This window comes from Beta vulgaris, chromosome 5 (assembly GCF_026745355.1).
Source record: "Beta vulgaris subsp. vulgaris cultivar EL10 chromosome 5, EL10.2, whole genome shotgun sequence".
Lineage (NCBI taxonomy): Eukaryota > Viridiplantae > Streptophyta > Magnoliopsida > Caryophyllales > Amaranthaceae > Beta > Beta vulgaris.
Genome location: NC_079206.1, coordinates 11094844 through 11166932, shown reverse-complemented (window position 1 = coordinate 11166932; position 72089 = coordinate 11094844). Strand labels below are relative to the sequence as shown.

The 72089-nt window shown below is 35.2% G+C and overlaps 4 protein-coding genes across 6 annotated transcripts; 3 read left to right on the top strand and 1 right to left on the bottom strand.

Annotated features, from left to right (window-relative positions):
• Positions 1–11886: 11886 nt before the first annotated feature.
• On the top strand, positions 11887–14277 carry LOC104892784 (homeobox-leucine zipper protein HAT4). Of its 2 annotated transcripts, none has more exons than XM_010678784.4 (4): positions 11887–12544; positions 12635–12951; positions 13049–13140; positions 13555–14277. In XM_010678784.4, the coding sequence occupies exons 1-4, from the start codon at positions 12388–12390 to the stop codon at positions 13907–13909; spliced, it is 921 nt and encodes a 306-aa protein (XP_010677086.3). In that variant the 5' UTR covers positions 11887–12387; the 3' UTR covers positions 13910–14277. The 2 variants fall into 2 exon arrangements, with proteins under 2 accessions (XP_010677086.3, XP_010677088.3); XM_010678786.4 differs by having other exon boundaries at positions 11892–12544; positions 13061–13140.
• A 32429-nt stretch (positions 14278–46706) lies between these two features.
• Positions 46707–48286, bottom strand: LOC104892783 (hypothetical protein). Its single transcript, XM_010678783.4, has 4 exons — positions 47477–48286; positions 47316–47387; positions 47138–47198; positions 46707–47030 (listed from the first exon to the last, which is right to left on the bottom strand). The coding sequence occupies exons 1-3, from the start codon at positions 48053–48055 to the stop codon at positions 47193–47195; spliced, it is 657 nt and encodes a 218-aa protein (XP_010677085.2). The 5' UTR covers positions 48056–48286; the 3' UTR covers positions 46707–47030; positions 47138–47192.
• A 1704-nt stretch (positions 48287–49990) lies between these two features.
• On the top strand, positions 49991–58980 carry LOC104892782 (E3 ubiquitin-protein ligase HOS1). 2 transcript variants are annotated; one of them, XR_007274565.2, is made up of 11 exons: positions 49991–50398; positions 51555–51945; positions 52395–52529; positions 52662–52837; positions 53006–53413; positions 53516–53674; positions 54404–54898; positions 55237–55374; positions 56022–56743; positions 58281–58665; positions 58798–58980. XR_007274565.2 is itself a non-coding variant. In XM_010678782.3 (10 exons), the coding sequence occupies exons 1-10, from the start codon at positions 50285–50287 to the stop codon at positions 58444–58446; spliced, it is 2904 nt and encodes a 967-aa protein (XP_010677084.2). In that variant the 5' UTR covers positions 49991–50284; the 3' UTR covers positions 58447–58980. The 2 variants fall into 2 exon arrangements, 1 of the variants encoding a protein (XP_010677084.2); XM_010678782.3 differs by having other exon boundaries at positions 58281–58980.
• Positions 58981–60959: 1979 nt separating this feature from the next.
• Positions 60960–67521, top strand: LOC104892781 (2-oxoglutarate-Fe(II) type oxidoreductase hxnY). The gene is made up of 11 exons (XM_010678781.3): positions 60960–61183; positions 61636–61825; positions 61934–62008; positions 62103–62154; positions 62567–62688; positions 62783–62883; positions 62973–63031; positions 63123–63179; positions 63303–63348; positions 64575–64654; positions 67097–67521. Exons 1-11 carry the CDS (start codon positions 61097–61099, stop codon positions 67161–67163), a joined length of 936 nt encoding a protein of 311 aa, XP_010677083.2. The 5' UTR covers positions 60960–61096; the 3' UTR covers positions 67164–67521.
• Positions 67522–72089: the final 4568 nt, after the last annotated feature.

Here is a 72089-nt window from a genome sequence, read left to right as displayed (position 1 = left end):
AAAAAGTTTAACCTGCTAGGTTAGGTTAGGTTTGATGTAGATGTAGATTACTTGCTCAATGATAGGGTGGAGTTCTTGGAAAATCTTAGCCATTCATTTAAAAGTAAGAAGAGACTTTGAAAATCAATGGCTAAGAATTTTTTGTTAGGACTTTGATAGGTCATGTCTATCTGATGTGGGCCAGTATGTGTAATTAATATTTGAATCATGAGGTTGTGATATGATGCTGTTTTCTGGTGTTGGTTAATTTGCTGCTCTCTTTTTGTCTTCTCCAATTTTATTTTTTTATCTTCTCTTATGTAAGATTTTACCTAATTGCATTTACATGTTGAACAGTGAAACTTCTTCATTTCTGTCAATATTTCTTTCCTTTGTGGTGCATTTTTTTCCTTTCACTTTATTTTTTGGGCAGGGTTTCACCGGTAATTGGGGAAAGTTTCCTTTAATCTATTGTCTTAAAAGTAATTTTTATAAAAAATGTGGTCATTTTTTGTTTGACACTGAAAATTAAACATCTTTAGGAAATAAGATTAGTTAGTACTCAATCACAAAAATCAAGCTAATCAATGAGGTCATAGAATTATGTCTGGTCTTCCTAACTACTTTTCCAAGCTATGGCACTATTATTCATTAATGAGGATTGGACTTACCATTTTCTCAATGGAAATACAAAAAATAATTTGGGAAAAGAACTTCCAAAGACATCTAGAATAGGATGAGCAATAGTCAGGAGTTTGTCTTGTAAGAGACCGCCTAATTTTAAATTAAAATTAGGCAATGGTAAATTCAATATTGAAAAGAGAATTAGCCCAATAATAATTAGGTTAATTTCTTTCGGTGACTAATTTAATTCATTTAGTAACTAGGTCTAATTTTATATTAAAATTAGACCGTCTCTTTTAATAATTTTTGAATAGTCAATAATAGCCACCATAAATCATTGGATTTTTGATTGGCAAAAATGAAGGATATGATGATATAATATAGATCTATTCGTGGGGCCTCAATCATCAGTTTAAACTTTTGGTTGAGTTGGTCCTTTGACATATGAAATGGGAGAAAAATTGACAATTGGTGTACTCCCTCCATTGTTCTTCTAGTTTGCTTTTCTACAATTGTGAACGCAATATTATTAATATCCTTAATTATATATTAGTAAATGTTATTACAAAATTTATATATTGTTAATATATTCATTAAGACAAATCAAATAGGTCTCACATGACTATTAAGAAAATCTATTTATTCCTCATCTGAATTGATGATATAATAGTTTAGGATATCATCCAGGTTTTACAATGACCTAACGGGTCGGGTCTACCATGTTCAGTACAACCATTTCACCACTTCTGATGAAGTCCATCTGGTCGGGGAACAACTAAGTCATCAAATGGCTAACCTCTAGTCGCGCGAACAAACCAGTCTAATACGGGTTAAGGTTCATCATTCATAGGGTTGGAACAGGTTGATTAGTTTCATGTGTACATGGGTATGCTCGTGTTGGTCCCGATTCAAGACTTGGGTTCTTGTATTAAAAGTGTGTTGGCCTCGGTTCAAGACTCGGGTTCTTTTATTAAAAGAAAATCACACATTAAAATTCATTATTGTTGATCTCTTTTTTTTTTTTATATATAATTCGGGATTTTATTAAAAGAAGCAACATACCATCAGAAGGTATTATAGTCTTACAAGAAAGACATATTAGACAATCATCCAGAAAGCTCAATCAAACTAGATAGGCACCAAAGGGGATGAAACAAGGAACTACAACCATGCTATAAACTCGTCACTCCTTCAAAGACCTTGTTTAGCAAGCGTATCTGCGAGCACGTTTGACTACCCTTGTGTATAATTTCTATACCTCACTAGTGGAAAAATGAAGAAGGGTTGCGCTGAAAAAGGCCTGTAGGTCTGCGCTTTTTGACAGCAGCCCTTTCAGTAGCAGCCCTTCACTTTTTAAGTAGGGCTGCGCTAGAAAAGCGCAGCCTTTAAGCTAGAAGGGCTGTGCTAGTTAGGAAAAAGCGCAGCCCTTCTAGCTTAGAAGGGCTGCGCTTTTTCCTAACTAGCGCAGCCTACCAAAAAAAAAATCAAAAAAAAAATTTTTTTTTTGACATTTTTTTACTCATAATCTCACATTTTCTGAAATTAAACAAAAGAGAAGAGAAACGAAACGAAAATACTAAACCCAAAACAAAAAAAAGAATGAAACGAAAATGAAAAAAAGGAACAAAAACTAATATACAGAAGAGAAGAAATTATAGATCTGGAAATACAATAACATTAATCAAAACAAAGATGAAAATAAAAGAACATTAATCAAAACAAAGAGAAGTATACAAGAACATTAATCAAAACAAAGAGAAGTATACAAGAACATTAATCAAAATAAACAAAGAGAAGTATATAAGAACATTATAGAAATACTAATACCTCCAAACATTAACCTAATAATGTTTAAATACATAAAACAAAACCCTAATACATAATTTAAGGGAAAAAAAATTCGGAAAAACTTAAAATGCCTATTTGGAGGCTTAAACGAACTCGGATTGCTTAAAAAGCCTAAATGTCACAGCGTAGCGGTGTGTTTGACTCGTTGGCCCGTTCCGCTTCCGAAAAGGTATCACAATAGGCAATCGGACTCCGTCGGCATGTTTAGTGCAAATCATTTCATGGTTTTTGTCGCAAATGTTTATGGGAGTTTTTGAGAGAGAAGAGAGGATGAGAGAGAAAAGAGGATGAGAGAAAGGAATAATGAGGGACGTGAGAGAGGAGAAAGAACGAGGGATAATATATTTGACGAATCCCGCTTAATATTTGAAGCCCGCGAAAATGAATTTTTCAATTTTTTTTAAGAAGGGCACAAAAGCGCAGCCCTACTTAGTCAGAAGGGCTGCGCCTTTTATAAAAGCGCAACCCTTCACTTAGTTGAGTTGCGCTTTTAGAAAAAGCGCAGCCCTTCTGTTGTGTAGGGCTGCGCTTTTGTACAAAAGCGCAACCCTTCCTCCGCAGCCCTTCCTTTTTTTTCCCCTAGTGCCTTCTCCCAATCTCGAGCTACAATGGATGTAGTTGATGATGAAGTTAAGATTCCAAGGGCCACGCATGCATTCCACTTGAGCACCATTTAACTGCATTCGTTGATCTTGCTATTCTTGTGTTGCTAATTTTCTCTCATGTCTCCTTGTGAAAAACAAAACAACAAAGTTGACGTAAAAGTCTCACATCTAGGGGTGAGCACAATTGGACACCGGGTGAAACTTCGAAGACCCGGACTCGAAACTTGTGGGTCCTGAAATTTTGGAACTGGGAAGGGAACTGATCCAACCGGGTACTAAAATTTTTGGACTCAAATTTGGAACCGCTGGGTATCGTGTCCAGAAATGGTTAGCCGGTTGTCGGTTTAACAACATACAAAATGGGTTGATTGAGCTATAAAATTCAAAAAAAAAAAAAAAAAATTAGTGGGCCAAAAGGCCTGCTAACTTTTTACTTAATTATATGTGGGTCATCTAACTACCTCTGGCAAAAATCAATTCCACGTAAGAGGTACCTGGTCCCAGACCCAATTTCACCAGGTATCCAGACCCTGGAGCGGGTATATCAGGATACCCACTAGGTAATAGGTTTGAAAAAATATTAGCCATGCTTGAAACCGTAAGCAAGGAAGGAGTAACATAAATAGAAGTTTCATCTCTTATAGTATTGGGTTACAGTGTGTGTAAGAATTTTGATCATTCTTAAACATCACGGATGATACGTTTGAATGTTTAATACATTTATAGCTCCCACGTAAGTAAGGAGTACTAATGGCTTCATCTCACAATTTCATTTGTGCTTGAATTGAATGTTGTAACTACTAACAAATAATCCATCAATTGGTGCCATAATTATAATGTGAAACCTCGTGAGGTGCTTCTCCTGTAAAAGATTGAATTAAATTCGATGCTAAATGCTTTCACGTTTCACTCATCAATAGTAGTAGCAGTAACTCCTATTTCCCCATTAAAGAAGCGAAATTACTTATAGAATTCAAATTTTCTGTCCCAAAATATGTATGCTAGTTATGCATAAGGATGTTACATAATGGATAATTCATTAACTGAGTATATACAGTAATTGGGAAACTGATATTAATTTGAATTGCACTAAACATTTTTTTTTTTTTTTTTTGATAATTGGTATTTTATTGCTTGACCAAGAATATTACAATGGAAGTACAGCCAGATTATTGTTTACACAAATTGGCCAATAGGGCCCAATCCTATTATGCTAAAGCCAAGCAATGAATTCATCCATACGAGAGAGGCCTTGTTTAGCAAGCGAGTCCGCGACAACATTTGATTCTCGGCCTTTATAGATGATTTCTACACCTGCACCATTCATCACACAGCTTCTAATGAAATTAATGAGAAAACTCAAATTCCACGGGCCTTCATTAACCCCATTGCACCATTTTACGGCATTCGAGGAATCTGATTCTATCACAAATTTGGAATTCGTGAGGCAGTCAAGGGAAGCCGAGATTTTGAGAGCTCTATGAATGGCTAAGATTTCCGCATGATTTATTTCCACAAAAGGGATAGGACTGGAGAAGAGACACAAGAACCTTCCTTGGTGGTCTCTAAGAACCCCACCAATTGCAGCTTTGGACTCACTGATTTTCATGGACGCATCCACGTTCCATTTATAGGAATGCGTCAGGGGGGGCGACCATGGACGAGGGGGATGAGAGGCTCGCACATTGAGAAGGGCATTATTTGACGGGCTCCAGTTTAGGCAATTGGGGTTCCTCAGGACTTCATTTGGTGAGTATGGGAAGGGTTCACCCCACCCTTTAACCCACCAGCAAATGCGAAGCAAGACAAGGTCTTGGAGCTGGGAAACCGAGCATGAGATATTTTGAAAACATCTACTATTTCTTTCCTTCCACAAAGTCCATAATATTACCAAGAAACTTGCGGCCCAGATTTTTTTGAAAAAAATTCCATGGATAGGAGATTTCCACTGCTCAAATAACTCCCGAAGCGACGAGGGAGAAGCCCATTGAACCTTCCACAATCGGAGCCACCAATTCCATATCAAACCCGCAACAGGGCATTGTATAAAGAGATGATCACATGATTCTTGTACATTTTTGCACATCACACAAAGAGCATTTGAGGCATCAATGATTGCAAGACGAACCAGTTTATCTTTGGTGTTAAGTTTCCCCGAGAGAGCTAGCCAAGCAAAGATCTCTATCCTATGGGGGACAAGTCCACGCCATAATCCATGGGCAACATATAAAGGGAGGTGGGGATCAGACTTAGCTAGCTCCTCGCTAAATGACTTAACCGAGAACATGCCTTTCTTATGGGGAGCCCATATGAATGAATCTTGGTCATGAGGGGAGAGACTAACCTGAGACAAGTGATTCAGTAACAGTTGGTATTCGACCATGTCTTGAGGTCTAAGTGAGCGAGACCATGACATGATCCAGTTCCATTTCAAGCCATCCCAGAAACAACTCCCAGCTACTGTTGCGCTTTTGTTGTTGCTTAGTAGAAACAGTCTCGGGCATACTAATTTGAGAGGAGTCTTGCCCAGCCATGTATCATGCCAAAAAAACGAGTCCATTCCATTGCCTATTCTTTTCCGGATGCCTGATTTGAGGAGGTGCTTCGATAGTGGGTTGGAAATTATGGCCTTGCATAGATTGCGCCATGGCCCACCTGAGTTGGGAATTTGCAGCTCGTTTATTGAGAATAATGGGCCATATTTATATTTCTCAGCAATAATTCCACGCCAAAGAGGGAGGGGCTCACAAATAAATCTCCACAACCATTTTGCAAGGAGGCCCAAGTTTCTGTGATGGATGTTACCAAGCCCAAGTCCACCAAGGCTTTTGGGCGATTCAAGGATACACCATGCTGCCGGGATTAAGCGTTTGTTTTCGGTATTGCAATTCCAAAAAAACTGCCGGAGAATTTGCCGAATCCTGTCAATTATTCCAGAAGGAATTGGAAAAATTGACATGAAGTATAGGGGTAGGCTGTTTAAGGATGCCTTGATGAGAGTTGCGCGGCCCCCAAGAGAGAGCAAGGACCCCTTCCAAGAGGAGAGTTTTTTCTGCATTCGATCAATGATTGGCGCCCATAGTGCTAGCCTCGATGTGTTGCTTCCTATGGGAAGTCCCAAATAGGATAGTGGCAGTGATCCAATTCGTGTCTATTTTTAATTGTTTATTTTACTCACTTGATAACCAAAGAGGTATAATTGTTTTCCTCTTGTGGCTTGTGGGCCACTATTAAATTGATTGTTATAATTCACCATCGTTTACTTAAAATTATTATAAGAACTTAATAATACTTCTATTTTTTTTTTTTTATCTTTCTTATTTTTCTGTGCACATCTTTCAATATGCATTTTTGAACTTAAATATCTTTCATTTATATTAGTCAAAATTATAACGATTGAATATTAATAATGTACTAATTGAGACGAATCAAACAAAACCCCACATGACTATATTTTTTTCTTATAAATTGAAAAAAATTGAGAAGATTCTCTCAAACTATGAATAGTGTCAAGATTCTAAGTGAGAACGATAAAAAAACAAAGTGATTATTAACCAAGACGAAAAAGCGACACCTATATATGTTGATCATATACAGTCCTATAATAATGTATTTAATGCCTTAGAAGGGATGCGGAATTCTTGGCGTGGCTCTAAACTTCTCCTCCCCTGCATTATGATATATCTTGGCAGCGTCTTTTTCTTTTTTTCTCATTCACTGTTCTGTGTTTGTATGATGCATGTAATACTCCAAAAATCACGAGACCTTGTTCACTTGATTGTAACTATTTTATGGTGATGGACTCCTCCTTGTAGGGTGTGCATATGCACTATAAAAACTTCGCCCACCTAGTGGGGGAATACCTCACTTGGAGTTTAGAGGTCATCATCATTATTTTGATATCAATAAAAGAGTCTCGCAAATTATCAAAAAAAAAAAAATAATGTATTTAATGCCATATAAAAGTTCTTACAAATTTTTTTTTTTGAAATCAAAAAAATTTGCATTAATGAAAAAGAAATTACAACCTAATTAGGATACACTAATTGGATGTTTCATAATAGGCCATATCGGTGTAAGTTAGCTATATAATACTTCCTATATTGTACAATTCTCACAACACTTGCACTTTTTAGGTTGAAAAATTAGTTAATTTGACTACGGATTTTCACTTTAATATAATTAAGAAGAAAAATAGTCATGTAATCTTGTTAGATTTATCTTAATGAGTCTATTCTTTTTAATTAATTTTTAATTTATCTAAACTTAGGGCCTGTTCTTCGGCATAAAACAGCTGAGCTGAACTGAACTGATCTGAATTGAAAATAAGGTGGAGAGAACAGGCCCTTATTGTTTCTTATGAAGATTGAAAATAAGGTGAACAAGACAAACAAAAAATAAGTTTTTAAATATCAAGAGCTAGCTAACGAACAGTCGGGTACCTAAATAAGAAATATGTTTTATTTTTAACTACTCATATCCATATAAGATAATTGAACAATATATATTTTAAATGCAAAATCGTCTAATATCTTTATCTTTCCTCATTTAATTAATTCAGGTCTCTTGCGAAGCCGAACTAAGGGCCTGTTCTCCCCACCTTATTTTCAGCTTAGTTCAATTCAGTTCAGTTCAGTTCAATTCAGTTCAGTTCAATTCAGTTCAGATCAGTTCAGTTCAGTTTAGCTCTTGGCAATACTTTTACTCTCACATATCACTGTTCATTTCAGTTCAGTTCAATTTAGCTCAGTTCAATTGAGTTCAGTTCAGTTTAGCTCAATTCAGTTCAGTTCAATTCAGTTCAGTTCAGCTGTTTTATGCTGAAGAGAACATGCCCTAAATATTATAAATATAAATAACACTATATGTTCTCATTAAGCTTCATGTGTGTGAGTGTGTCTATTAGCTTTTTTTTAATAATGATTGTTCATAATATTTCCTAGCTATTACATCTTGGAAGATATTAACCATCAATATAAGTGCTACAAGAATTAAGTATAGTAGAGATTGTAAAAATTAAAAGTGTTACAAAAATTGTGGAATGGGGGAAATAATAGTTAATCCTAACAAGAGGAAAAAGTAAGTTAAAGTAAAAATTCTTTGCTTCAATAACAAGGGAAGTAGTACTAGTTATTACTGGTTGTTTTCTCTAAGGTGGTAAACTTATAATTAATGCAGCATGTTGCTAAAACATCACCTTTATTTCCTTTTCGGAAAATTGTTGTACTCCATGGTTTTGAACAACCAATAAATTAGGTTAAAAGTTTAGGTAAAAGTGCCATTAAAAGTCGAGGATTAAATTGGAACTCAAATAAAAAAAGCAAAAATTGCATTTTCAAACACCTGAAAGGAAACCAATCTTCTGTTTTTTCTCCCCCTACCTTTTTTTCTTCCTTTATTTCACTCACCTTCTCCCACAGTCAACGGTCAGCAGAGGACCCATACGCATGCAAATTGCAAAGCAAACCCAAGATTATGCTAACCCCTTAAAGTCTTTAATAAAGATAAAATTTACTAACCTTTTTCACCTCCTTTCCAGAAACTATCCATCAACAACTAGCCATATTAGGCTATGTTCAGTTCACCTGAAATTTTCTGATCTGAACTTATCTGATCTGATCTGATCTGATCTGAACTTATTTTTTCTGATCTGATCTGATCTGAACTTATTTTTCTGATCTGATCTGATCTGATCTGATCTGATCTGATCTGATCTGATCTGATCTGAACTTATTTTTTCAACAAGATCTTATTTTTATAAAATATATTATTACTATTATATTATTACTTTGTAAATCATTATTATGCAATACATTATAAGATCTTCTTTATAGTGTTACTATTATTATCATTTTATTTCTATTACAACTTTTATACAATTTTATTATTAATAATAATAATTATTATTATCATTATTAAAGAACAACAATAATAATTATAATCATAATTATTATTATTACTAAAAATAATTATATAACTCAAGTCATTATTTTATAAGAACACTTATACAATGTTTCACACTTTCCCTTAAAAAAAAGTTTCACACTTGAGAAGTCGGCAAACTGAACTCTTTTTTTTTCCATATAAAATAGAACAAGATATACAAACAACTATGACTTGAGCAAAAAATAAATAAATATCGTGCAACTTCAAATAGCTAGAGAGATTTGGAATTCGGTAAGAAGAGGTATACCGAATCTAAATTTATAATTTGTATGTCACACTTAGCTTATTTTGAAATGTAATCCGAAATTAGTAGTTTCGTTGTCATGAATTTGAGATATCATATTTTATATATTTCTTATTTTTGCGTCAATCTTATGTTCTTAACATGTGGCTTTTAATTTTCTATTATTTAATAACAACAAAATAACTTAATATAATAATAGCAATGACATTTATAATGGTAACAACAAGATTAATAATAATTACCAATATTAATAATTAATAAGTACAACAACAACAACAATAATAATTCTTTTGAACAAATGTACTAGTAAATAATAATACCCCTTTGTATTTTTTTATCTTTGTCACTTAGAATCTTGACACTATTCACAATTAGAGATAATCTTTTAGATTTTTCTTAATATATAAGAAAAAATATAGTCATGTGGGGTCTTGTTTGATTCGTCTCAATGAGTACTTTATTAATATTCAATTATTATAATTTTTATTAATATGTAGTGAAAGATATTTAATAATAATAAGTTTTTAAATATAAGCATGATATGATCTGAACTGATCTTGATCTGATCTGATCTGTCTGATCTGATCTGATCTGATCTGATCTGAACTTATTTTTTCTGATCTGATCTGATCTGAACTTATTTTTTCTGATCTGATCTGATCTGATCTGATCTGATTAGATCTGAAATAAGCAAAAATAAGGTGAACTGAACATAGCCTTACTCCCTCCGTTTCCTAAAGATCTTCCCTCTTTCCGTTTAAGGGTGTTTCCAAAAGATCTTCCCTCTTTTGCTTTATTCCTTATTTGGCAAAACAAATTTCTCTATTTACCCTCTCATGTCACTATCATATGGTCCACCACTACATTATTAATTCAATTTTACTCCCTTTCTCTCTCCTACTTTAACCCATTTCTATTTATTTATTTATCTTAACCCCTTTCTCTCTCCTACTTTACTCACACCATGCCCCACACAACTTGATTTTCCTTGGTATCTGTAGGAACAGTAAGTGGGAAGATCTTTAGGAAACGGAGGGAGTATTGGGCTATTCTTTCAAATTAAGAGAAACGAATTAAATTGAACTTAATTGAGAGAAAATAAATCGCAAAGAGTAACTAAACCAAACTAAAAACAAGTACAGATAAACATGATTTATATCCACTCGTTTCTTTTTGATTGCTACATTGTGTTATGCAAAAAGGTTTAGCCAATGTCACTTTCAAACTTTTTTGAGGCTAAAATGAAAAAGTAATACAGGCTATGTTTAGTTCACTTAAAATTTTCTGATATGAACTTATATATGATTTGAATTTATTTTTTCTAATCTGATCTGATCTGATTTACAAGATTTTATCTGAAATTATTAATGGTTAAAAGTTCAATTATGATGAAAAACGAGTAAGATATAACTTTTTGACGATAAACTGGCGATCTAATGCGTATGCGATCACATAGAAAACGTGCTAAAAAAATACTTCTAAGTTATATAATACTACCTCTGTTTCAAATTAATTGTTACACTTACACTTTTCACGCATGGCAATGCAAAACTTTGAGCACATATATCTTTAGTTTTGTATTTGGAAAAATTATAAAAAGTACATATTAATAAAATTCATACTAATACGAATCTAACAAGATCCCACATGACTATGTTTTTATTCACGTATAAATCACAAACGAGGGTCAAAGTGCAATTTGTGAATAGTGTAAAATGTCAAAGTGTAACAATTAATTTGAAACGGGGGTAGTAATTACAATAAATCCATTTAGGCTATGTTCAGTTCACCTTATTTTTGCTAATTTTAGATGTAATTAGATCAGATCAGAAAAAATAAGTTCAGATCAGATCAGTTCAGATTATGCTTATATTTAAAAATCATTATATCTTTCATTACATATTAGTAAAAATTATAATAATTGAATATTAATAAAATACTCATTAAGACGAATCAAACAAGACCCCACATGACTATATTTTTTCTTATATATTGAGAAATATCTAAAAGATAAGATCTTGTAATCAGATCAGATTAGATCAGAAAAAATAAGTTTAGATCAGATCAGATAAGTTCAGATCAGAAAATTTCAGGTGAACTAAACATAGCCTTACACATGTTTTAAGAAACCCGACTATGTGAAAAGGAGAGAAATAGATAAAAAAAGCGAGAGCCATGTGATTAGAGAGAGATAGAAAAAATATATTATCAAAGAAAGAAAAGGTTGGAATTAATATGAAACTTCCAAATCAGAAAACCATTGAATAAAAAAAGAATGAAAGAAATCACTTACTATCACAAGAAAGACCCTATTCTTTTAAACTTATTTTCTATCGGTTCAATTTAATTAATTTCAGTTCAGTATAAATACTCTCAATTTAATTCATTTTCGCTCAACCTAAAATAACGAGCCCTAAACTAAACAAAAGCAAAACCAAAAAAAGTAAAAAATTGAGATAAGTTTGGTTCACCAAATCACTCCAAATTTACATCTCCATTATAAAAATTCCCCTTATACAAGTACATAACCATTAAAATAAAAATAATAAAAAAATATTTTCTATGGCCTTAGAAGTAAAAGAGTAGAGAAGGCAAATGATATGATTGACGAAATTAGGGGGGACGACTAGTGCACACAGCACACCCCTCCCTCCACCTTTTTCTTTTTCTCTCTCCTACTTTCTCTCTCTCCACACTGACAACATGTCATGATTGAACTGTTACACCCCCCTCCCTCCTTACCTTACTGCATTGCGCCCCCACACCTCTCTTTTTCTTATTTCTCTTCTTTCTATATAATCCCCCTCTTCCCCTCCTTTCTTCATCTCCCAACCTCAAATCATTTCTCTATTCTCTCTCCTTCTTTTCCTTTCTCTCTCTACTTTGACTCTCCCAACAAACTTATCGTATTTCTGGGTTTATAATTTGAAGATCATCATCAACAAACATGATGGTTGCTGGGAAAGAAGATTTGGGGTTAAGCTTGTGTTTAGGATCTTCAAACAACAACAACAATAATAATAATACCACTGCTACTGCTAGTACTAGCGGGAATCATCCTAATAACAATAATATTGGGTTTTTGATGAATCATCATAATAATAACAACACTATTACTACTACTAGTAGTTAAATATTATTATGAATCGAAATCATCATCTTCTTCAAACGACGTCGTCTAACAACGTCTCCCCTCTTCAGCTAAATCTCATGATGATGCCTTCTTCTTCCACTAATCCTTCTCCTCTTCTCCAGAAGCTTCCTTGGAATCGCAGCACCGACTCTTTCCCTCCTTCAGGTATTCTTTTAGATCTGGACTAATTTTTTTTTTTTTTTTTTTGATAAAAAAATGTTTTTGCTGATTTTATATTTTCATTTTTATATGAAGATCGGAACTCGGACACGTGTCGGTCGTTTCTCCGAGGAATCGACGTGAATAGACCTGCAGGCGGCGACGAAGAAGACGTCGCCGTTTCATCACCAAACAGCACCGTTTCGACGTTGAGCGGTAAAAGAAGCTCCGCCGAGAGAGACTCCACTAACACCGCCGGTGCCGGCGATGAAATCGAGGTTGAAAGAGCTTCTTCTCGGGGTTTAAGCGATGATGAAGATGGCGGTGAAAATTCAAGAAAGAAACTTCGATTAACAAAAGACCAATCCGCCATTCTTGAAGAAAGCTTCAAAGAACACAACACCCTCAACCCCGTACGTATCTCTTATTATTTCCTTCTTACTTACATTTAATTTTCTCTCTCCTCTAAAGGGTATTTTCGTAATTTTAATTTAACTCACATGGTTTTAGCTTAATCTACAGAAGCAAAAACTGGCCTTGGCAAAACGTCTTGGGTTGAGACCACGTCAGGTTGAGGTCTGGTTCCAAAACCGTAGAGCAAGGTCAGCCCTTTTCCGTCTTTTCCATATATCTTATTTTCATATATCTTACTTTCAGTACTTTAAATTTTTTTGTTATAACGGACGCCCCGAAACGTTAGATAATCTCCCTCGGTTTTATGTTAATTTACAGACCTATACTTTTTTTGCATGTCGCTGCAAAATTTTGAAGACATATCTCACATGACTATATTTTTAGTCATTCGCGTATAAATTATAAATAATGATGGTCAAAGTGAAATACGTGAATCATGTAAAATATCAGAGTATAACAATTAAAATGAAACGGAGGGATATAAATATAGGTTCTTTATCTGTCCGGGACATCGGTTAGCATTTGTATTTATTTTTATTCCGGAATTACCCTTGCAAAGGAATGTTATTAAATATAGTTTTATGTTTGATTGAATAATATAGGACGAAGCTGAAGCAAACAGAGGTAGATTGCGAGTTTTTAAAGAGATGTTGTGAACAACTAACAGAAGAAAACAGAAGGCTACAAAAGGAAGTTCAAGAGCTTAGAGCGTTAAAGTTGTCCCCACAATTTTACATGCAAATGACCCCACCAACTACTCTTACCATGTGCCCCTCATGTGAGCGTGTGGCGGTCCCACCTTCTGCCACATCATCTTCATCTGCTAAAGCCCAAGCCCAACCATGTCCGGATCCAAGGCCCAACCCAGTAACTCACCATCGGCCCATTCCTGTTAACCCGTGGGTTGCTACTGCTGTTCCTATCCGGTCCTTTGACCCACTCCACACTCGGTCATGAAAGGGTGTTTTAGTCATTTGACAAGTTTTGGCTGTTAGATCTGAAAATATGTTGGAACAAAAAAATAGATGTTATTATGTGATATATACTGTCATGTAATATATATTTTTTTTTTTAGGATTAATGTTATGGAAATTGGTGGGTCTCTAATATGTTTTGGTTTTTATTGACCCATTAATCATAGTAGATCAACCCCAAAAAAAAAAAAGAAAAAAAAATTCTATTTAGTTTTTTTTTAGTGCTTGGAGTTTTAGTGCTAATTTGGCTCCCTAGATTCAGGAGAATATTATGAAGGGTAGGGAGGAAGGAAAATATCATTTTCTTGTAAATTTTTATCTAATTAAATTAATTATAGTAGTAGTTTCTTAGCTGAAATTTCTCCAAAATTTGTGGTGTTCTTGTTTTTTGACTCTTCTTCCCTGCATTTTCTCGTTGCATGACCCAATCATTTACTAACGTGTGATAGTGGGGGCCTATACATGCGTGATGCGTATAGTGTGAATATTACTTCTTTCAATTCAAATTGTTATTAAAAGGGGGGTATGATTAGTAACACTTAATGATATAGACAAAATGATTTGATTCTTGTTATATGTACTCATTACTCAATTGATATGATTAGAGGTATGATTGAATAAAACTTAGGGGGCGTTTGGTTTGGGGTTTTTAGGAAAGGGTAAGGGAAACAAATAGGTTGATTCCCTTACTTGTTGTTTGTTAGCATATTTTAATCATTCCCTTTACCCTTCCCTTTTCCCCAAACTCCTCTACTTCCATTACCCACACCCCCCCAAGGTTTCACTTACCCTTTCCCTCCTCTACTCCATGGTCACTTTGACCAATGATTGACCACCACCCCAACCACTAGAACAACCACCCCAACCACTAAACCACACACCATCCACCAACCCACTACCCCAGCCACCGACACCACCTCTCGTCGCCACCCTCACCACCAAAACCACGCCCACCACCGACACCAGCCCCACGCCAACCACTCGAACACCACCCCAAACCCAAAAACCCACCCCGTTCTCGAAACACCACCACCGCACCCGAAAACCCACCCCCATTCCCGAAAACCCCACCACCTCACCCGAAAACCCACCCCCATTCCGGAAAACACCACCACCGCACCCAAAAACCCACCCCATTCCCGAAAACCCACTGCTACTGCTACCAAACCCAAAAACCCATACCCTCGAAAACCCACCACTACCCTAAACCAAAATCAACAGCGAAAAAGGAAGGTGTGGGGCAACGACGCCGAAGGAAGGAGAAGGGGAAGGGGAAGCAACGCCAAAAGAAGAAGAAGGCGGTGAGGGAGGCGCCGCTGAAAGGAGAGGGCGGTGGTGGGGGAGGCGGCGCCGAAAGAAGGGACGGGGGTGGCAGCAAATAGATTTTTTTTGAAGTAAAAGTGTGGTGGTGGTGGTGGAGGTGGAGAGGTGTTGATATAAGAGTTTTCCTTAGATATCTTAAACAAACAGCATATTAAATCTAAGGGTTTGCCTTTCCATTTTCCTTGTTTCTGTTTCTTAAACCCTTACCCTTTCCCCTCTGTAAACCAAACGGCCCCTTAGAGTTTGTCGTATAAGAGACCGCCTATTTTTAAATTAAAATTAGGCAATGATAAGCCCAATACTAAAAAGAAAATTAGCCCAATAGTGACTAGATTAATTTATTTCGGTGACTAGTTTAATTCATTTAGTTACTAGGTTTACTTTTATATTAAAATTAGACCGTCTCTTTTAATAATTTTTGTAAAACTTAATAACAATTCAAAATTTGTTAAAGAAAATGGTCTAATTTTAATATAAAAGTAGACATAGTCACTAAATGAAGTAAACTACTCACCGAAAAAATTAACCTAATTATTATTGGGTAAATTCTCTTTTTAATATTGAGCTTATCATTAACCTAATTATGTTCTTAACTCGTGTAATTGTCAATGTTTAAATCATTTTAGATATTCTTAACTTAGTCAAATTCTTACCAAGAATATAGCGATTGTTTAGACTTGGAATGAAGTAAGGAGTAAGCTCGGTCATCTATATGTTGTTTGATGGTTGCTTTTGAAGTTTGTTTGGCAATAACATCAACAAATGACCAAATTGTGTTTAGGAAGCAAGTTTTAATGTTCCCTGGTCTGCTAAATCAACGCGTTGCTTCAGGAAGATTAGTTTGGGGAAAGTTACACAACCATCTCCATTGGATTTTTTTTTCACCCAAAACGAGGTACAAGTACCAAACGAAAAGAAAAAAACAAACTAACAAAAATAAACTATAACTAGGGAGGAACAAGCCGAGGAGTAGCAACTCCTCTCAAGTCCTCATTAAGACATTAACAATACTACTAAGGCTTACTGAAGCAGAAGAAAAAATAGTACAAGGGTCTGTTCTCTTCAGTGTAAAACAGTTGAATTGAGTTGAATTGAACTGAAATAAATAGTGATATGTGAGATTAAAAGTATTGTCCAAAACTGAACTGAACTGAAAATAAAATGGGGAGAACAGACCTAAGGGAGGAGTCGTGTGACTCTATGATTGGAGAGCTAATCCGCAACTTTGTTTCCTTCTCTATAAACATGAATGACTTGAATCTCTCGGTCATTTTGATCAATCAAGTGGATACATGCTTCAACATATGTGTACACTCATTTCGACCACTATCATGGGTCTGGAACATCTGGACGCAAGCTAGATTTTCTAGCTGAATTTGTAGTCTCGTAATTTGTAGTTCTCTAGCCAATTCCAACCCTTCCTCAAAGCCACGAATTCAGCTTTAAAGGAATTGCAATGGCCAAAACTCATAGACATGGCTGAAATAAGGCGCCCAGGATGATCCCTCATATGGGTCTTCCCCCCTACTAAGCCCCGTGAGCCCTTGGCTGCCCCATCTATGTTTAGTGCATACTAGTCCATAGGCGGATGGCACCATCTAACGCTACATTCCTCTTTCTTTCTCAATTCCACCCTTCGAGTATTGGTGAGCTCACTTTCAATGCTTCGACAAGTCTCATTATACCTGACATGGATTAAGCCTTCAATATCTACAGAATTTTCTTGATTCTTACCAAAGATCAGTAAAGAAAGTTTCAGAGATAAATTTTTTGTTGATGTTTCTGGAGAATTATCCAGCAGCCCTCTCTTTTATTTACTCACCTTTTTGTGTATTGTGTTACAAGAAAACGACTGCTCACCAACCTTTGTCTTTTATACAAGATTGTTGTTAAAACTTAGGAGACAACTGTACTAGAAAACAAAAGACACCTATCACCCAATCTGCCTAAGATCAATACAACATATCATTTAAAGAAAAACAAACAATAATTAGCAGCGTATTATTAAAGATGTTTGTTTGTGAGTGCATGACCATAATTCTCAATACCCTCCCCTCAACTTGGAGTAAAGGGAACAAGGCCCAACTTGAAGGATAAATGGTTGTGCTGTTGTTCACTCAAGGACTTGGTCATGATGTCAGCAAGCTGGAGGAAGACTTGATATGTAGCACATTTAGCGTGCCATCTCGGATGTGATCTCTCACATAGTGACAATCAACTTTCAGATGCTTCGTTCTTTCATGGAAAATGGGATTATGTGCAAGATGATTTGCAGATTTGTTGTCACAGAACAAATCAACTGGCTTGGGAACAGGAAAACTCAAATCCTCTAGGATGCCATCTAACCAAACAATCTCACTAGTTGTGTGAGACATGCATCTATACTCAGCCTCAGTTGAGGATTTGGAGACTGTTTTCTGCTTCTTCGTCTTCCATGAAATGAGGCAATTTTCCAAAAACACATAATAGTCAGTAAGGGATCTTGCATTAAAAGCACAACTTCCCTAGTCAGAATCACAAAAGGCTGTGAGCTTGAGGGAAGTGTGGCTGGGATTGAACAAACCCCAGGCCAAAGTGCTTGCAAGATACTTGACAACATGAATAACAACTTGAAAATGTGGTTGTCTAGGAGTATTCATGAATTGACTCAACCGTCGAACACTATAGGAGATGTCAAGTGTTATTAAGTTGAGGTATAACAATTTTCCAATACTATTCCTGTATACTTCAGCATCCTCCAGTACTTCACCTTGCTCAATAGATAACTTCACACCTTTAGAAAAATGAAATTTAGTTGGCTTGCACCCTTCTAAGCCAGTGGATATGAGAATATCCAAGATAAATTTCCTTTGGTTGAGCATGAGACCTTTAGTATTTATTGCAACTTCTATTCCAAGAAAATATCTTATTTCCCCCAAGTCTTTTACTGTGAAGGCAGTATGAAAGCTTTCTTTAAGCCTTCCTACCTCTTCCTCATCATCTCGTGTAATTAAGAGGTCATCAACATATACCAACAAAATGCTTTGCTTTCCATTATGAAGCTTGGAAAACATAGAGTAATCCCTCTTAGACTGAACATACCCTTGATCTATGAAGTGCTTGCTGAGTTACAAGTTCCACTGCCTAGATGCCTGTTTTAAACCATATAGGCTCTTCTTGAGCTTACATACTTCACCCTCTTTAGCTTGCTTTTAACCCTTGGGAGGTTTCATATACACCTTTTCATCTAGATATCCATGCAAAAAGGCATTATTGATATCTAATTGATGAAGTTTCCAGTCTAGAGAGGAAGCTAGTGTAATTAAGGTTCTCACAGTGGTGAATTCAGCAACTGGTGAAAACGTGTGCTTGAAATCCTTTTCATAGATCTGTCTATCCCCTCTAGTCATTAGTTTATCCTTTAGCTTGTTTATCTTTCCTTTAGGTGTGAATTTGATCATGTAAACCCATTTGCAATCAATTGCCTTCTTGTCCTTGGGAAGCGTGGTGAGCTTCCAAGTCTCATTGATGTCCAATGCCTTCAGCTCATCCTACATAGCCTGTATCCAACCTTCATCTTCAGAAGTCTCACCATAATGCATAGGTTCTCTCACTCTTAGCACATTGTTGAGAGAAGCTTGGTAGTCTGCTGAGTAATATTTAGAGTCAACTAGCTTAGTAGTGATGAAGCTTGCTGAGTGTGAGGCGTCCTTTTTCCTTAGAGATCCACTACAAAGTCTTTGAACCTTGCTGGCATCTTTCCTTCTCTCACAGGTCTCTCTGATGGTGGAGTCTCAAGAACCCGAGGGGAAACCCTGAAATCAGGTTGCAAGGGAGATGATGCTTCATTCTATTGAATTTGAACCTCCCACAACAAGAATCCGCCTTTCTAACGTCTGAACTTAGCGTCCGTCATATAAATCAGACGGTAAATGTTAAAATACCGTCCGTTTATTAATCAGACGCTCAATAGCGTCCGCTTTTTATCATTTAGCGTCCACCATTTAAACAGACGTCAATTACCGTCTGTCTTTGGGATTCAGCGTCTGATTATCGACGGACGGTAAATTACCGTCCGGAATGTCAGACGTTACTTGCTTTAGGCGGACGCTAATAAAGCGGCTATAACAAAATCAAAATCGACCCTTCCACCCACATTTCGACGACATCTATTCTCTCCAAACCAAACCCTAACCTCTCTATTCTCTATTCTTTCTCGCTCTTCTCTCTCACCGTCGACCACACTCAGAAATCAGAACTTGACTGCCATCTTCATAACCATCATCTTCTTCAACCTTGTTGTCGGCTATGGCGGCAACATCCGATAAAGATAAAGAAGATATACTGGAGAGAATGCTTACCAACTTAGCTTTTTCCTCGCGCTATCTTACTCGCCAAGCTTCTTCCTCGCGCTATCGCTGCTCTCTCTTCTCAATCTACTTCAATTCGATTATTCGAAACAAGGTCCTTTAACACTTTATTCGTTCGATTCTGTATTTCTTTCATTTTTGTTGAATTTTGATTTGATTTCGTATTTGTGTGTTGCGGCGGATTGAGTTATTTTGTTTCTGAATTTTTATTGGATTTTGTGTTGTGAATGTTAGGGTTTTTGCGATTACTGATGAAATTAATCGAATTTTCAATGAATTAAGGTGTTTTGAATTGTTATAGTTGATTACTTGATGATTAAGCATGGTTGTAGTGACAATAATTAAGCATGGTTGTAGTGACAATTGTTATAGTTGAATTGTTAAATTGTAGTTTTGGTAAAATTGGACAATTAAGTGATAGAGCGTTGCTTCTCCTTGAGAAGTGTGTGTTTATGATTGGAGTTCAATGTCGAATATCCAGTGATGCTAGTTCATAACAAATTGGATATCTAATTCTGAATGTTCTGTATTAGATCATGAATGTTGGATAATGAAATCAATATTTCACCACTATAAATAGCTAATAGATAATGTTCAATTGCAACCAGGAAATGTTATGAACAAGGAAGCGGCTATTAGTAGTATGTATTAGGAATTTCTCACCAATGTTAAATGTAGTTGTTACAGAATCTTCTTTGGTTGGACATGTGCTGACATGCTGTAGTTCAATATTAAGTACGAATTATTCCATAGTTTCTTGTTTGCAATAGGAACATCCTAGTTTAGAATGTTTTTGTATCAAAAATAGGTTAGTGTTCTATGTGTTAGAATTGATTTTTTCTGTTTGCAGTTTGCACAATTTATATTTTGTACTGATCATAAAATTTTCTAATGTCAGCGGCCTGATAGCTCCAAATTTTTTATTCATTCCAGATTTGAGAACTTATATATACTGCATTGATTGAGAGATTTGGTCGATCAGGTAACGTAGAGGAAGCATTGAAACTTCTCAGTTCAATGAAGAGCAGACAAGTCCAGCCCTCAATCTACATTTATAGATCATTGATTATAATCTAAGAAAGAAATGGGGAGTTGAAAATTGCAGCTTCCTTCTGGATGAGATGAATCATTATCTTCCAAATCTAGTTGGTCCGAAGATTTCAAAAGAAAAAACAGATGAAGAACCTACAACACTGAGCATGGATGCAAAGTAATTTTATTGTCAAAATACATGGTCCTGTGGTTGATAAGTAAGAATTTTGGACAAGCATCAAGTGCATGTAGAGTCGGTTGATCTTAAGAAAGGCAAGTTTTAATAACATTACATGCCTTCCATTTTTCTTTTCTAATTTCTGTTCCATTTCCTAGTTTTTGAATGCATCTCCTTTTCTCTAGTCCTTTTTATTGCATGGATCTTCTTTTGGTTGTTTGCGTGGGTTCACTGATACTGCAGTACTGAGTTTGTAGGTACTCAGAGAAGCCGGGCAATGGTTTATTTATTTTTTAAAAATTATTTCTTTAGATTCTATACCATTGTTCTTGGATGATTATTTTCACTCCTGTCTTATGATGTAAGGATGGTTTCTAATATTCTATACATGTTGTTTTCCTGTTATGAACCTTTCTTTTTGCGTGACATGTACTTTTTGTTCTACAGGTTCACATTAACGCGAATCCAACAATATCCGATATGACTATAATTGATATTATCTACTCACATGGGAAGGATACACCAATTGAGATATCTAGCGGAATGTTTATAACCTTGGTGTCTCAGATGAAAGAAATTAGTGTGCTGTTATCTGCTCACATGAGTAATGTCCGACAAAAGTTCAACGAAGCATGAGATATCTACTACTTTTGAATACATCATCTGAAGCAGGTTCTGTTCAAACAAGGTGATGTTCATTCATTCATTCATTTATCTGTTTATGATCTGTGTATGTGATGGAGAGTGACGTTCTTAACATTATTGCCTGGACATGTTTCTATAACAGGTCAAAAATTGTGGCGACTGAAGAGGGAGCTGGAATGAAGTAACAAGCATTAACGTGGCGACAGAAAAAGGATACTTTTATAGAAGCTCCTTCACTCATTTTTATTCATCCTTTCTCGAACTTAGTTTGTGACATAAGACAATTGAAGTCCACATGAAGTTCCAAATGGTAAGTGACATTCAAAAGTCTGAGAATATTACGAGGACATAGGCGGGTTCAATTTCATTTTCATGAAAAATCAGAGATTGGTTGGCCTGGTGGTACAGTACTTCGGCATTGGCAGTGGCTCGGACTAGTATTAGATTGAAATTGTTATATTAGATTTTAGTTACTATGTAAGTGTAATTATACTATTATAGTACTATTATACTATTATAGTACTAAATTTTGGTATTCGATTGTAATTATATATATTTAATTTAAATAAAATTCTCATTTGTTTACATCTCAATTTTTGTTATTCTGACATTGTTCATTTTGAAATAATAATTGAAAGTTAATAAAATGAATTAAATAAAAATAATAAAGTAAAACTTTGGGCAAATGAAAGCTGATAATGATGGGTTTGTTTGAGCATTTGGTTTCAACGTTTAGCGTCCGATTCTAAACATTAGCGTCCGCCTCGAAGGTTGGACGCTAATTAGCGTCCGAAACTAACAATCAGCGACCGTCAGTAACCGGTCGCTAATTAGCGACCGCCAGTAATCGGATGCTAATTAGCGACCGCCAGTTATCGGTCGCTAATTAGCGTCCATCCTTCTAGGCGGACGCTAATGATGAAATTTCGGACGCTAAATTTTTAGCGTCCGTTTAGCGGACGCTAATTGGACAATTAGCGACCAGGGGTTTTGCATCAGCCTTTTAGCGTCCGATGACGGACGCTAATCTCTTTAGCGTCCGATCCCGTGTTTTTAGCGTCCGATTTTGGCGGACGGAAAATAGTGACATTCTTGTTGTGTCCTGTTCTGCTTCTTCCAACACCTCATGTTCATCCGCATGATTAAAATCACTCAGAAGAACATCATCATGATCATCATTATTCTGAGTTAGATTATGTCTGAGTTCAGTTAAGAACTCACCGGTACCTTTCTTAATTAAGAAAGGAAAGATGTTTTCTTTGAAAATTACATCTTTACTGACAAAAATCGTTTTTGTTTCTAAATCTAGTAGCTTATACCCTTTTTGGCAGTAAGGATAACCAATCATTATGCACCTTATTGCCTTGAGAGCAAATTAATCATTTGGTTTTTTATGATGACTGGCATAGCAAAGACATCCTTATCACCCTCAGATGCTCATAGTTTGGTTCTTTCTTCATTAACCTTTGATAGGGTGTTTCCCAGTCCACAACTGCAGTAGGTAACATGTTAGTCAAATGTGTTGCAGCAAGGATGTATTCCCCCCATAAGTAAGATGGCAAACCTACATAAAGCTTAAGAGCTCTTGTTGTTTCAAGCAAGAACCTATGCTTTCTTTCCACTCTAGCATTCTGCTGGGGTACGCCAACTACACTTCTCTGGTGGGTAATTCCTTTGTTGGCAAGAATCTCACCCCATTCAGTTTGAAGGATCTTAGTGCCATTATCACCCCTTTTACCTTTGTGTCAAAGGAATTCTCCACATGAGCTAGGAAATTGTTTAAAATTCCCTTGACTTGTTACTTGTTGGACAGTAACTGAGTCCAAGTAACCCTGCTGTAATCATCTACAATAGTGAAAAAATAGGATGCTCCTGTAATATTCTTGGTCCTATATGGACCCCACAAACCAACATGAATAAGGTCAAAAATCTTTTCAACAATGGATTTGCTTTGGTAAAAGGCAAATTGTGATGTTTTGCAAGAGAGCAAGTATCGCAAAAGAAAGTGCTTAAGTTTTTACACTTGCAAAAATTCAAATGCTTCATCTTAGAGACAAATATATGTCCTAATCTAGCATAAAGAGTATCTACATTTTCAACTTTATTACATTTAGAACTCTCTTCCTTCTTCTCAACAGCAAGGCAACCCATCCTTCTTCCTTCATAACCCAGATTGTAGAGACCAGGCTCATTTTTTCCAATAAAGTTCACATTTCTTCTAGTGGTAAGGTCTTGTAGAGAACACCCATCCTTGTAAAAAACAAGCTTTAAATCATTTTCCTTCAAAAACTTGCTCACAGACAATAGATTTTGCTTAAAATCATCAATATACATAACATCCTTCAGAGTGATATTATTTCTTAGCTCAACATCACCAATCTGTTTCACAATCTCTTCTGGTAAAACCCACTATAATGTATTAACTTAGACCTCTCAGATTTTTTAGCAAGGGTTTGTTACTTATCATATGGTCACTTTCCCCATATTAACATTAGAAGAGATTGTTTTACTTGCAAAGTTGCTTTGTGAGGAGGTGCTGGCACCATTCTGCTCAGCAAAAGTTTTCATGATTTTGCACAACAGAAGATATGAGAGCACTATCATTTGTACGTACTTGCATTCCCAGTACTCTAGTAGATTGACCTTCCACATCCAAAGGATTGTTTCTAGTAAAACATATCTCATGTCTACCAGCATTTGCAGCATGCCTCAAGTTATTCTTCCCTTTTGATTTCTTGAACCACTCAGGATCTCCCACTATCCTAAACATTCTTCTTTCAGATGTCCCCTCATACCACAATGATCACACTTCTTAGCATTCTTCTCATTTATCTTCTTCTTGTAGTTCTTTTTAGAGAAAAATTCCAAAGGTCCTGGATATTTTTCTGGTCTACAATGTTCTAGTGGTCCTAAGTACCTTTCTTGCCTGTTTACAGTCATAACACTCATCTCTATCCAACGTTGATTTCTCCTACAACATGTTTCTACTTTTCAACTTGATAAATCAAGTTATATGCTTTATTCACAGTGAGTAGAGGATCCATACTTAAGAAGTTGGTCTTTACTTGGTCATAACCTCCATTTAGTCCCATGATAAACTTCATGAGCTTGGTAGTTGCTTCCCATTCTGCAAGCAATTTCTCAATATTGCAAGCACCTTTTTGTAAGGCTCCACATTTACACTATGGTAGCTCTTCCAGTTCAGCTATCTGGTCCAATAGGTCCTTGAGTTTGCAATAATACTCAACAATACTCAAGTTGTTCTGTTGGAACGCCCAGAGTTCCTTCTTCAACTGGTAAAGCTCGGGTGCATTAGACTGACCATACCTTTCCACTATTTCTTCACACAACCTCTTAGTAGACTGCATATATAGTGACCAAGGTGCTTGCTATTTCAGACTTCATAGTAGCAAGGATCCAATACCTGACCATTTATTCACACCTGGTCCATTTTTGCGATTGATCTGCACCATTGTTGGGTTTGCTATGTTTTCCTTCGAGAAAATCAAGTTTACTTTTTTTCTCCCAAGGCAATTTTGATGCTTCTACTCCAGTTTAAGAAGTTGTTTCCATCAAAGATGATGCTTTTAAGAGGAGTAGATGCATTTTCACTCATTACAACAAAGAGAGGATCCTTGTAAGGGTTCTCTTTGCTTGATTTCGTGCCTTTATCATTTGTTTTTTCAGCCATGGAGAAAGGTTGAATTTTTGGATATGAAAAGAAACTTTGAAACTTTCCGCTTGTTAGGATCTTTCACCCTGATGCTCTGATACCATGAAGAAAGTTTCAAAGATAAAATTTTTGTTGCTGTTTCTGGAGAATTATCCAGCAACCATCTCTTTCATTTACTCACCTTTTTGTGTATTATGTTACAAGAAAACGGCTGCTCACCAACCTTTGTCTTTTATACAAGATTGCTGTTAAAACCTAGGAGACAACTAGTACCCAATCTGCCTATGGTCAATACAACATATCATTTAAAGGAAAACAAACAATAATTAGCAGCCTATCATTAAAGATATTTGTTTGTGAGTGCGTGACCATAATTCTCAATAACCAGGCAATTCCTCCATCTCTATATCCACCAAAGGGAAACACAAAAAGCGTAGCCCGTATCGGGTAACCTTCCTCATCCTTGTGTTCCAAATTTGAATCGAGCCACTGCTTCAATAGATGACGATAGAAGTCACGATTTTCCGCAATCCCTCCCAACTTATTGCAGACCATCTTAGCCGTGGGACAATCTCTCAATATGTGAATTGTTGATTCTTCAGGAGCACCACATATAAAGCATCTGGGATCATCCGTCATATGTCTTTTAACTCTTTTAGTAATGCCCAACACGCACGGTGATGACAAGAAATCCAAAGGAAAGCTATATTCCTTTGTTGAGCAGCAGCAGACCAACTAAGCTTTCGACAATCTTCATCAACAATATCATTTTCATGCCGCATGATTCTTAGTGTTGATTTAAAAGAAAATCCGCCCTTGTTCCCTCACGCCAATATACAAAGTCACTGATTTCAGGATCATCTTTAAGTTCAAAAGATTGAATTTTTTTCAAGGTGCCTTGTGATAAATGTCAACGGGTATAGGATGTGTATCTAAATTCGCAAGAGTGACTTGACGCCCAAGTGTCCAACAATGATCCCAAAAAAATCTTCCATTGGATTTATTAAGAGTATAAAACGCATAAATTTGATTTTAATATAAGGTGCAATCCAACTCAACATCAACAATTAATGTACTAGGATATCCATAATCCAACATCCTAGTACATTAATTTCCGCTCTATATTTTTATTTGATCCACTTTCATTTTCAGGTTTTCTACCACACAAATTTGTCTATTGATATTTTTAAAGTAAAAAGGGGATTTTGAATAGTGCACCAATATGGAGCACCTAATAAAACGGTGAGAGTAGTAGTCAAGTAGATAACTGTCAATCTTAGTCAGACCAAATGCATGATAATTATATAAGCCTTCCCGCTAATTTCCTTCCCAGTGTACTTTTTAGTGGTAGAAGCATACTTATAGAAAAAGCATAGTTAATTTTGGTATCAATCAAACTCTTGTTTTAAAGATATTAGCTAATTCAATATTTTAAAGACAGAACTTTTGTTATTTCAAAAGCCACTAAGTTTGAGGGACCAATCAATATATGCAGATATTCAGTTAACTTATCCACCAACAAGATGGGGATATGGGTAAGAAGACCAATCCATTAATAGCAGGCATTAGAAGCTAAGGTTGATTAAACCCATTATACTTGGAGTAGGATTAAACAATTGCATGATAAAATGCGTCAATGTTAGTTCATATTGGCTCTCACTTAATCTTTGACGTGACATGAAATGTAGTGGGTTTTCTTTTGATAAAACATCTTTCTATTGACAATTAGGTAGTGTAACTGTCATGTCCAACTTTTTTGATTAATCTTATGAAAAATTATGTTCATACTGTGTATAGTTTCAACAATTTAGAAAGACATGCTCTAATAAGTTTGGATTAAAAATCAATTATAAAAAAAAGAGTTTGGATTGAAGATCAGTTGAATTAAACTCACCTTTAATATTCATTATTATTTTTTTATTATATTGAGAGAGATAATTGACCTAAAAACCAATCCTAGTTAGTCGGTAGGACACACCAGTAGTTCACGTTGGATACAAGGATAAACAATTAAGCAGACAATAGGCGTAAATGCCCACTGTCACCACAAGAGAATTCCCCAACAAATTATCTTGGGATTATGATTCAAATTCTGGGCAAAACTCTGAAATTCGGGCGTGGTACTGCACTGAGCTACCACCTCTCCCTCCTTGATATGTACTACTATATCAACTCATATTCTCTGATATGAATGATACAGTAAATAAATAAAATTAAAGTTGATAATGTTGGTGTTAATATTCTTCCAAAGCATATGATGTTTGATTTATTGAGTAGATGATCGAAGATGAAGAAAGTTAAGAATGCTTTCTAATGACTAATTGGACAAGTGCCACCGGCAATTCATAGCAGAACTAACTTTTCAACCATTTCAAAGCGTATGTCCACATTGTAACCTATCATGTCATCATTGGCCAAAAATGTCACCTATTATCACCTAAAACATATATCTCAAAACTATGAATATATAAGAAAAGTCTTTCTAAGTCTCATGATGGGTGTCCATACTTAAAATCCAATTCTATATCGGCATTTTGTCACACTGGTATAAAAAGACTGTATAAACGTTGAAACTTGAATGGTTGGAGTCTCTAACTACTCCAAGTCTCCAACAAGGATATGCTAGTAATTTCACGCATTGGACAATTAAGTTGATACTAAAATAAAATTAATTTAGTAGTAATTTAGAGTCAATTTGATATCAAGTTAGAATTTGTACCAAGTTTGTAAGATCATACAAAGTTAAAACTTGGTATTATTCACTACAAAAATTAGAGCATTATAGAAACAAATTATGGCAACATAAATTTGAATTGTTGATAAATAGCAACATATATTATTTTTTTGTTACCCGTTATAAAGTGACGTTTTTTACTCTAATTTTTCAACAAATAAAAACAACATATTTTTGATTTGTTGCTATTGGAAACTAGTTGTTTTACTATTTGTTGCTAGATAGCATCGTATTTTCAATTTGTTGTCATATAACAATAAACTACGACAACAAATATTTGATTTGTTGTCATTAGAAACAATTAAGTTTACTATTTGTTGTTAGATGGCATCATATTTGCAATTTGTTGTCATTTAGCAACAAATTACGACAACCAATTGTGGCTCGTTGACATTAGGAACAATTAATTTTACTAACTGTTACTAGATGTCATCATATTTCCAATTTGTTGTCATTTAGCAACAAATTACCAAAACCAATATTTCATTCGTTGATCACATTAGAAACAATTAATTTTATGATTTGTTGATAGATGACATCATATTTTCATTATGTTGCTATTTAGAAACAAATATGGAAATAGATATTTGATTCGTTATCGTTGAAAACAATATATTTTATTATTTGTTGCTGAAATAACATCAGTTTTTCCTAAAAATGTGTCCCACATCGAAGAAAGATTAGCCAAACTACCACTTTATATGTCAAGAAATTTCATACACTATTATCAATTTCTATTAGTATCAGTATGCAAATATCATTCAGAATTGTAAGTGGAATGACTCTTCTTCTATTTATTGATTTACATAAATGTATATATCAAATTATCAAACAATTAACAAAAAATATAAGGTTAACCCACGTTGTATAAAGAGTGTATTAGTCAAAGTGTAACTCTATAACAATCAAAAGTTTGTTTCTATTTTTAGCAACCAATATCAATAATTTGTTACTAATGTCTAACAACAAAACATTAATAATTTGTTGCGATAAGTCGCAACAATCATTTATAACTCGTTACTAGAGTTGGCAACAAATTCGCCAAATATAGAAACCAACATGGCAACAATATTTCAATGGATGCTATGTGGCAACGAAAATGTTTCAGATTTTGTAGCTAAAATCATATGGAAACAAGCCTTTTAGCAACAACTATTTTTTGTTTCCAATTTGTTGCTAACGCGAGTTAGCAACAAATTTCTCATGAATACCAACAATTTTTTACTGTTGCTAAATTGATTTATTTTTGTAGTGATTTATGTATTTTTTTTTTTATCTTTTCTACTTTTATTGTGCGAATTTGTCAATACGTACACTTCTTTAAACTTAAATAAAATCACTGGATATTAATAAAGTACTCATTGAGAACGAATCAAACAAGATCTCACATGACTATATTTTTTCTTATATTTGAGAAGATTTTAGAAGGTTCTCTCTAACTGTCGATAGTGTCAAGATTTTAAATGAGAAAAAAAAAATACAAAGGGAGTACCAACTTACCTCTTTGATTCGTGAAATTACGAACATGCCCTTACTTGGTGGAGACTTTGTAGAATCCAACAAATTATTGTCGTACAGAGGTATAATTTTGTGTCTGATTATCTATGTATATATTATTTGTCACAATTTTTTTCATACATAATATAGATAAAGATAAAAAAGTAAAATAAATAAAGAGAAGAAAGTATATGTGAAACTCTAGAGAAAGATCGAAATATTTAACCAATTTGAACATGCACAAATTAAGTGCATTATCTTTACCTTAAGAAAAATAAGTTTCAATTCCAACAAGTTGATATAAGTTTCAATCAAGTACAAGAAGTTCCAATGAGGTCCAATAATTTTCAGTTCGGTTCAATCAGATCCATTTAGTTCCGATTAATTGCGGTCAAGTTTAATAAGTTTCAATAAGATTCAAAATCTTAACGATTAATAAATTAGCATTAAATGTTTAATCATGGTACCATTATGGTTATATATGTGTTATTATTGTACTATAATTTTTTTATTACATTTTTTTTATTATTCAACAATGGTTCATAAAATATCTTCAAGGGTTCTATCTCCTTTGAAGGGTTACAATTATAAAAGTAATTTTAAGTAAATGACACACAATAAACAACTCATAAATATAACAACTAAGATGTGATAGTCTTTTTTGTGACCTAATTTGCACCCTCGTCCTCAAATCCTAATCTAACAGTTGTGGTTTTTTAAGTTTTCTTTTTAAAAACTTGTTGGAGACTCTTTCAAAAATTGAATGTGTAGGTAGCAATTTATGATAACTAGTGCCACTATTGTTATATTAATGTTATTATTATATTATTATATATGCATTATTTATGCTATTATATATTAATAAAATTATTAATAATTTATAGGTAATAATATGCAATTATAAGTAATATATTTTTTTAAATCTAATTGTTAGCCTTTAATTATCTGTCCCCAGTTTTAACCAAGCACGAGGTTTTTGCCCCCGAAGTTCTTTGGTGTATGTAGTTCAGTATACAATTTATGTTTTCAGTTCAGCTAAGGCCCATTATATATGTTTAGGTTAATTAAAAGTAATATATAAATCCTATAATTAAGTTCTACCTCTATTATTCTGTAATATGTACTCTCTCCTAAAGATAATAAAATGTTTCTCCTTTGATTCTGAATGTAGCTAACACATTGCTAGTGTATCACGTTAATTTTTACGTCGATTGTTCTTTAATTACTCGTTGCTTTATAACACTTATTAGTAAAATTTTATTAATAAGATATTAATAATATTTATTTCATAACCAATTTTGAATATTTTAAGTTATATGTAATTACTATATCATATTCCGCCAAAAAGTTTTCTTTTTATTCAAAATGATCAATATATTGAATTTGAGCAAGTGATTGTTGAAATCCTCGTGAGGACATCCCATGTTAGTCAATAATGTATAATAAGTTCCAATAAAGATCAAATAAGGTTTAATAAGTTTTACCAGATCCAATTAGGTGTTATAAGTTTTAATCAAGTTCAATCATGTTCAAGAAGTTTCAATTAGGTCCAATAAATCCATTCATATTTATTCAAGTCCAATAGTTTCAGATAAGTTATGTAAACATATTCAAGCTAGGTGAACCGACACACCATAAATTATGACAACCTAATGAGAAAGGAGAACATCTTTTAATCGAAAACGGAAATTTTAGTCATTTTCACATATTAATTGCTCATCTAATTTTAGTCATTTTACATAATTTTTTTTCTGAACTTACTAATATATACTTGAACTTATAATCTTTGTTGATTTGAACTTAACTTGTTTTGCTGAAATATATATTTTAATAAGTTGATAACAAAACCAATAATTGAAGATAGTGATTTCAGAAAACATCCTATCAAAATAAATTAGAATTGTAGTACTCATTGAACATGAAAATTGACCAATCAAAAACCAAACTCACTTAAATTCCCTCAGCACATTTGATGAGTTCTTCGTTTTGGAAGTGGGGACAAACAATTACAATTGCCAACAAGATTTGATAAATCCCAAAAGGCAAAAAAACTCTAATGATAATATACCCTCTTAAAGACATTGCTCAAAAATCACTCGTATAACAACTGGACCACAACTTATATGATATGTGCATGGCCCAAAAAGACAAACTGAGGTGATGATAGTGCCACAAAGTGGTCCAAACTTATTTAAAATCGATTACGCACATTAACATCCGCCATATGATATCATCTCCAGGCGGCCCAAAAGTTATTCCCATTTGAGCAATTATTAGTAAGCCCATTTGGTACCACATCATATTACTATCATAATTCAAATTCACAATATCCAAGCTTCAAGGATAACGGGGACCATAGATTGTGACCAACTACCTAAAAATCGAATATTAATCAAAAATTTCTGGAACAACTAAGGTATTTATATTTTTAAATAAATTTATATACATATATATATATATATATATATATACATATATATATTATATATATATATACATATATATATATATATATACATATATATATATATATAATATACATATATTATATATATATATATAATATATATATATATATATATATATATATATATATGTATATATGTATGTATATATATATATATATATATATATATATACATATAGAGGCGAGATCACATGAGAATGCTCCTTACATGAGAAATGAGAATGAATCTCAACCACACGATTGGTTTAGAATTACAACACTTATTCATTAGAGTTATATCCCTCTAAAAAATTTTGAATTCAAATTTTTTTTTGTTTTTTTGAATTTTGAAAATTCAAATATTTTGTTTTTGGAGTTACATCACTTTTTCATTAGAGTTACATTACTTATTCATAAGAGTTATAGCGTGTAAAATTCATTCTCATTTCTCATATAAGTATGCATTCTCATATGAACTCACTTCTAGAGGCGAGATCACATGAGAATGCTCCTTACATGAGAAATGAGAATGAATCTCAACCACACGATTGGTTTAGAATTACAACACTTATTCATTAGAGTTATATCCCTCTAAAAAATTTTGAATTCAAATTTTTTTTTGTTTTTTTGAATTTTGAAAATTCAAATATTTTATTTTTAGAATTACAACAATAATTATGTGTGTGTATATATATATATATATATATATATATATATACATATATATATATATATATACATATATATATATATACATACATACATATATATATATATATATACACATATACATACATACATATATATATGTATATACATACATATATATATGTATATACATACATACATATATATATGTATATACATACATACATATATATATGTATATACATACATACATATATATATATACATATATACATATACATACATATATATATGTATATACATACATACATATATATATGTATATACATACATATATATATATGTATATATATATACATATATATATATGTATATATATATACATGTATATATGTATATAATATGTATATATATATACATATATATATGTATATAATATGTATATATATATATATAAGTATATATATATACATATATATATATATATTTGATCCATATGAGTTACGAAGATAGTACAAATATATATAGTTCAGATATATGATATAAATGTGTAGTTTATGTCTTTTTCCTCCATATACGATGGTATCTAATTCGAAAAGTGACCATTTTTTTGTTGAAAAAGCAAAAGTAACCAATTTGTTGCTTTATTTTTGCTCTTTAGGGGGTGCATAACATCAATTTCCACGTGAACTACTCTTCAATCGCGAGTTTTCTATTATTTTGAAAGTGAGAAATTTTGGTAATCTTTAAAGCACATACAACTACTAAGTGTTATTTACTTGGGGAAACATAAAAAACGATGATGTGCGATTACTCCATATGTCATTTTGTTTTATAATATTTGTATCCTCTATAAATTTTTGGAATACATTTTTTTTCTAACATCTTTTATTTTTCCATCAACCAACATACTTAACAGAATCAACAAGCCACCATTAACTTTTCAGTCTCGATATGTGTGAAGAAGAATAAGGATGGAACATGATAAAGAGGTCGTACAATTTTCATAAAATAAGGTATCGTTTGGTTGCACTTGGGAAGTTGATCTTCCCTTGATTTTTCACTTCCCATGAAATTTCACTTCCTAGGAAGTAAGCAAAATTGTTTGGTAGGCTATGAGAAGATGGAATTCCCATGGGAAGTGGCACTTACCTAGGGGAACTAGGTAAGCAACTTCCCCTATTGTGTGGGAATTAGAACTTCCTAGGAAGTTTCACTCTCTATGCTCTAGTTAAACAAACATCTACTTATACTTACACTTCCTAGGAACTTGCAATTCCTAGGAACTTGCAATTCCTAGGCAATTGGATGTCAACCAAACAAGGCCTAAGTTGACAAAAGTTAACATGTCAAAAATGAATAAACATTCAAATGATATACGTATCGAGGTTTTAGCACGCAACATTATTTGCCCAACTTGGTCTATATGTATTCCCATTTCTTGCTTACACATTGAAATGAGCTCAATATTAGGAGTTCTTTGGTCAGTTTCCATATCTAACCAAAACATAAATGATAAACGTAAGAATGCTGACCATGAGCACATTCTACGTAGCGAGTTATGGAAGGGTAAACAATATGCAATGTTATATGGAAAATGAGTAAGCAAATTGTGGACCTTTCGGTTCACGGGTTAGTTGCTTGCCCTTATTCAAAAATTTCTATGGCTAATTTCTCCCCCACCCCCATCCCCTAAAGTAAAACAAAGAAAAACTCTCCACCGTAGGAAAATAGCTTGTCCTTCCCAATGGGCCAATTGTCATACCCCACTTTTGGAATTTTTTCTTTGGATGATGCAAAATTGGGTTTTAATTCCCAAAATATGCCCAAAAAAACTAAAATTCCCTGCGTACCGTCCACGTAGGACGGCACGCGAGAATTTTTTTTTTTTTAGTAAAACCGCTACTTGCAGTAGCGGTTTACAAGTGCCGAGAAATTTTTTTTTTTTCAACTTAGGTAAAACCGCTACTCCGAGTAGCGGTTTATTATGAAAACTGATATCTGCTTACCATATTTTGCGCAGGTAAACCGCTACTCAGAGTAGCGGTTCATATTTATAAACCGCTACTCAGAGTAGCGGTTTATTTTAAAATTAAACCGCTACTTTGAGTAGCGGTATCCTTGGGTTAAAACAAAAAAAAATAATTTTCTCGCGTGCCGTCCTACGTGGACGGTACGCAGGGAATTTTAATTTTTTTGGGCATATTTTCGGAATTAAAACCACTTTTGCATTATTCAAGGAAAAAATTCCCACTTTCGATGTGAAAGGTATATTAGTGAATTTTTTTTCCGTTCTTTTAATTGTTATATTTTTCTTAAATAATTATTTTTTTTGAGAGAAAATTTCATAAAACTTTCTTTTATAATCAATTTTTTTTTTCAAAAAACTACCTTTATAAAATTTTCTTTCAGAAACCTACCTTATATGACAGATTTTTTTTAATATACTACCATTTTATCATAAATGGAATTTAATCACTAATAATTGAGTCACCGTAAATTATTATTCTTTCCTCCCATATCGCATCTCTCTTCTTTTCTCGCTACTCCATCGGCAACAATGCCTAGGGCGTTTGTCATTTATGGATTAGAATTAAGGGCATGTTTGCCAAAACTAGTGAAACTAGTAGCTGTTAGCTGTTGCAGTAGCTGTAACTGCTGGGGAAGCTGCTAGCTGTCTACTAGTAGCTGTTAGAGATTAGCATTTAAAGTAATTGTTTAGTTAGGAGTGTTTGGCAAAAGTAGTTGTTGAGATTGTAAAATACAATAAATAAAATTAATTATATAGTGTATATTCGCTAACCGCTACCTATAAATCTCAAACGTTACTTGTATTAACGTTCTACAACCGCCACCCATAATTTACTCCAACCGCTACCCGCTAATACAACCACTACCTCACCAAACGCTCATAATTTTCTTAAGTGGCGTGTTGACTTTGTCCTAACCACTACCCACTACCTAAAATGCTATTGCCAAACAGGGCCTAAATATAAACGTAACATGGTAGTATATTGAAAGGAATATGTTATATAAAGTAGTTTTTTGAAGGATTTTTTGTCCCAAACTACCTTTAACTTTCAAGTTTTTGCGAGAAACTACCTTATAAAAAAATTGTTGTCCTAAACTACCTTACTTTACAATTTTGTTGTTGACAACTACCTTATGCCAGTTTTCGGCATTGACTTTTGTTTTTTCTGTTCAAAATTGTGGGAAAAACAAAATTACCCTTGTGGGAATTGAGGAGGGTGATTGTTTCAATTTTAGTTTAAGTAGAAGAGGAATTTAATGGTGGATTGGTGGTCAAAGTGTCACGTAAATATGAGGGAGAGAGCGCGCGCACAGCGAAAAATGAGGAAATTAGGGTAGGAAAAATTTTAAAAAGGGTTTGAAGAGGTCAAGTGACGTAACATGACATTAAAAAAGCGGAAAAAACAAAAGTCAACGTCGGAAACCGGCCTAAGGTAGTTGTCAACAACAAAATGGTAAAAGTAAGGTAGTTTGGGACAACGATTTTTTTATAAGGTAGTTTCTCGCAACAACATGAAAGTTAAAGGTAGTTTGGGACAAAAAACTCTTTTTTGAAAGAAAATTTTTTAAAAGGTAGTTTTTTGAAAAAAGAATTGGTTAAAAAGGGAGTAGTTATTTGAAAATTTCCCTCTTTTTAATTACTACATTGTTTAAACTTTTTTATTTGGAGTACTTGACTCACCAACAAGAAATAAATTTTTGTTTTTCACTTTTTCTCCCAAAAAATCATTCTTTTTTTTTTCAATTTTCCCCCTTATCTTACATTAAATGAGTTAAACAATACCATATAAAAAATTTTAAAATGACATTGTCAAAGATCTTGTGCAAAAGACAATGTAGCAATTAAAAGGAGGGAGTATGTGGATTTTCTTTTTTTTTTTTTTTTGAAAGGAACCGCAAAGGGAACTAATTTATTAAATCAAACTCAGCAATGCTAACAATGTTCTCCGGTATATCTTCCACCCAACTATGATGGCCGAAATTCAAAGGTTGAAAGTGAGCTAAAACATAAGCTACTTTGTTGCCCGAGCGCTTAACAAAAGACCAAACAAAATCTACCAACCTACTACTCAACTCTAGAATATCATCAAGGATTAAGTGAAATTCACTAAAACCTGCAGCTCTCGTTTTCAAAGCTTGTATCACCTGCAAGCAGTCGCTCTCCACCACGACCTTCCTCCACCCCCATCAGACCGCATACTTAACTCCTTCTCGGACTGCCATAGCTTCGGCAACCTTGGCCTCCTACAAACCATGCACCTGGACCGCGACACATCCTACCACACACCCCCTGTTGTCTCTACCAACCAGCCCCAAACCCGACCCACATTCTCCCAGCCTCCCTGCATCCACGTTAAGCTTCATCCAACCAGCTTCCGGAGCCGACCATCTCGTTTGAAGAGGAGCGGACACAAGCGCAGTGGGGCGTGAGGGTATGACCGAAGCATCTTTGCACTCTTTAAACGTCTTCGCGGCATACGACCATATCGAATATGGGCTATCCATCTCACCCTCCATCGAAGCTCTACAACGAGCATTCCATATCGCCCAGCACACTGTGAACAGCAACCCAACCTCCTCTTCCTCTAGCTCCTTAAAACCCACCAGTCCACAATCGACGAACAACCTCGAGGAAGCTGGGCATCTAGGTCACTCGCCTCCCACACCCCTTGAGCGAACCCGCACTCATAGATCGCGTGAAATGCCGTCTCCTCATCTCTCCCACCCATACTACACATCGCATCAATGTTCCTTACTCTCCTATGCAACCCCCTGCGGGTCGGCAGTGCATCTAAGCACGCTCTCCACGCAAATAGTTTAACTCTAGGAAGAATAGGAGCCCCACATACCACCTTCCACACATCCTTCACCGACGACGGGCTTTCCTCATTCAGCTGCCACACATCATTGCTCAAAGCTTTATACGCAGATCGAACCGAGTATCTGCCGTCCTTCTCAAGATCTCAACACAAACTATCATCCGGAAGCCGATGGCTCAGCGGAATGCTCAGCACCCGATCTGCCTCAAATGGAAGGAACATTTGCTTCACCAAGCCTTCATTCCACGATCTCGATATTAGGTCAATCAAAGCGCCCACTTCCAAGTTAGCATTAGACTTGCCTCCAGGTGATAACACTTTGCGGGTTTGACTCCCCGGAATCCATGCATCCTTCCATACCCGAATTGACTCACCATCCCCCACGCGCCAACGCAACCCTCTCCTTAACACCCATTTAGATTCCCAAATGCCTCTCCATGTGTCGCTTGGGTTAGAACCTAAACCAGACTCCATTAATGTAGAATGTGGGAAATTACGAGCCTTAAAAATTTGCTAAATCAAGCTACATGTGCTCATAACCAACCTCCAAGCTTGCTTTCCTAGAAGAGCCCAATTAAAAAGCTTCGTATCACGAAAACCCGACCCGCCTTCCATCTTAGGTCTACAGAGCTTCTTCCAAGCTACCCAGTGAATTTTCTGCTCACCCCCCCCCCCTTTGTCCCCACCAAAACTGAGAAATAAAGAATCTAATCTCATCATAAAAAGACGATCGAAATTTAAACACACTCATTGCGTAGGTAGGGAGAGATTGGGCCACTATCTTTATCATAAACTCCCTACCAGCTTTTGAAAGAACCATCCCCTTCCAACCCCGCAGCTTTTTCCATACTTTCTCCTTAACTCCCCAATTAATCACCTTCTTAGAATGCCCCACAACCGTAGGAAGACCCAAGTACCTATCATGAATATCCACTTCATTCACCCCAAGTTGCCCCGAGATAACTCTTCTCCTGTCCTCTGGAACTCCTCTACTAAAAGAAATGTTCGTCTTCCCAAAATTAACCTTTTGCCCCGAAGATAACTCATAGATCCTGAGAGCCTGCTAGATAGCCTCCGAATAATCCTGCACAGAAGCTCTAGAAAAAATAATACAGTCATCTACAAACAAGAGATGGTTTACAGACGGAGCTGTGGGCGCCACGCGAACCCCTTTCAAAACATTTTGGTCCTCCGCACGTCTGAACAAATTAGAAAACACCTCCGCACATAGAATGAACAGGTAAGGTGAAAGGGGGTCGCCTTGTCGTATCCCTCTACAGGGAGAGAAATCTTCCGACGGTTTACCATTCACAACACAGAGAACGTCACTGATCGAACACACTCCACCACTCTACACCTCCAATGTGTATCAAAACCAAATCGAATCATTACCGCATCGAGAAAGTCCCACTCGATTCTATCATAAGCTTTATGTCAAGCTTCATCGCCATACACCCCTCTGCACTCTTGAGATTTTTCATATGGTGAAAGAGCTCAAAAGCCACCAAAATGTTATCTGTAATCAAGCGCCCCGGAGTGAAAGCACTCTGGTTAACAGACCATATTTGGTTGAGTGTTCTTTTCATTGCCTCAAGATTATACGAACGCACAGTCAATAATTTTCTTATCAAAGCCGATTAATGTCCTTCTCGGCGGCATCCCCAAAGACAACATCAAGCGCTACAATCAAGTCCTCTTCTGCCGTAATTCGTAGATTCCACACACGTTTAACAATTTCGTCAGCCTTACAGACTGACTTCAATCCCCACTGAGGATCACAAATCCCGAAAAATCGAGTGAACAAGGTGGAAGACTATGACACTAACCCTAACCCTAGTAGAGATACCAGTGGAATATAACTAGTTATTAGGCCCGGACAATGCCTCGGGTAAGAAAAAAATTCATTTATTAATATAATACTTTATAATAATAACACTAAATACAACTTAGTCTAGTGATTAAGACTTTATTAAATGTACTTGAGGTCTCAGGATCAAACCCTATACTATGCAATTTCAAAATTTATTTATTGTACATGGATTATATGAATTAAAACTCCCTAGGGAGAGCGCCACATGGCACAATTTCTTGTTTATGCATGCCTTTCAATATATTTATATAGATAGATTTGAAGTTCATTAACCGTGTTGCTATTGTACATGAATTACATGAACTAAAACTTCCTAGGGAGAGCGCCACGTGGCACAGTTTCTTATTTATGCATGCCTTTTAATATATTTATATAGATAGATTTGAAGTTCATTGATTGTGTTGCTTTTTCTTAGGCGGAAGCATAACCTGCTATTGGTTATGGGCCTTCATAGCAATTAATCAAGTTGATCATGGTCTTAATATAGTTCCTACCAACTACAACCAATACATCACTATGTCCTCTACATTTAGGATTCGCTTGGTTTAATGGATAATATTTTCCATGAAAAACCAATACCATTCAATAGAAAACACAAACGAATATTAGTTTTCGTTGTTTTGCTTAATGAAAAAAAAATTAGCTAAGAGCAAATTGAGATGTTGGAATTGAGAGAATGGAGATAATAGTTTTCTTTTAAAATTTGGAGGTTATGTTTACAAAGTAAAGGCAAAATCTTTTCCATTTCAATTTTCCTTTTTAAAATCTTTTATCCAACCAAACAACGAAAAATGAGGAATGTCATTTTCCTCGAAAAAACGGAGTCGTAGCTTCCCCAATTGTACAAATATTGAAATCAAAAAGTACATTGTGTTCTCCACACTTTGCTTCACCAATTGGGAATTGATCGAAAAAAAAAATTCACAAACTTTTGTATAAGGCAGGCCACACCTTGAACAAATGGTGTGGCCAGCTAATAAAAGGCCTAAACTAGGCTTTATAATGAAGCTCGCGTCCCCTAAAAAAAAGCCCAAGCGTAAAATTCGTTCTCGGAGGGGTTACTTTTCGTAACAGGAGTTACTTTTGAATCCGTTTTCAGAGGGGTTACTTTTCATAACAGGGGTTACTTTGTTGAATCTATGTTTTTTTTTTCCTTCTAATTTTTAGGTGTTACTTTTAGTGAAACTAAGGGTTACTTTTTCGAATGTTAAGCGATTACTTTACATCAACCGAGGATTACTTTTTGTAATGATAAAGGGTTACTTTAACGAAAAGTATGAGTTACTTTTAGTGAAATTATGGGTTACGTTTTGTAATTATAAGGGGTTACTTGTACGATAATTATGAGTTACTTTTTGAAATTTTAAGGGATTACTTTCGTAATTATAAGGGGTTACTTTTACTAAAACTAGGGGTTACTTCTTACGCCATAACCACCACCACCTTCATTATCCTCCTTTTCTCTCTCTCCTCAGCTCCACCGTCAATTCTACCTCCATCATTCTCAATCATTGTTGTTCACCTCTTCTACTCCCCCCTCACTGTACCCCCACCCCGACTCCTCCTACCTTTATCTCTCTCTGCCTCCTTCACCTCCTCCCCCTTCCTCATCCTCTCTCTCTCCTCGCCTCCTCACCAATCGACACCACCTAACTTCACATGACGACGATTTTTCAGAAAACACAAACGTCAACAAAAAGACTATTATCGACATTGTTATTAACGACCAGATTATTATCGCCATTGTTATTAACTAAAGAAAGAGAACCATCAACAAAAAGACTGAGATAAATTTGACGAACACAAAAAAAAAATGAAAAAATTATAACCTAAAGTTTACTATCAGCATGACACCACTGTTATTAACTAAAGAAAGCTAAAAAGAAGAAGGTTTCAATCAAATACAATAAACGAACTTCCAAAAACACTATTGTTATTACCGCCATTGTTATTAAATGAAGAAAGCTAAAGAGAAGAAGAAGTTCGTCAGGAGAGAGAAATTAAACCTGAAAATTGGAGATTAGGGTTTCTGATTTGAGAAGAGAGAGAAATTGGATTTTTCTGCATGCGAATAGGGGATTTGGGGCGGGAGGAGAGAGAAAATGAAAGATGTGAGGGGAAGAGGAATTGGGCAGGAAAGGAGGAAAAGCTACAGTAATGTGAACCCACGGTTTGGGTTCCGTGTGGCGTGTTGCACAAAAAACGACCTGAAAAAAATTTATGGCAGCCCAGGCTGCATAGACCAGCCCGTAGTAGTTTTTACATTTGATCCAAAATTATTTGTAAATTGTTTAAAGTTGATATTAAGATTATGAGTTACCACATAATTATTTATAATTCGATCCCGAAGATCTTTCTTAAACAACAATGTAATCGTTAGAAATGGTAAATATAGACTAACGAGGTGTGCATTGCAGCCCACGGACTTAGTTCAGCAGCCCATGCCTAACCAGAAAAAGGCAGCCCGATCAGAGCAAGAAAATAGTGGTCCGGGATTTAGACCCAATCCATCGGACCAATGTCATCTTTTTTATTTCAAAAGCATCCCAATGCCATCTTTATCTTTAGTTATAGTCTTATAGAGTAACTAGTAAAACAATTTACCCAACTTGTGAGAACTGAATAGTAGTCAAACTTCTAGAAAAAAAGTTTTACCCAAAAGTCAAAACCACCTCATATTTTACCTGAAAGGCTAAATATCACCCCAAAACTTTTTAAAATCGCCACGAGTCTATCATACATTTCAAACTTTACCTTTCCTTTTCTTTTCTTCTCTTTTCCCAAACCACCACCTCGATCGCCACCACCTCACCTCCAACCCCACCGGCACGGCTCCACCACCCACCTCTCGATTTTTTTTCAACTGGGGCGATGCAAAGAACGTCCGGCCAAGACGTTTCACCCATGCCCGAACATCCCGGTCAGACGTTCGGGCAATGGTGGAACGTCTTGGCCGGACGTTAAAAATTCGAGTCTCCTATTGTAATCTTTGTTTGAGTCTCCTTCTGTAGTCTTTGATCTGCAACTTTTGGGTTTTTGTTTTATTTGGAGGGGGGGAGGGGGGGTTCGATGGGATCAAAGAAACGAGAAAGAGAAGAGATCAAAATGAGAAAAATTGGATGAAATGTTGGATGATTTCGTTGTGGCTTAAGATTTACCAGATACCTCTGGAGAAGAGGAGGAAATTCAAGTGGGAGAAGAGCAGAATTTCCAATGGAGGAAGAAGATGAAAAGTTGGAGAAAGAAGAGCTGGGGTAGTTCATAGTTGGGTGAAAATGTTATCCATGTTTCATGTTTCAGCTCTAAAATATTACTCTTTGGAGAAAAAGAGTAACAGTTTGTTTGGTAGAGGGAATTTGGAAGGAAAAGAAAGGAAATCGAAGGAAATTTATTACTTTCTAATGTTTGGTTCATTAAAAAAAATTAAGTGACAAGAAATGGGAGCAATTGAAAGGAAAGACTTTTTAATAAATTCACTTTCCTTTCCTTCCAAAAACAGGGGAATTCGAAAGGAAGAGAAAATTTATACCAAACATGATAAATTAAGATTTTTTTTCCTTTCTCTTCCATTCTTTTCTTTTCTCTTCCCTTCCTTTCTCTTCCCTTTCTTTCCTTTACTAAAAATGAACCAAACACACTGTAAAAGAATATACTGTTTGTTAGCTAGCAGGTGGAGGATTTGGAAAAAATAAAAGGGGTAAAATAGTAAAGTAAAAATAAACTCGGGTAATTTTAACAAATTTTTGGGGGATATTTAACGATCTCCATATTTCACTAAAAGACAATAGAATAAAGAGAGAAGGAATTAATGGATGAAAATATACTCCCTCCGTCCCAATTTATTTGCTACAAGCACTTTTTCACAAAGACCAAGGAGGGAGTGGGGACCATTGACATAAATGAAATTAACAAAAAAGCAAATAGGTAAATTGTGGGACCTATGTATTATATATGGAAACATTTACAAAATCAAGAAGGGAGTGATGGCAAATTTGTAAATAAAGTGTGGGACCTATGTACTATATATGGAAATATTTGCAAATGTAGCAAATAAATTGAGACACCCCTAAATGACAAAATGTAGCAAATAAATTAGGACGGAAGGAATAATTGGTATGCCAGAGGTCAGAAGCATCTATACTTACCAAAAATAGAAGCCACTATGAAAGATTCTTCCTCATAAATATCACTCCTACTACGAATACGAATAAATGATGACTTTGAAACTTCTTGGTGAGATTTTACTGAACCTTAATTAGTGCTTGCATTCAAAATTAAACTTAAACTCATACCAATTATTTGAAGAATTACATAATAAACATATTGCCTACACAGTTTCATATAAACACTAGTTGTTAGACTCGAACAATATCTCATATTCTTGTAAAGAGATGTAATTAAAAAAAAGATGGAGTTTAATGATAGATACGGAGTCAAATCCTACTAATTTCAGGTGGAAATTTAATGACACATGGCAGGTTCCAATACCCCTTCCCTCCAAACCACATGTTTTAATATAGTATATAGATTAATAACTGGAAAAATCAAGCATTACTTAGATATTTAGCTAGTTACATAGATATACAGAGTGGGACTTCAAGTGACCATAAAGAACAGCACATGAAAACATCTGACTGACTTTAAACTTGCTCAATTCACGTGATACTCCTGAAGGCAAGCAATAATTTGCAGCAAATATTAAGCAATACACACTGCTACCAAGAATTACGGTCAAAGTCACTAAACTTGCAACTTGTAACTGTAACTATAATAATCAAGGGTGACCCATCTATTGTTTTGCCGGAGGGATTTTAACTAAAACTAGAAACACATTCAGCAACGTATACACATGATAGTACTAATTGTTAGAAAATCTTTGTAAAGATTAGAACCACCTCCAACGAGAAAGTATACTCCCATATCCGGTATGGGGAAACTTTTCCCATACCATTTACTTGATATGATTAGATGTAGCCCGGATATGATTTAATAGCTAACTCATATGATAAGATATTGTTAGGATATGATATAAGATTTCAACTAACAAGCCCCCAAAAACAAAAAATTTATAATTTTTTAATATTATTTTTGTCATAAAAATTACATAAATGCCATGGTATTGGACCATACTCGGTATGGGAATATCATTGCTCCACCTCCAAGTCACCAAGTGTACCTAAAAAATGGTACACGCCAGACGCCACCATGCACCTAATGCATATGCGATCAGCCCAGTGCATACTGCTAAAATGCCTAATGCCTGAGTGATAATAGAGACTAGACAGGCAAGGAAATCTGCCAGTTGAAACAAAATAAAGAACCCGCACAGCCGACCATATGAAACGAACAGCTTCCTTTTATAAGTCCTGGCTAGTATCATATAGTTAAAATTATACAAACTCCACTAGACTAAGATATAAAACTCTCCTTGTGACCAGCCAACAATGACATTCAACAGTAAAACAACCCTTTACCAACATTCGACAATAGAACAACCTTTACTAGTCTAAACACACATCATCTTATCCTTCATTGGGGGCTAGTCCAAACACGCTTAAAATATATCTGTAACAAACATGGCATACGAATATATGGTTGATCCAAAAGGAAAGAATGAAGAGCTTTCATGTAACAAAATATACCATTTCGGAGTCAGGTGTATATTCTAGGTGTATATTCTATAATATGGCTAAACAGCCTAAACACATAATCTTTAGTTACCAACCAATATAGAAGGAAAGGGGGTGGGGACCACACAATTGTGATGACCAGAATGGCTTCCTTGCTCTCTCTTATTTGGTAACAAGCAGATTGGTCTTCAGTCTAATCCTAAATTTCTATGGCCACAGTCCTTCAGTTGAATCTGACTATCCAAAGAGAGTCTGAAATAATAATCACCAACACAGCGACAAAAAAATTCTTCTTCTAGCAACAAGACGGAACATAAACCTAAAAAGTAACAATCCTATAGCGGACAGTAAAGAAAAATGGATGTGAGGAGATGTAAGTGTAGCAGAAAGACAAAGTCTGAATAGAACACCTGCTGATATATCCAAGGAAAAGTAGAGCAGATGAGAAATAGGGATTAAAAACCAGCTCCAGTAAACAGGGACAAACTCAAGCTACACGATAATGTTAACTAAATCTTAAAGCAAATGATCACAGACCCTAAACCATGGGCAGCGGATCTATCCTAAAGGTAAGATGTAAAAACAAAGTCAGTGAATCAGCAGAAACTAGCGAATACAAAAACAAGTAAATGAATCAGAAGTACTAAAGAATTGAATCAGAGCAAGATCTTGGAAAATCAAAAGAGGAAACAACTGCTTTCAAAAGCGAATTGAAAAGTGATTTGAAGCTACCACTTTCTCATGCCACTAAAATCTTTAAAGGTGAGCCACAAAGTCATAAGAATTCTGACACTGTACTGGGACTTCAAACTCCAGGTCTGCAAAATAAAAGGAAAAAGAAAAAAAAAAGAATACAAGGCAATAGAAGCAATGGCAAACCTGCTATAAACAAAGAGGCCTCCTCAGAAAAGGTTGAAACTAGTAGAGGTAACCAAATCTTTTCAATATTGGAAGAATTTGGTTTATTAAGAGGATAACGAACATGGATCTTTCCAATTCCCTTTCCGTTCTATTTTCCCACATTATATCCGAATAAGAGGATATAAAGATCCCTCCATATTCCTTCCCCTCCAACTTCCCCTATCTGAATACTCTAAGAAATGCGGCTATCACTAAAGGATTGACATTGTTATAGAATGCTAGATAAGAAACCGTTGGACTTCCACTACCTATAATACGTTGTGACAATGCTAGACAAACTTATGATATGGCGAAATAGATTACCAAATGAGAATTAGATGTATATAAAACATCATAACATGCTATAAAAGAGCAATATCGGGATCTTAATACGCAATAATGACTCGACAACACAACTATAACTAACAACCAAAGCCAGCAAACGAATAAAATAGGGAGTATTTCCACATTCCATCATTGACCCTCGTGTCATATCACGTAAACTGTAATAGCATAGAGTTAACTGACTGACTCCATCATCTGCTAAACTACTAAATGGTGGTGGATAAAACGTAAAACATAGCTCATTCATCACCCAATCTCAATGCATCATGCAATGTCCTGGCCACATAAGAATATAATTGGCATCTGATTGGTTATTTGGCTATCAACGACAAACAAGAGAACATAGCAGAAAAAGAGAACAAAAGTATGCTAAAAGCACATGTAACTTTAACCTCATATGGGATTCCTGTCGCTGAAGAAGCGGTGGATGAAAAGATTCTTCCAGATGCAAGTAGCAGGAGGGTGAAAATAAGATTTCCAATTGTGATTCTTGCGATCGAATAAAGTACATGATTGTTAATCTGCCCCCCAAACAAAGTCGGGAAGCCTGTCAAATATCACAATTCATTATAAAGAAACCTCAGTTTCTTCAAGCCTCAAATACAAGAGGTGCAAAAGGCAAAAATCACAAGCTCGGAGCGCGATAGAAGATCCCAGGCATACGAAAATCACTATCTTTTCATTGTAAAACCAAAGATCCATGATTACATCTTGCAACTACCCAATTTATCATAATCATTAATCCAAAATAAAACTAACTTACCCATTTCCCTTGTTCTAACCCTAGTCCTAAACCCCTATGCCCTATGTATACCAAAATATAAAGCAAAAAAGTCAATGGACATCCTTCTTCTATATAGTCATATATCCCAAATAACCCTCTTTACATAGAACCATACCTCCAAATCGAGGCTCGAACATGACAAACGGCAAGCATTCAAACAAAAAATCACAGTTTCCTGAGGTCATTTCAATAATATGCACCTGCAAAATTTGAAACAACACAACAATCTTTACAAACCAAACCCTCAAAATGATAACAACATTTCACACAACTCAAAATCAATCCAACATTATAACAAACACCTTACCTTCTTCCAAACTAGTCAGAAATTAAGCAAAAAATACTTTGCATTATGTCCATATCTACCTCTGCAAAAAAAAAAAAAAAAAAAAAAAAAAAAAACCATAACCCAGTTCACTAATCATCCAAAAACATAAACCCAGAAAAATTTGATCAAACCATATACTAAAAATCTAAAATCACACCTTAACAGGAACATCAAAACCACGATACGCTTCAGGTGTTACCCCAACCAACCAAAAACCTGGAAAAACATTCTGAAAACCAAAACAAAAAATCACCCAAAATCAAAACAAATACATTACAAAAAAACAAAATAAAAAAATCCGAAAAACAAAAATCTCACTTCTACTTGTTTCTGAACAATCTTGGGACGTTTTTTAGGGCGACGAGAAGGTTTATGACCAGTCATAGAGTAAATATCTTCTTCAATCTCATCCCTAGACAAAGCAATCCAAAATTTCTTTTTCTCTCTCTTCTCACTTCCTCCTCCATTACTTTGTGTTGTTTCAAATCCTCGAAACCGCGTCGATTTATCACCTGCAGTTTCCAACATTGTAGTAACACTACTAGTAGTAGTAGTAATATTCCCTTTCATTGCAGCAGCTCTTCTGGGTCGTAAATTCCATCCTTTATCACCATCTCCATCACCTTCACCTTCTTCTGCAACTTCCATCTTTTTCCCAGATTCTCTCTCCTCCACGTCATCATAACTTGCTGATGTTCTCGGCGGCGTTGGTGGGTTGTTGTTGCGGCGGTTGCGGGATGAGCGTGATCCGACGGCAGCGGATTGTGGCGGCGGCGGAGGAGATAGAGGGGAATCATAAGGTGTTCGACGACATCGTTGTTGATCTTTCTTTGAACCCCATTTTAGAAATGTTAATGGGAAATTGTGTAGTGGTGATTTTACTGGTTCTGCCGCCATTAACGTGATTGTGATGAAGCTTTCTCTCTCTAACAACTTTCCTTCTCTCACCTCTTCCTTGTTGTGCTTCTTCGCTTCTGCAGCGGGAGTTTGTGTGTTTGTGTGTTGGTGAGTTTGGTGGTGTTGTTTCTACGTATAATAAAGGAGTGTTGAGATATTTTTTGGTATGACGATTATACCCTTTGAATTAGACTTTTCGTTTTGGAGATTGGGAACATGGTGGTGGTCGTTTTATGATGGGTGGTTGTCGTTTTGGTGGGGTGGGGACATGGAAGTGGGAGTGGAAGAGTGGGGTAAGAAGTGGTCATGTAACAGGGTAATTTGGTAATGTAAGTGGGATTTGGGATTACGTGGGTGCGTGAAAAGGTCAAATATCTTGCTCTATAAGACTATAAACTAGGTCATTGTTGATTTGGGGTAGTACTAATGTATGGTTTTTGTCAAGGAGTTTGGAATTTTCTTCTATTTTTGAGATAAGTAAAATGGTAGAACATAGTCCCATGTTTTTATTATTGCCTATGGGTGATGGAAAGGGATGAGATCGTTGTAAGATTTCTTGTTTAAGTGGTTGATAAAGTTACTAACCATTTAAGTTTTAACAGGTTTAAAAGATTGGTTGAGTAATCCTTATAATATTTAAGTTAGACTTTTTTATGTGATAGAGATTGATATAGAAAAATGTAGTGAGAGAAGGGGAATAAATGCCGAGATATTATCTTGTACTTCTAACTTTCAATACGAAAAAAGGTGTCACGAGTACAGTTTTATTACCCGAGTCATATCCAGGTTATCAATAGGTTATATAGTCAGTTTGAGCTATAGTGACCATCGTCAATATCATTATTGAGATGTTGCGACATTTCAATCAAACTAGTAGTTATGATGTGAAATTTAGATCTTATCCCCCCACAATTTATATGGATAACGAATGGTAATAGTAAGTAAGTTTGTGTTATTAATATGCAGTATTTAAAAAAAATATTGTCTTCAATATTCTGTATGTTTCATTTATTTTTAATACCATGATTACCAAATTTTAAAGAAAATAGTGGACGATAATGAAACTAAATTGGAAAAAAAGTTTTATGGATGAATTTTTTTTATGATATGTATTACATATTGATTTTGATTTCATTACAACCTAGGAAATAGGATGTAAGACAGTAAAGGTTATGCAATTGAAGTTAAATGTATAAATCATGCATTAAACATGGATATATAAATAATAGTCACTGTTGAGTTTGTTTTTTCATAATTGCACTCGATTGCCTCCACCTTCCTCATTCCTTTTATCTTTCTTTATCTATTTTCTCTCTCAAAACCTTGCTGCTATGTATCGGTCTAAGGCCACCATTACCATTTTGGACGATGGTAAATCCCCGATATGACCAAGCACGATCCCCCCGTTCCCATCTTTAGATAATAGTTATCCTTATTTATAAGAAAAAGTTGTTTGATTTAAACTTTTAATCAGTGTATCCAACAATATATTTCGTTTGATTAAAAACAATAGGTAGATACACATCTATTTGCAGGATCATCATATACCAACCGAATATAGATTAAATCACACCACTCAATGCACTATCTCCATATCCTAATACATTTAATCATTCGCTCACATCAAATTTGGAATACTTAAAAGGAAACCAAGTACTTTATTACGACTTCAACCAATTCTTTTATATATTCTCAAAATATAACAACTGAAATGGCAAAAAGGAGTATATTTTATCGTCAATCATATACAATTTATTAAACACATCGTGTTCAAGTGAAGCCTAATTCCGACTCAAATATACTTCCTCCGTAACCAAAAGAATACAATAATTAAGTATTGTTTATGAAGTATGAAATATTCAATTGTTACATTCTTTTTGTTACGGATGAAGTATTCAAAATCGATATGACTCACCCGTTTATCTATCGTAAATGAGAATTGGGGCCGGCCATCTTGGGCTGGTTACCTCTCCGGAGTCCGGACTCAAAAGAGTAAAATACTCCGGAAGATTCCCCAGCTAAGCTCCAATGGCTCTGTAACTTTGTCACTCAAACACTCTCTTTCCCCTAAAAACCTCCCACTTTTTTCTTACTCTCAAATTCAAAAAACCCTCTTTTTTTCTCTCTCCTCTCTATACTCAACCCAGCTTTTATCGAATCACCAAATTCAAAAATTAACGCTAAACCCTAGCGTTTTCTGTGTTAGGGTTTTTCTTTGATTTATGTAAGATGGACCGAATTAGGCATAACAGCGCAAATTTTCCCTCTGAATCCACTAATGGTGTCGGTGTCAGATTTGCTTCTTCTCCTTCACTACCAAATTACAGCAGCAAAGCTGTTCAGGTTTGTTTTTTTGGTTCTTGTGAAATTTCAATTCAGTTCATAAACTAGAGATGTTTAGTTTAGGATAAATTGAAATTAGGGTTCAAATTTGAGTGCAAAAAGTACTTGATTTGGGTACATTAAATTTGGTTGGTTATTAGGAATAATGCAACTGGGTGAGCATTGAATTGTAAATGAGATTAGTTGTCAGTATTTGGGTGAGATGAACATAGTTTATTGGGGGCTGAAGTTCAAATTAAGAATCAGGATAACGTTCCTGATGGAATTTGAGAACTATAGCTTATATTTTTACTATATGGATTTATGTTCATGCTTGCTATGTGGAGTGCTGAGTGTGAGAGTGCACTATAAGTTTTAGGCCGTCATTGTTAGAAGTAATCGCGAGATTAGTATATCGAGTTTTTGAAATCTGAAATCGTATTTGGGGACTGAAGATTTGGTTACTACATGGTAGATGCAATCTCCATTAAAGAGGGGAGTGGAAGAGAATATTTAGGTGCCTGTATAATATCTGAGTTAGTAAGGAACTATTAAATTTTATAGTAGTGTGATTTGGGAAGTTTTATGGCCAAATTTCTTGGAGAAGGGGGGCAAAAGGAAGAAAATGTTTAGTGTGTGAAAATGGGCATTGTAAGGTGGTACTGCTGGTGGAGCTGTGTGCTCATTGCTACCTGGCTCCTGGGTGTCAGATTCATTTTATGCGATTGGTGGTAATTGAAGCTATATCCGTTTCCTTATAGCTCGGTGGAAATGGTTTAATAAGTAGAAATGCAACAACAAGAATACATTGTTAGTATCACGGAAGCGGGTCTTGGGAAGTCTAGATATATGTAGCAGGGGTAATACATTGATTAGTTTCTAGTGAGGCAATTTATTGAAGAAAAATATTATTTACGAGTTAAAGAAAAACGAACCCTGAAACTGAATATATGGGCTATAAAATTATACTGGTGAATCGAGGTATAGATTATGGCCACGAGTCGAGTATAGATAAACAGGAATTTCCATTTCATGACATTTAATGTGTGGGGGTTACTGTCGCAGTGCTGCCGATTGTTATCTGCTAGAACTAGAAACTAAACATTCTGCTTCATGATAAAGAAATATGCATTACTATCACACTGGGTTACATTCTGATGCATCTTGGAAAATCCAGGATGCTCTGCGACACTTGGCATCAATTGATCTGATCGATTTGTGCAATGAGGCAAAAGTTGAACGATGTCGTGCCAGCAGAGATCTGAGGAGTTGTGGTCGCCTTGTGGAGTGTGTGCTCAACTCATGTGGACACGCATCTTTATGTGCAGAGTGCAGCCAACGCTGTGAAAACTGCCCCATCTGTAGAACTTCCTTGCCTAAAAACGGGGCTATACTTCAGCTTCGCCTTTACTATGAGTGTGTTGAGGCAGGTCTTATCTCCAAAGATTGCAATGACAGATTTCCGGAGAAGGAAGATAGTGGAAAATACCTTACAGCTGACGTCCAACGTCTTTATTCTTTGTTTGATGTTGCAATGGAGAACGGCTTATGCTGTTTGATAAGCCATTGTATCCTCTTATATGATTTTTCTGATGCCTTTGTTCTCAGTTTTCATGCATATTAACTTTGCAATAGCAATTGAAAGTTATGCACTGAAGTTTGTTTAGTCTATTCTTATTTCCTTGCTTCCTTTTTTGAGTGGACCAAAGTTCCCTTTATCAAGTTTGCATTTCTTCTACTAAACCCTTAAAATTTCTTGTCAAATTCATGCATTTTGAGTCTGGGGAAGTTGCCTTAAACTTTTGTAGTAATAAAAAAAACCATACAACAACAGTTAATTTAACACAGTGGCATTGAGACTTAAGATGCACTTTTAAAAAAAAAATTATATTGGGCTTGTGCTGTATTTTTTTTTTCCAAATTCTTCTTTGCCTTTGTCTTTGAAGCTATTCGTGACATTTATATGTGAAAGACTGACTTGTAAAAAGATCGTATTTCCTTGACAGAAATCTAATAGATGTTACAGATGTTTGCATGGATGAAAGTGCTGTATCAAGTGATCCTGTAATAGCATTTCTACTGGATGAGGTGGTCGTCAAGGACTGGTGCAAAAGAGCATTCAAGAATATCATAGAACAAGTCCGAGGGATATGTATCCGACCAGCTTATGTCTTTCTTGCTATGTTATTCGTAGTTAGCATATTTTTGCTTCTTTATTTTTGTGACTTTTGTTTATTTATAAATCTTGTCGCCTGCACTGTCAGTTTCTTGACTTTCTGACCAGATAATCTTGCAATAAATGAGATGAAAACCAAAATGGATGCACTTCTTAAGATTTTGGCAAAGCTGGTTGGCTTATCCAGTGTGCTGGAAGTTTTGAACTTGTCATTTAAGGATTCGCATTCAGCAAAGCTTGATGATCTCCACCGACTTCAAGAGAGCATATCAAAGACCAAGCAGGTTTAGTATGTAAATTAATCTGTTTCTAGCCCAGTTTATTGACACAATTGATTTGTATAAGTACTCATACATGTCAGGTTTTTCCTGCATTTGTCATAAACGTAGTTGCTCATTCGTCAAAGTTTCTTTAATGTTACTAATCCTGCTCTGCTTTCTGTTGAATCTCAGCATATGGAAATGATGATGTGGTGCATTAGACATCACTTTTTGGACAGTGTTAGGTCTCGCCACAACAATATCTTCTCTTGGCGTACACTTGTGCGTGATAGGAAGTCAGCTGCAGTAAAGCGTGCTTGGCCTGAACCAGATGAACTATCTGGAGAGTCTACAGCACATGATATTTCAAGTCTTTTTATTGAGGATGCATTGCTGAATCTTGAATTTGACGTGGATCATGAGCCGGCCAGTGCAATTGAACTAGAAATTTCATCTTTACAAAGGGACGGAGGTTCATCTTTCTTCAGGTTTAAGATTGAGGGATTGGGAGGTTGCTATCCCTTTGAAAATTTGAGGGCTGCCATTGATATACTCTTCCTTTGTGGAAGTTCTGATATGGTGGTTGCCAAACGTGCTATTGTATCCTTTTATTGTACATCTATTTTTAAATGTTAAGAACTTGGTATTGATGCAGATTCTTTCTGATTTTTCATGAAGCGAGCTCCTTAACTCTTAGCTCAGTTTTTGTATTATCTGTTTGATCGCCATTGGACAATGGCTGACGAGGAATGGAGGCATGTAGTAGATGATTTTGCAGCTACTTTCAGTATAACCAGGCACTCTATGTTGGAGTCTTTTACCTTTTATCTTTTGGATGATCACACTGATGAAGCCCTTCAGGTGACTGCTTGTTTTAGGTGTAAATACTTGGTATTTTTGGTTTTATAAGCATGCTGGATTAAACAAAGTGACCTTTTTTCTGAATCTTTTACTGGTGAATGGAGTATTAACTAGATTGGGTTTAATTTTGAAAAGCCTTGCCTTTGATATTAGATATGGTTACTATTTCGAGATGCACTTTGAGTTATAGTATGTGCTCCCATTCTTTTTCTCCATTAGGTTGAAAATTCTCTCAAATTTTAAACAACTTGCACTAGATTAGGTTAAGAATTTATGTTTTGGGCCTGTGGCTTAGGCCATTAGGATTTTTTTTATTACTGTAAGCTGTTTATCTTTGGTTGGAGAAGTTTTGTGACAAAGCTTTCTGAATCACTTTGGTCAAAACGCTAATGAACAGTGCATAATTGTCTGTCTTCTTTAGTTATGTGGTAACTAGTTTCAAGTCATCATGGCTGGTTAGATGATAATTACAATTGAGTTTCTCTTTTTTTGTTTTTTGTTTTTCTTTATGTTGTGTTTATTCTATGTCTGTTTAGAATCAAATTGATGTATTTATTGACATTGTCATTGCCTACTAGAAATCATTACTTCTGCTTTTGTCTCTTATGGTATGTGATTGTTATTAATGCACTATTAGAGCCTAACAGTTTGAGTTCCAAATGGTTTGTCTTATATCATCTCGTTTGTTTCTTCCTAATGAAAAGTAGCTCGAATATTTATGCTGTGTAGGAAGCTTGCCGACTTCTCCCTGAAATAGCAAGTCCAGAATCTCATCCGAAGATTGCAAAAGTTCTGTTAGAAAGAAAAAATCCTGATTCAGCTCTTATGTTTCTGCGGTGGTGTGGGCGTGATGGTGGAGCTGAGGTGTCCTTGAGTGAGGCAGTCACAGCAGTCAGGGTCAGAGTGGAATGTGGCCTTTTAACAGAAGCGTTTATGTACCAGAGGATGCTTTGCATGAAAATCAAAGAGAAGCAATTGAAACATAAATTGCCAGTAGATACTCTGGAAGATTCTGATGGCGAACTCAGAAATTGGACAGATTGGGTACTTGTGTTGGTAACAGAAATTTGCTATCTTTGTGTGCGGAGAAATTTTACAGACCGTTTTATAGAGTTACCCTGGAATTATGATGAAGAGAGGCATCTTCGTAAATCTCTCTTAGATTGTGCAATGGGTGACCCCTGTACAACTGCTGGAAGTCTTCTTGTTGTGTATTATCTCCAGGTGAATACCCTCCCTCTCTGTCTTCCCTTCTGTACACCATAGCCCTTGCAATTCCAGTAAAAGTTGTTACTTTCCCGTTCATGGGTCATCTTATTTGTGAGACTTCCATTGTTGGAACAATTAAGTATATGATGCTTTTTCATTGCTTCGCTGTATGGATTTTGTTTGCCTTTGGGAAAGAATACTGTACAGGCTGCAAGCTAGAGGCACAGGGCCCTAAGTTTTGGTAACTTTTTTGTGGTGGAGTTTCATATTTATAAAGTTCTAACTGTGTTTGATAGACAATAATTTGAACAATTAGAGACTAATACAGTTATGTGCTTGTTTACATACTTCAGCGCCACCGATATATTGATGCGTATCATACAGATATGGAGCTTCAGAGAGTGGAGGAGGATTTTATATCAATGCATAATGTCAATGAAGAGGTGTTGTGCAGAATGAGATCATCAGCTGACTGGAGAGCAGGATTGGTGGTAAGTTTTCCTGCTCGATGCTTATTTTGATAATTCGTATTTCATAGCTGTTATTTTTGTTATTACTTGACAAGCTGGTGGTTGCAGAAATTCGACTGTTCTTTCCCCTCAGCTTTGCCTCGTTTTTTACTCATCTTAGCTCTGCCTTTGAGCCTCCTATTCCTTTTTCTTGGAACGAGTCTCCAAAATAGTGGAGCAGATCTTGCTTCTGTAATTCTGATATGCATATTGTCACATATTGAACTAACTTCTAAGTTTGTTCATAAATAAATTTTTGGTTGGAACTCTTATACAATGGGATATACAGATCTGTTTTGTCTCGAGATCATGCATCTATGTTGAGTGCTTGACAGCTTGTCCCAGTTTATAATCAAACTATCAAAGGATAGGTGGTGTTATCTTTTGAGCGTAGATAAGTTTGGTCTCGGATGCTCTTGCATCTTCCCCCACTAACCTCTTGTAGAGTATTTTATATAGGCTGAGACGCTGAGTCATTCTTCTCTCTTTATCTCTCTATAGTGCTTGTGTTTACATTCCTGGTCATGTTTCCTGCCATGAACACCTGTTTTAGCCTTTTTTTTTTTATTATTATAGTAACACTGAGCACCTGATGTAGTAGACTGAGTTTGTGGTGCTCTTTTGAGCAGAATAAAGCTGTCGAGTTACTTCCAGAAGTCGAGCAGCAGCAGCTGAGGAATAGAAAGTTGCCTGAAGAAATGGTTATATGTGGGGGTGAGGTTGGTTGTCAAAGAGAAGCAGATATTGTTAGGGAGCAAGAAGAAGCTGCTTCTACGCCTTCAGCAACCTCTTCCTTCAGCTCTTCCCTCCTTCTCCAGATGGAGCATGAGACATCTTTCAGACCATCAAGTTATCCAATTTCCGAACCATCTGGACATGCTAGAGATATGGAACCTGAGTTTGTTAATATTTCGTCTCCATCTACTTCCAATGGTAATTTCGTCGCAAACACTGGAAGATTATCAAAGCCTCCATTCAGTATGGTCAAGAATTCCAAGCTGGATGATGTCTTGACTCCTGGAGTCCGCTCGATGAAGGCTTCGGCTGTTAAAGATGCTAATAGAGCTTCATCAAGGTTCTTTCAGGGTGAAATTCATGATGCTGTACTTGATGACATCTCTCCCCAAGTTGAGCAAAATGGTCTGTTTGGACCTTTTCCTAAAGTTAGTCCTCCACATTCTCGCAGAGTTATGGCTAAACCGACAAGGACACCTAGCAGCCACCGTGGCTTGCTTGATGACTCACCTGAAGAAAGATACAAAACTGCTTCTGGTAAGAGGTTCTCACCAGGAGACCTAGATAGACCTATAAATATGGCTTCTTCAGGCGATGCAATGGATATGTCTTGGAGGTAAGCGACTTATACTTTGTTTTTGTTAGCCCTTTTCCCCTTTATCTGTTAGCTTCATGTGATTCCTGACTGGTGCAATACGCTGATTGATGCCTGATGGTTCCTGATGGTTTCATTGTCTAATAGAACCTATTACTTCCCCCTTCTATAACTTTTAAGGAAATAATTCTTGGCTAATGATCGAAGCTTAGATTTTTGGGTCCAATTTTACCCTTATCCTCATCCCTTATATCACCATGTACCAATGACATACTTCCTCTGTTCCCTTTTTGTTTCCACGTGTGCATATCGGAGGTCAAACTTTATAAAATTTGATTTGAATTGTATTTTTTCTGCTAATATATATATAAATAAGAATATATCATGTGGGATTTTTGCTAAATCTGAGATTCAATCTATTAACATATAATTAAAGATATTGATGCCTTGGGGGCCAACATTCTGTTTGATTCCGTGGAAAAGTAAATATTGCTACTAATAAGATAAGGAGTTGGTATTTAGTTTAGTAATTTGATTTTATCAAGATCTTTACCTGGAAAAACTCTGCAAGACTTACACTACATTAATAAATGGAAGGAGTATCGGAAATTCAAAAAGAATCAGAGAGAGAGAGAGAGAGAGAGAGAGAGAGAGAGAGAGAGAGAGAGAGAGAGTTGGGATCCAATAAGGAGGATCTTAATTCTTACAATGAGAAGGATTCATTTGCCTATTTTCTGAACTGATGTGCATATATTTTGTACTAGATGTGCATATTTCACTTTTTGAACTGTAAGTATATGTGGTTAAGAAATAAGATGCATATTTAAATAAAAATTAGCATATGATAAAAAAAGTTGCACATCTTGTTCAAAAAATATGCAAAAAATCCTTCTATTAACATATACTCTCTCCGTTTTTTTTATTGCTACATTTTTCTTAAATAGTTGTTTCTTTATAATTGCTACATTTTCCTTATTTGGGGTACTTGGCCCACCATAAAGTAATACTATATATTTGTTTTTCTCTTTTTTCACCCAAAAGTACTACTTTTTCACTTTTCCCCATTATTTTACATTAAAAAAGCGAAAAAGTACCATCCAAAAAGCTTGAAAGTGACATTGCCTAAATTGTTGTGCATACAACAATGTATCAATTAAAAAAAAAAACTGGATGGAGTATATATGGATGATTTTGATTGGGGTGAGAAAATTTAATGATGATTTTACACTTGTGCCATTAAGGCAGGTTCTCACGATAAGAATAGTTCAAAATTGAACCTTATAGACAGGGAGATTCATCACGAGACATGTTTTCACAATAAGGGTGGTTCTAACAAGTACGCGCACAAGAGCGCGCGCACACACACACTTGTCCAGTACATTTATTTTGTAACAACTCCAATTAGCAAGTGTTAGTGTTTTACATCTAATTTGATACTAAGGGAGTATTTAGATTCACAAATGAACCTAAATACCTAGTGCGCTTTTGGTCTTTGCCATCCGTCACACCTTTTTGTTTGTTTCTCTTTAAGTCTTACACATGCTATCTCTCCTCACAGTCGAGAAACATACAGCTCTCCTGCTGTAGATTTCAACATTAGTGGTGCTCAAAGATGGAGGTCGGATGAAAGTGGTGATGAAGAAGAGCAGCCAAGTTCAGAATTGTTGAGGGTTGCTTCTCGTCCGACACCAGTGAGAAGAAGTTCTAGACTGTCACGGAGATAAAATACTTGAAAAAGACTGCCACAGTTTCTTGATTAATTTTTTGGAAGTGGATTTAGCTGCAAGAGGCTGGCTGCAATAGTTGCAAGAAGATGAGATAGAGTGGTAAAATTTGTCTCGGAAAGAAAATAAATATCACAATACTTCAATTTCCGGAAGAAGTCGGTCACTTGATTACAGCCTCTGGTAGTTGAACTACAGTGTGCAGGAAGAAAATATATGGTAAGAGGAGCCAAGTTGCACAGTTTAGGCCTTTTTCTTCTGTGTCTTACATCTGATGTATTTCATATGCTATGAGAAAATTTTGTAAACAGAGGATATGAAGTTCTGACTTGGCCATCATACACATTTCAGCTACGAAATTGATGGGCTTTGTTTTGGGAGGTGCCCAAGTTTAAGCAATGAAGGGAGGAGTTACATTCAATTTTCGTCTGACTCTTGTGTTAGATTACATGAAACCTTTAATATCTCGCTTTACATAAATTGTGATGAGCCTCTAATGGTTCCTTTGTTGATTTATGCTTCATTTTTTGGTAATTTGTTGGTGTTAACAAATTTGTCATCCATCTAATTGATCAAAAGAACATGTCAATTTGTAGTCCTTGGTACACGACAAGTATTTTGCAATTTGTCAAACTCTTATGTTTAAAATTGAGTGATGGCTTGGTGGTTAGAGTATCTTTTTCAGTCTAAAAGGATTCGGGATTGATTTTTACTCTTCGTAGTTGGGATTTCTTTATTCCTCCAAATTTTCTCAATATTTTTCTCTACTCAAAAAAGGTTTAGAGTGGTAGGAGCAGAAGTGGTACAAGTTTAGGTGTTTCTGAGCTTAAGTAGGTGTACCATTTGAATTTAATATACTGTGATTTTTTTTGGACTCGGTAGTTTATAATTGGGAATTTATAACGAAAAGCAAATATCGACACTAACGCCCCAAATATGGGGTTGACGAGAATCAAACTCTCGAGCATGAAATTGGGAGGTTGTAGCTCAACTCCATCCATTGAACTCCCACATAATTCTCATCTAACATACTATGATAATATTAAACAATAAAACATCATCAAATCTTATCCTCCAAAAAAACAGACGGAAACAAAAAGTAGTAATGATGATCACAATTCACAAATGACAATTAGGGAAATTGTGATGATTGTATGCTAATAATAGAATTCAAATTATTGAGTGATAATAGAGTACCTAACACAAATCGGATTATCTAATTGTTTCTGCAGATCTCATATCTTTTTGGAAAATCAGCATTCAACTACTACGACGTGTATCATATTGTATACTTAATTATGAAAAATTAAGGGTCGTACTAAACAATTGTTATGATTGCTTGTTAATCAAACTATAACCAGTGTAAAACAAAAAAAAAAAAAAAAAACCAAAAAAAGAAGATTGAATCTTCCTATAATCGATATAGCAGCCTACCAGACTTGCTACCGAATTTTACGACCAATTAAATTAAAATCTTTGCATGGACACGCAATTTTTTTACTTAAGAAATTTATATCTCCAATATTATTAAAGTTATCTTGTAGATGATGTTTTCCCCTTAGTTTATTATTGTAAGAAACAAAACAAAATCCCATTCTAAGTTGCAGTAGATACCTTTAAACATACACTAAACAAAGTTAGTAGCCAGATAAAAACAAAAATACTTAAAAATGTCTCCATGCCAGAATATCAGTGTCCAGTGAATAGATCTTTGAGTGATAAAATTAATGCCTAATGGGGTAGGTATTTAGATCCGTGACCGTGACATGATCCTTTATTTGGTTATTTTTGCACATCTCATATCTTCTCTAAAGGTTTATCATATTATATATTTATATACTCCCTTCGTCTTATTTTATAGTTTTCGTATTTCATTTTAAATTCTAATAAAAAATAGTTCTCGTATTTTATTTTGGATGTTCTAAAATGTTCCCGTTTCCTTTATTTCTATTTTTGATTTTTTTTTGCTTTCCGCACCTTTCACGTGGGTTCTTGACACTCTCATTTAATGTTCCTTCCATTTCATTGGTTGGGTATAAAAAAATATTTATTTTATTTTATTTCTCCTCTTTTCACGTGTTCACCCATTTAATATTCTAACTCGTATTTCGGCCCGAGAGTTTCTCCAGATTGGTATTGTTTTCCGAACTTGATTTGCATTTTTTTCCATTCCTATTAAAATAGATTATGGAAAACTCAACATTTAAAATGTACAAATATAATGATGTGGACACTTAAACTATAATCAAAAGTTGGTTGAGATGGTAATTGTATCATGTATAATAGCAAGAGGTCATGGGTCTGAATCACTTGGCGTATATACATTGTCACACACGCATTTTAATATATTTGTATAGATTCTTTTTCATCTTTTTTATTACAATAATTCCAAAAAACACAAATCACTCAATGCAAATATATAATAATTATTGTTTCGTTAATTCCCGTACCCAAAGTGAAACGAGAACTATAAAATAAAACGGAGGGAGCACTTGTTAATATTATTGAAGAAAGATACCAGTTAAATAGTTGTGATAATTACTTCTTAATCAAATGTAGCAGTTGTAAAACAGATAAATAAAAGGAAGATTGAATTAAGAGAAGAGATAGATAACAAGAGAGAGCTTGGGTAAAGACTGAATAGACAAGAATGGGGGAGGAGAGTGCAATAGTAAACCTTCCTGTAATCGATTTAGCAGCGCCTGATCGACTCGTTACTGCTGCTACACTTCGTCAGGTATGCTGCTAATACTGCAGTAATTATAATCTTGCTTCATGGTTTAGTGCATTAAACTGTTTATTGTGGTTGAAATTTCCAAGATCAAGCAGTGTACTGTTAATATCATTGATGATGATATCCAATATCATTTCCATGAAGGGTAAACAATCATTGAACCTTAATGTATTGAAGCAAAAGCCACTCTATTTGGTATCAAGGTGGCGGCTAAGCTTGAATACAAAGCAGTGTTATTCCGACACCTTCATTTATTTCAAAAAGCAGGGTGTTGTGTCGTGTCGTGTCGACAGAATAGCTGAGTCGGACACTTGGACACGGGTATCCGAGTAGATACTTAATCTGTGTCTGAGTAACATAGAAACCAGGAATAAAGTAGCTAGGATATGCCTATATAAATGTGGTTGAAGGCTTCTCTTTCATGTTTTTGTAACTTGCTAAATGTGGTGTTTTAGGCGTGTATCGAAGTTGGTTTCTTCTACATTGTGAATCATGGAGTTGACAAAGATCTGCTCAACAGAGTGTTTGAAGAGAGCAATAAGTTCTTTTCAGTTCCTCTGGAAGAAAAAACGAGACTTAATTTGAAGGAATTTAGGGGATATACAGCATTGTATTCTGAGAATGTGGATCCTTCGAGCACTAAAGGTTTTTGCCGATCCATGATCTTCTCTGAACTAAAACTGGCTCTTTTGATTGTTAAATTTTGTAACATGCAAGGGATTTTGATGACTTAGTGACCTTTTTGGATTGCAGGTGACTCGAAGGAGTCTTTCTATATTGGCCCGCTTCATGATAAAGTGTGCAACTTGAACCAGTGGCCTTCTGAAGGTAAGCTTTTTTTATGTCCAATTCCTTTGAAATTCAGTGAGCATCTCTAAAATTCAGATACTTATTTGAACATGTGATGGTTATGGCATACCAGAGCTTCTTCCGAGTTGGCGACCAACAATTGAAGCATACCATAGACAAATTCTGTAAGTTCCGCGTTGACGCGTTCTCATTATCAGGCCGTCTCATAAAATTAGGGGCCCTGTGCTAAAATAAATTATGAAGATTAAATTTTTTGGTGAATAGAAGAGACGAAAGAGTTATAAATGGGGCTTGTTGGAGAATAAGAGAAGAAGAAAAATACCAAATAGAAATTAATCTCTTTATATTTGTAATTAGATTTAGGTTTTCAATTTTTTTCTTTGAACAGACAACTAATAGAATTGGACCCTTATATTTCGGAGTCCTGTGCAGTTGCTCACCCTGCACATAGCCTTAGCAGCCTCTGTTCATTATCTCGTTTCTATCCATTGTCCATGTTAGTGGAATAATGGTGACAGAGGAGTATTTCACTAATTTGTTTATAGCTTGATGTAAAGCTTAAATGTGGTGCCACAGGAGTGCAGGGAAAAATTTACTATCACTTCTTGCGCTGGCCTTGAACTTGGATGAGAACTTTTTTGATAAAGTAGGAGCTGTGGATCCACTAATGCCTTTTCTTCGCCTCATACACTACCCAGGTCAACTTAATACCTGAACCACACATCACTTATATCCAGGAAGTTTGTCAATATTATTACTTAGTACTAATCTGCTTTTTCGTTGTTGTTACAGGTGACCTCCGCTGTGACAATGAAGAAGTTCTAGGCGCTGGTGCTCATTCTGATTACGGAATGATCACTCTGTTGGCAACTGATGGTATTCCTGGACTACAGGTACTTCTGATCCATTCGATCACAAAATTTTTCATTTGGACATTGTTTATGATGTTTCAATTAGAAATTAATCATACCATGTTTTTTAGGTCTGTCGAGAAAAAGATCGTCAGCCACGTATATGGGAGGATGTTCCTCATATTGAGGGGTGAGTTCTACTTGTAACACTGACAGTGGCTTAAATGAACAACATCGTTGTTGCTTAGTAATGAGTTTTATGTGTATAATGGTATATGCAGAGCGATAATTGTTAACATTGGAGATATGACGGAGAGGTGGACAAATCGTTTATTTAGGTAAATATGAATGGTGAATGCACCTCATAGGACATTGCTCCATTCACACACGCACGTATAATTTCTTTCTTTTCGCGCATTGTGTTGTGCCCTTAACAGATTTTCTGTGTTATGTGGTGACAGATCAACTTTGCACAGAGTGGTGCCAACGGGACAAGAAAGATTCTCTGTAATACATACTACAATTTTTTCGCTTCTCTTATCTCCCTTTCGCTTCCTCTATATTCTTTCCTTGTTCAGTTGTGTCATCTTACTTTGGTAGTACTTGCTTGTTATATGAGTAGGCCTTCTCATTCTATCTTATGTTAGAGAAGATTATGTATGAATTGAACTGAAAATATGCTTAAGGTGTAAGGTGTGTTGAAGATGAATCATGAAGTGAATAGGTGAAAGAACAAGCTAAGGTATTGTTGTGCCATGTGTGTGTTGTGTTGAGCTACAACATTGCACTAATTAAGTTAGAGCATTTCGGGAAGCACAACAATGGATCAAAGCATGATCATTAAAGGACCACAGCATCGCCGTGGTGTTGGATGAACACCACGGCCTGCCCGTGGAGTTCACTAATTAAGAGTTTCTTTGTGCTTTGCACAGCTCAAGTCCACGGGCTGGGCGTGGTTTGAGAGGGAGTCCACGACCTGACCATGGTGTTCCCTGGCTACGGGATTTTATTTGTTTTCCTACTCGGATTCGATTTCCTATTGCATTAGGTTTTGCGTTTTATCCCTAGTATATATATGTTTGAGCCTTTTATTCATTATATGCTAATGAGAAATATTCTTCAGATCTAGAGATACTGTAGTACTCTAGAGAAAGTTTAGAGAGTCTAGAGAGATTAAAGAATTCTTCTTGTATCATCATCTCATATTCAAAGTCCTAGTACAGTGTTCGGGGTTTTCTCCCTATTCAAGGGTTTCTACGTTAATCTTCTTTTGTTCTTTATTGCTTTATTTCTTAATCTCTCCGTATATTGTACTTCGATTATTTGATTTGTTAGCGCCTTCAATACATATTCTTAACACAAGAAATATATCAGACTTGTCATTCTGTAATTTGTTGTAAATCAAGCAGAGGTATGCCTTATATGTATAAACTTATTGGAAGTAATTAAACTTATATTTCTAAGGTGAGAAAAACCAAGCGTAAGGTATTTGTAAGGTAAGAAATATATGTGTGTTACTTTCGAGTTCATTTTATGTTTCTTTTGACATGTGTACGTACTTGTAGCAAGTACGACATTGATCTACCCTTCATATTTAATGAGGGGCGTAAATTTTCCTTTTTATTATGACCTTTATAACCTTCTTTTCAAAGTTTTCGTTTATATGGTGGATCATAATATATCAGGCTATCAAGAATACTTGAAGTAACCAAACCTATTGAAACGTTGTGTAGGTCGCTTGTTTCCTTGATCCTCCGCATAATTTTTCAGTAGAGTGCTTGGATACTTGCTGCAGTGAGTCAAATCCTCCCAGGTAACAAAATTTATGCTTCCCTAAATACGTGAATATAAATTCAAGCTTTTCTAATACTTCATTATGTTGATTTAATAACGTGAAGATGAGAAAATTTAAAACTAACTAAACTATTTCATTACTATTATCAACGGAATACAACAGAAGATATAAATATCAAACAGTGAATAACAAGGAAGGCTATGAATAAGGAACCATGATCCCATGATCTTAACACTTAATTTGACCACTAACTAGATAGGCTCAACAACATAAGAGACCCAATACATGTTGATCGATAATATTGACAAATTCCTAACAATAAGACAACTACAATTTGAATCATCCCCCAAACATTATTTATATACTACTACTCCCTCCGTCCCATAATATAGTGCTGGTTTCTTTTTTACACGGTCTCCAACATGTAACTTTGACTTTTAATATCTTCAATTTCATATTAATAAAAAATATAAAAAGTTGATATTACGAAATTACACATCGAGAATATTCGGTCAAAAATTTTAAAATTCGGTCAAAAATTTTAAAAAGATCCCACATGAATAGGTTTTTTTAAATATACAAATGAGAATATTCGGTCAAAAATTTTAAAATTTGACCCACCAAAAATGGAGTAGGCACTATATCATGGGACGGAGCCTGGAGGGAGTAGTATTTTTTGCACGCTATGCGTGCATGTCATATTAGCATTCTTTTTTTCAATTACTTATTCATCAGTGCTACAAAATATTTGATTTGAACAAATATTTATAATGATTTTTAATTATTTAAATATATTTTTCTTAAATCAATGTTTCGTTGGTTTTTTAGTTATTTGTTCATCATTATTCAAATTTCTATTATATCAGTGAAGGAAATACAAAGTAGAAGAAAGCCCGTGTTGGCGTGTTCAAATAAAAGGAAAGAATTTGTGTATCAGATTCAATAGTTGAATATTAATAAAGTGGAAGAATTTGTATATCAGATTCAATAGTTGAAAATTAATAAAGTGGAAGAGTTTAATTTATATAATAGAGATTATTGAATAATAATCAACATTTAGGTTTTAAAATATTATCATTATAATTATTAATATGAAATAGATTCAACTCTTTATTTTTTTGTACGGATTGTTTCAATCAAGTTATATTGTCAATTTAATTTTTTATCAGAGTTTTTCTCACATATTAAGAGGAAATCATTTTTCTTAATTTAATATTTAATTGAAATTTGAAATTCAATTTCATTATTAACTTGTTCAATATATATGGCAAGTAGCAAGAAGAAAAGACTATTAAATATATAAAGGAATTTAAATCATTAAGGGTATATTAGACTTTTTGTGAGGGGACACCATCTTCCTCACCTCTTCAGTATAATACAGATATAGGCAAAATTGGACTAAAAACTCTGAACTATAGCACAGGTGCACCAAACATCCCCAACTATGATTTATAACCAAAACATTCCAAAGTACGAACTTATGTATAGTCCGTACCATAAATGAGGTCGGTGATCAGAATTCTCAGCGACTATAAACTGAGTGATAGATATTGGACAGCAATAGAAGCGTTTCCTTGATTATGGTTGAACTTCCAAGTAGTTTAGACTACTACAGGCAATCGATATCGACAATATACCCTACCATTACCTAAACTAGTATTTGAAATATTGTTGAAACTTGAAGATGAATGTGAGCGCATTGTGTTATGCGGATTTCACTCTTTCATAATTTAGGGTTCATTTGGGAAGAAAGGGGGAATTTGAGAAAGTAAGAGGGAATTGGGGGAATTTGAGGAAGGAGAAAATGAAGGCACATGTCTTTTTTTGTTTGTTTAAGTAAAATAATTAAGACTATAAAAAGAAGAAAATAAGAAAGGGGAGAGAATCCGGTGAGAATTATGGGAATCGACCTTATTTATGGTATGGACTGCACCCAAATCCGTACTTTGGGGTCTTATGACTATAAGTTGTAGGTGGGTCTGTTTGGTGCACACACGCTAAATTTCTATTTCAGGATGTGGAGGAATTTTAAAGTATGTTTAATTCAACATAATTTGACTTAGCACGAACTTATTGAAACTTTATATATATATATAACTTAATGACAAAAAAAAATGTTGAGCGAAATAAAGTTCCCTATCAAGTTTCGTGGGAACGGGGCAGGCCTCATGGATCCCGCGGAATAACTCCAACCATCTAAGCTACTTCACCACACTCACTCCTCCATTGTAGTTAACATTAGCACAATGCACTGAAGATTCTTTAGTTATTTTGGTTACCACTTAGAAGAGTTGGCATTAACATATTGATCTCCCATTGTGCTTGCACACTAGTTAGTAGTTACATGTGCTGCTAAAAGATATAGATCAGATGCAGTCTTTCCAGCTATTTAGATGTCTTTGGTATGAAATTCTTTTGAAACAAACTAATGATTGAACCCTCTTCTCTCTTTAACGGCAGATTTCCCGGGATTCGCTACATAGACTATATCCAAGAAAGTTACAGAAATATATTTGAAGCTAAGTAGCCACCTCTACTGTAGTCTACCTTAAAGCTAGCTCGGGCTCCGTTATCACCTACTCGTTCCTTAAAAGCTCGAGTGTTGGATGTTATCACCTAGTCAATGTGCTTTACGTGGATGTAATGTTCGTACGAAGTTTATTAGCCAACTAGTTCTCTCTTTTGGCCACATTTGTTTGCCCAGGCAATAGTTCTTCCTTAGTAGAATTGATGTAATAAAGATAATGTTCACTAGTATATGGTATAAAGTGAGTAATAACAGGATTCTTATGTAATTTATCAGGTTATCTGTATGTTACAGAAAATACTTATGATTGAACCTTGTAATATTGATTTATGAATAAACATTTGATTGAGTTGTTTTACATGGTATCAAAATAAGGAAATTTAAATAGTTATGAGGTTAAAAAACTGAGATCACTTTTACATTTTGTTTGAATAGCAATCATAAAAAAGGAGGTGAATTATGAAAAGGAGGAGGGAGAGGGAGAGGCAGGGAATAGAAAGAAAAAAAAAAAGGAAGGATTGAGCTTGCATGTCTTCCAAATCTTCTAATATGAAATAACTTGGTTTATTTTTTTTATTTTTTTTTTGGTGTTTGCACCCGGTTCACCCTTCGGGATACATCCGAATCGAGGTCAAGTTCGGGGTGGTTAGGTTCCATTCCTCTCCCAAGGGTGTTGTGAGGATTCGTTTGTTAATAGGGGAATGAATATGGATCCTTTCACTTCTCTTCCCTTCCTTTTTCTTATGTTGTATCCAAACACGAGAATTCCTCTCTCTCTCTTTGGTTGATCTAAAGTCCTTTATCCAAATAAATTTTTATTCTTTACAATGCAAGTAGCATTTTGAGTACGTTCTACTGTACTATGTTAGACAGTTAGAGGTGTCAATCGTCATTGCGTCCAATAAAATTAGTTAGGTGTATTGTAGATAATATACTCCATTAGTTTGTTTATCAACTAAATGGTATGATTTGCGCGAACAAAGTCAGGAAAGTAAGGTATTAGTAAATAAAAAAGGAAAGAAAGATGGAGACAAGAGAACAAAGAATTTAGGTAGTTTGATTAACATGATCTAATATGCAGATGGGGAATTGAGAACTTCTCCGAATTCCAAACCTTATTCTTTATTTGTTTGGAAGGATATAGATTCTTTTGGGATAGGAATAAATGTACATATCATCCTCACCCATTTCATACTTGTATGTGGGAATGTAAATACGGGAAATAGTGAGTGAAAAATATTGAGTGTGAATTCATAAAAACATTGACATTATTACGTGAGGTTAGTGCGGGAGATATATATTGGCTCGTGGATATAAAATTTAATTCAAGTGTCTTACTAATTGTTATGTGCTTCTTGGCCGGCAAGTAAGTTTTTATTCTTCACAATGTTCTTTAATGGAGACTTGTGCAACGATGTCTGAATCTTGCTACCTAAACCTGAGCTATGTTCCCAAACCGGCCTGCAAAAAGAAGGGACCCACCCGGGAGGTTTGGGTGGTGGTTCCCCCTTCGAAACTTAAGTCAGGAGTGTAAAGGAAAAGTAGAGTGAGAAAGTGAGGGAGAAATTCTGCAGAGTATGGGCACACTGTTCAAAAAGTTTTCTTTCTCCTGATTTCAAAGGGAGTATTTATAGTGTTTGGGATCTGATTGCTGCCTTTTGAGGTCACCCTAATTTAAGGGCACCTAATTGGCTACGCAATCAGAACTCGACACGTACGTGGCAAGCAATGATTGGGTGATAAACATCAAACAATCATATGCAGCTGTTTTTGGAGATTTGATCCCTGAATATTCTTTCAGGCTAAAAGGTGGGCTTTTACTTTTTGCTCAGTAAAACTTAGAGTTTAGGCCTTTTTTTTATTCCTTTGGAGGGACACATAGACGCTGTGGATGAATCCACGTGTCTCCTGAGGAGCCGTTGATTTATTTAGGCTACAACACAAACCCTCCTCCATATTCAATAATGGTAATATGGACATTTAACTTCCTTTTTAATTCTCACCCTATGATGCATCCCTTCTATGTTTTATTTTGTTAGGAAGTTGAGAATATAATTCCTCCATTTCTAATTCTAGATCCAACATGTTATTTCCCTCCCTGCAAAAATAGAAAAAGAGATGGGAACTCTCGTTTTCTCAATCTCAACCTCGTTCCTTCTAGTCTCTAGACAAGCTAAGCAACTAAAGAGTTACATTCTTACATGCACAAGGGTTCTCAATTACCCCTGTTCCCTCTAGTCTCTAGATCGACAAGCTAAGTAACCGAAGAGTTGCATGCTTACATGCACAAGGGTAGGAATAAGTAGAAGGGGAGAAAGTACATTTTTGCCTTTAAAATAATTAGTAAGACTATTTCATAATTTGCTATATATCTATTCGCAACTTTAATTAGGTATGGATACCAACAATAAATATTTGTGAATAGTTCAATATCACTTTGATAAAAGTTCACTTCTAACCATTTCTTTATTAATAAGTGTAAACACAAATTTTAACAACAGTCTGCAAAACAAAGTCAAAACAAATGTAACAAAAAATTCAATTTTATTGATTTAAATTTGTGAATACAATCTCTAATGTTTTCTCCTCTGAATCAATCTCCACTTGAATTTAATTAATTCATGAACTAATTTGGTGAATTCACGAACTATTGACTTGACTTTCTTGAAAAAGGGTCGCCGATGCTTGATCTCGTCCAATGCTAGTGTAGAACATGTTGAATAAAAGGTGTGATGTTGATTTGTTGATGCTATCGAACAAATATGATCTTCTTGAGTAAGAGCGTTCAGGCTTGATCTCATCCAAGATTGATCTTGTTTCCTTCTTTTGGGAGAGAATTCAATGTAGCTTGACTGACAGGGAGAATACTTGAGAGGTTTAGGTTGTGCCTTCTGCTTTTCTTCTTATTGGCTTTGAAGTCTGACTTCTCCTTTTTTCAAATGAAGAGCAGTGCTCTATTTTTATAGTTTTGTTGAACCTAGGGTTTTCAACTATACTGCCACCTTGGCCTCATGGGCATAAACCCTTTCAAGATCCCAACATTCATTTAATGAAACTTTGACCCACCAATAAATGACAATTAAAATAGGCTAATTTAATTAACAAGCCTAAATAATTTAATTTTGATGATCATTTATTAGTGAAACTCAAAATTTGAATTTAACGAGTCAAATAAAAATTATGTGGCATTTAACAAAATTTCCTATCTGCAATGAGCAAAACTTGAGTTAAAATTATAGTTGTAATATCAAACAAGCCAAATTCAAACTCAAACTCAATGGCATTTGGTTTCAAAGCTCATGAGCTCATTAGTATAAGAAATGTAATACATTTTTTTTGAGATTGTCATATAATAATTACACCAAAGCCTTAATGATCAATTGAATGACAAAAATAGGAGGAATTTCAACCCAACTTGTCCAGCGAAATATATTATAAATTCGATTAACAACAACAATCAAATATTATAGTACTTATTGTTAGCACATGTTAAATAACTAGTCAAGCTAGAATGTCGAATTATTCTTATCAAACTAAGCTTGAGCATAATTTTTTAAATTTGAGGTAAGTTTGAGTTCAAGCTCCAACTTGGTAAAATTACAATCGTATTTCTAATACACACCAAAAAAAAAATGTAAATATTCATTTTCTTATACACTAGTAGAAAAAATGCTACTTGCTGCGGTTAAAAAGTGCCCTATTGTTGCGGAATAGGGCGCGCAACAATTAAGGGCGTAGCAATAGGTATTAATAATATTGTTGCGGTTTTAAACCGCAGCAATATAACGTAATATTGCTGCGGTTTTAATGACCAAACCGCAGCAAGATGCATTTTTTTAATATTAAAAAAGTACACATATTGCTGCGGTTTTGGGCCCAAAACCGCAGCAATAGGTACATTTTTTCAAAAAAAAATTTTTTTTTTTTTTAAATTAAAATTTTCAATGTTAAAAGTACTTAAAATGCAATAAAAACTAAAAGTAACTAAAACATTATATCAGATCAACCAGCTAAAATACTACTAATAACATTTACCGCTGCATAAATGCATAAGCATAATCTAAACAAAGGTTACTCAAGACAACTCGTATTTCAACCAAAATAAATCGAAAATACAGAATCATAGGTCCTTAATGGTTCATAAACAACACATCTTTTACTCGTATTTCACTGTATTAAATCATCCTAAAAAATACATAAAATAAAAATACATAAAATAAAAATACAGAAAATAAAAATTCAGAAAATAAAAATACAGAAAATAAAAACACAGAAAAATAAAAATAAGAACAACCACCGTGCGGATATTAAACCACCGCTATCACCACCGTGCGGATCATCGACGAGAAAAACTGAAAGACGAGAAGCAATTTGGCAACTCACGAACCACCAATCACGAACAGATTTAAAAAAAAACGAAAAAAATAAGAACCACCACTCACGAACAGATCTGAAAAAAAAGAAACCACTCACGAACAGATCTCAAAAAAACGAGAAACCATTCACAGATAAAAAAATACAGAAAATAAAAATACAGACAAAAAAAATACAGAAAATAAACATTATTGTGAGATCTAAATCGAAAATAAAATTAAAAATAAAAGAAAATAAGAAAACACTTCGTCGTGAATATGAGCATCGCGAAGGACGACGGCTTCAACGTCGTGAATATCAACATGAACGGCTTCAACGTCGTGAATATCAACATGAACGGCTTCAACGTCGGCCGAGGAGGAGAGAACGCGGTCGAGGAAGAGACAAGGCGACGAAAGAAAGTCGTTGGAGGATACGCCACTGTCGTCGCGTCCGCTCCGATCCGTTCGAAGGAAGGCGGTCGAAGAAACTCGTCGGAGGCGAAGAGATAAAGTGAGGTTGAGAGTGATGAGAGAGAACTGCGTGGGAGATGAAGAGAGGGTTGAGAGGCTG

Excerpts from the sequence above, each read along its gene's own strand:
- LOC104892781 (XM_010678781.3), top strand. The coding sequence starts at position 61,097 with ATGGGGGAGGAGAGTGCAATAGTAAACCTTCCTGTAATCGATTTAGCA. Across the intron at positions 61,826-61,933 it reads GGATCCTTCGAGCACTAAAG|GTGACTCGAAGGAGTCTTTC; the intron begins GTTTTTGCCGAT and ends TTTGGATTGCAG. Across the intron at positions 63,032-63,122 it reads GATGTTCCTCATATTGAGGG|AGCGATAATTGTTAACATTG; the intron begins GTGAGTTCTACT and ends TGGTATATGCAG.
- LOC104892784 (XM_010678784.4), top strand. The coding sequence starts at position 12,388 with ATGAATCGAAATCATCATCTTCTTCAAACGACGTCGTCTAACAACGTC. Across the intron at positions 12,545-12,634 it reads CGACTCTTTCCCTCCTTCAG|ATCGGAACTCGGACACGTGT; the intron begins GTATTCTTTTAG and ends TTTTATATGAAG. Across the intron at positions 13,141-13,554 it reads TTCCAAAACCGTAGAGCAAG|GACGAAGCTGAAGCAAACAG; the intron begins GTCAGCCCTTTT and ends TGAATAATATAG.
- LOC104892782 (XM_010678782.3), top strand. The coding sequence starts at position 50,285 with ATGGACCGAATTAGGCATAACAGCGCAAATTTTCCCTCTGAATCCACT. Across the intron at positions 50,399-51,554 it reads ACAGCAGCAAAGCTGTTCAG|GATGCTCTGCGACACTTGGC; the intron begins GTTTGTTTTTTT and ends TGGAAAATCCAG. Across the intron at positions 52,530-52,661 it reads AGAACAAGTCCGAGGGATAT|ATAATCTTGCAATAAATGAG; the intron begins GTATCCGACCAG and ends CTTTCTGACCAG.
- LOC104892783 (XM_010678783.4), bottom strand. The coding sequence starts at position 48,055 with ATGGCGGCAGAACCAGTAAAATCACCACTACACAATTTCCCATTAACA. Across the intron at positions 47,388-47,476 it reads TTGTTCAGAAACAAGTAGAA|AATGTTTTTCCAGGTTTTTG; the intron begins GTGAGATTTTTG and ends TTTGGTTTTCAG.